Here is a 72089-nt window from a genome sequence, read left to right on the forward strand (position 1 = left end):
CAGTGTTACTCACAGTAAGCTCCTGAAAAACACGTGCTAATAATTCAGCGTTCGACCTAACAAATAAAGTCAAGCATAACACAATTACAATCACATTCTTACAATACTACGCAACATACAATCAATCATTCGACCGGTTCTATGCGTTCTTTATCTATTCAGTTTCTATTCGATGTTCATTGTTTCGATTCATATCTGTTGCTAACCATTTGGGTAGACTTTTGTTCTTTAATTCACTCATGTTCATGAGATGCATATGCACATGAAAACACTTTAAAACCATGCAAATAGAGGCCTAGAAGGTGAAAAAGAAAAGCGGAAAACAAACTGAGCTTGCCCAAAAGGGCCGCACGTGCAGGCCCATCTCTGCACGTGCCTCCCGCGCCTGCTTTTATTTCAGTATGCACCTCAAACTTGTCCTGTTCTCCGCACGTGCGGTGCTGGGTCTGTTTGATTCTGAAAACTACCCTGCTATGGCAGTGCAATTCTTTGCAAATTCAACTTCAATTTCAAGCAATTCAAACCCAAAACTCTCCAAGAACAACTCATTTCAACATATCTACTACTACCCAAAATTATAACTTTACATTGAGACTCAATTTCATGCCAAAAAAAAAAAGAGTATAAACTCTTGACATTAACTACAAAGTTATAAACCATACAAATTGAGCTCCGATCTTCAAATTTCATGGAGTTTCCTCCTTAATTTTCAAAACTCATGAAAGAAAACTAAATGTATTCAAAAGGTTTTTATGGACTTATGCCATGCATGGTGAATTTAGAAGCTAACTAAGTCAATTCATACCAAGACATGAATGCATTAAACGCCTATCAACATGAGCAAACCTTCTAACTAGTCATCAATTCATCCTAATTTAAGCTTTAATCTTTAAAGATGATGGATAAACAAGTCTCCATATCAAGAAATTAGAAAGAAAATCCTACCTTGCTGTGATGATTAGGGAGGATTCAAGACAAATCTCTACCTTCTTCTTAGTTCTTCTCCCCTCCTTTCTTTCTTGCTCTTTGTTGAACTCTCACTATCAAAATCTCTCTCTCTCTCTCTCTCTCTCTCTCTCTCTCTGTGTGTGTGTATAAGCCTAAGCTCAACAAGGCCCACTACACTTCTCTCTTAACTCTCTTATTGTATTCAATTTGATGAGTAAAAAACATTAGGCTTACATTAAGTATGCTAATAAATGAATTAAAATCAACTTGACTCAAATTAAATCAATCTCATTATTTTATAATCTCAATTACACTAAATCAAATTATACTAAGGTGAATTAGGCTCTAATTCCTATCCACTTTCTTAATTCTAACTTGTTAAAATTAGCGTATCTGACATGTTTAATTTCACTCTAACCTATCTGTTCACAATAACAAGCCAGTACACATCAATGTATGCAACACATGGCACATAATTCACAATTATCATATAATTGCATGATCAAAACGAATCACATAATTAACTTCATTAATTAAGGAGGTGGTTGTCACATTTTGTCCCCCTTAGGACGTTTGGTCCTCCAAACTCAATTACCTTCCTCCGGAAAGAATATAGGGTCAAGTGCGAAGTGGTCCAGATATCTTTTCTTCATATCATCTTCTCTTTCCCAAGTTGCATAAACACCACCATGGTTTTGCCAATCCACTTTCACTAACGGAATTTCTTTGTTTCTCAACTTCTTGATCCGCCGGTTTACAATCTAAATGGGCCGTTCTTCATAAGTATAGTCATCACTCAAGACCACATGGGTAGGCTTAATAACATGGAAAGGATCCCGGAGATAATCCCGCAACATCAAAACATGAAAGACATTATGCATATATTCCATTTCAGAAGGGAGAGCTACCAGATATGCCACTGGATTAATCTTTTCAATAATTTGATATGGCCCAACATACCTCGGTGCTAATTTGCCCTTGGTTCCAAAGCGAGTCTGCCCTTTCATTGGTGTCACCTTAATAAAAACATGTTCACCCTCTTCATATTCTCTGTCTGCCTTCAGACATATGCGTAATTTTTTTGTCTGCTTTGTGCAGTTTTCAATCTTTGTTGAATGAATTTCACCTTTTCCATTGTTTCATGTACAATCTCAGGCCCAAGGAAAGGCCCATCTCCAACTTCTGCCCAACAAATAGAGACCAACATTTTCTGCCATATAAAGTCTCGAAAGGCGCCATACCAATGCTTGAATGAAAACTGCTGTTGTAAGCAAATTCGGCTAAAGGCAAGTGAGTTTCTCAATTCCCTTGAAAATCAAGTACACACATACGCAATATATCTTCTAGAATTTGGATTGTTCTTTCTAACTGGCCATCGGTTTGTGGATGATAAGCACTGCTCAATCTCAGTTCGGTTCCCAATGCTGTTTGGAGACTTTGCCAAAATCTTGATGTGAACTTTGAGTCCCTATCAAAACCAATGGATACATGCAATCCATGTAATCTAACAATCTCATTAATGTAAATTGTAGCCAACTTATCCGCATTATAAATTGTCTTGCCAGGTAAGAAATGAGAACATTTAGTCAAACGGTCAACAATAACCCAAATTGAATCCATACCTCTATTAGAGCGAGGTAGTTCAACAATGAAATCCATAGTGATATGCTCTCATTTCCACTCCGGTATTGGAAGTGGTTAGAGCAATCCAACGGGTCGTTGATGCTCGGCTTTAATTTGTTGGCAGTGTAAACACTTAGATACAAATTCTGCAATTTCCTTTTTCATTCCCAACCACCAAAAATTGAGCTTCAAGTCTTGGTACATTTTCGTATTCTCCAGATGGATATAAAGTTTTGAATTGTGGGTTTCGTGCAAAACTCGTTTCTTTAACTCAACATCATTTGGTATACACAATCTACCTTGAAATTTCAACACACCATTTTCAAATCAAAATCCGACCTCGGTTTGGATTCCCGTTCATCAATAATCCTCTTCAAAAATTCATCTTGTTATTTTTCTTTAATTTCTTCAAGAATCGCCAGTTGAGTAGAAATAGCAGCCAATGTCCCACATTGTTCTCACAAAACAATTTCAACTTCAAATTTCTCAAGATTTAGTAACAATTCTCTTTGCCCGGTAAGTAAACAAGCCAAATTCCTAATTGATTTCCTACTCAGTGCGTCGACAACAGTGTTCGCTTTCCCCAGATGGAACAAGATTTGCAAGTCATAATCTTTTATTAACTCCAGCCATCTCTGCTATCTCATGTTCAACTCTTTCTGAGTAAAGAAATATTTTAAGCTCCTATGGTTTGTATAAACCTCACATGTTGCCCCATATAGGTAGTGGCACCAAATCTTCAATGCAAATACTATTGTAGCAAGCTCCAAATCATGAGTCGGATAATTCTTTTCATGTGACCTCTGTTGTCGGGAAGCATATACTATCACTTTACCACTCTGCATCAATACACACTCTAAGCCCTTAAAAGAAGCATCACTAAAAATAGTAAATCCATCCATACCTGAGGGTAAGGTGAGAATCGGTGCAGTCACAAGTCGAGTCTTCAATTCTTGAAGGCTGACTCTCTCTGATCAGTCCATTTGAATGGTACCCCCTTTTGTGTCAACTAAGTCAAAGGCAAAGCAATTTTGGAGAAATCTTTCACAAATCTTCAGTAGTACCCGGCCAAACCCAAGAAATTCCGGACTTCAGTAACATTGGTAGGTCTAGGCCAATTAACAACTGCCTGAATTTTCTGTGGGTCCACTAAAATGCTATATTTACTAATCCTATGCCCTAAAAACATAATGCTATCAAGCCAGAATCCACATTTTGTCAGTTTTGCATATAATTTATTCTCTCTCAAAGTTTGCAAAGGAATTCTCAAATGTTGTTTATGTTCCTCTTTACTCTTGGAATAAGTCAAAATGTCATCTATAAAAACAACTACAAATTTATCGAGGAATGACTTGAAAATTCTGTTCATAAGATCCATAAATGCAGCAAGCATATTAGTAACTCCGAAAGACATAATAAGAAATTTATAATGTCCATACCTTGTTCAGAAGGTAGTCTTTTCTATGTCTTCAGCTTTGACTTTCAATTGGTGGTATCCCGATCTAAGATCAATTTTGAAAAAGACTTATGCACCTTGTAATTGGTCAAATAAATCATCAATGCGAGGCAATGAATACTTGTTCTTCACTGTCACCTTGTTCAACTCACGGTAATCTTTGCAAAGCCTCAATGAACCATCATTCTTTTTCACAAATAAGACTGGAGTGCCCCATAGTGATGTACTAGGCCTAATAAATTTCTTGTCTAACAACTCTTACAATTGGATTTTTAACTCTTTCAATTCAATAGGTGCAATTCTGTACGAAGCTTTGGAATTGGCTGTGTACCCAGTATCACCTCAATAGTGAATTCAATCTCCATGTCAATCAAATTCCAGGGAAAATCATCTGAAAAAACATCTGGGATTTTTCTCTGACTATAGAAATACTGTCCACTTTATCTTTAGCAGGCACAGTCAATACACAACACAAATACCATTTGCATCTCTTTTTAATCAATTTGCATGCTTTCATAGATGAAATCAAATATGGGGGAGGGACGACACCAATTCCGTTAAAGATAAATTCAGGCAACCCAGGTGGACGAAAAACAGCTTGTTTTGTTACATAATCAATGGAAGCATGATATTTTGTTAACCAGTCCATTCCTAAAATTACATCAAAGTGATCAAGATTCAGATGTATTAAATCAACATATAAAGCCACATCTCCAATAATAATCCCACATGTAGGATACACATAAGCACAAGTCATAGACCCCCTAGTAGGTGAAGATATAGCTAATAAATAGTTCATGGGTTCCAATAGTCTATTTAATTTTCGTGAAAAGACAAACGAATGTGTAGATCCTGAATCGATCAAAACATAAGCATTTTGTGCACATATTAGAAGTATACCTGACACCACTGTCTCGGTATTCTGCACATCCCTTGGTACAAGTGAAAACACCCAGCCTTGCCTCAAAGTTTCTCTCCCGATAGCTTTAGAATTGGGTTTTGGTGTAGCGATTGATGCTGCAGCACTTATTACGGGTCTAGTAAGGTTTTGAGCTGCAAGAGGACAGTTTTTTACTATGTGGCCCACCTTGCCAGACTTATAGCATGCCCCAGATATTTTATAACAAACCCCTTTGTGTCTTTTTCCACATTCTAGACAAGGCAGTATAGAATTATTCCCTTGGCTAGAACTACTTGTTGAGCCGGTATTTTGTTTTTTAGTCTGTGAGTTGTTCCGGTCCTTTTTAAAATTAAAACCTTGTCTCTTACCCCGCCATTCAATCACCGGCATTTGAGCCTGCTTTAAAGCTGCAATATTTGCCTCAGCTATGATAGCTCGGTTAAGAACATCCACATACTTGAGTAATTTCACAACATTGATCCAGTCAAGTATCTCCACATTAAGTCCTTCCTCAAATTTTTGAGCCTTTTTATAGTCAGTGTCTACCATGTGTGGTGCATAACGTGCAAGCTCAGTAAATTTTGCTTCATATTCAGCCACAGACATAGTACCCTGCTTTAAGTCCCCAAACTTGGATACTTTGCGGTCGCGGACACATTGAGGAAAGTATTTTTCATAAAAAGCTTCTTTGAACTGAGCCCAAGTCATATCATTATTTGTATCACGAATAGCATCCACCATCGCCTCGCCTCTTCTTGTAATGTGAAAGTAGCCAATAACACCTTCTGTGCCTCTGAACACGGGAATACTTCAAACAACTTTTCAGTTTCTAGGATCCAAGCTTCGGCTTTCAGTGGCTCGAGACCTTCCTGGAATGTCAGTGGCTTTTGTTGAAATTTTTTGTTAAGGCTATAACATCATCATTGGTATTTGGTTCAACTGGCATTGATGGCGGAGGAGAAGGTGGGAGCTATTGATTTTGTTGTTGTCTTAGAGCTTCAGTCAATAGTTCAACCATCCTTTCCAATCTTGCAATTCTTGTTTCTGAGGACTCAGTTTTATCTGTACTTCTTGCATTCTCCATTGCGCTATATAAAACATGATAATAATAAACATAGGAAAGATGGTTTCATATTCATGTATGTTAGTTCATACATGTATGTTAGTTCATATACACATATCATTGGGGGTAAGGATGAGAATTTTCGACACAACTCAAGTAATATATAAAATTTGCAAGTTAGAGTTGACTATTTTTCAACAAAAATCCAAGTATGACATGATTCGATAACATGAATTATTAGTTTGTTCACTAAGGGATGCCATGACATTTTTTTAATCTTTTATTTAATTCTATCTAACTGAATAAAAAAGTATATAAAATAATAATTAAGGCTAATATCTATTTTTCATTTAAGATATGTTTTTTTTTTTTTTTTTTTTTTTGTTATCTATTTTAGAGTCAATCTAGTGAAACATAGGTATATAGTAATAAGGTACAATTTTTTTAATTAGAAAAATGCAATTGTATTAAAATCAAACATTCTATGAATAATTTCATTTAGTAGAAATAAATTTTATAAAATTCAACTTATGGGAAAAATGTTAATCTCTCCATACACTTGTTAAGTTATTTTTAACTAAAAGTGAAAGTTTTTACATTAAACATCAATCGGACACAAATCAAAATAACACCACACGACAATATGAAAATAAATGAATTGAGCTAATATTGAAGTAATTATAAAATAACACGACATGATACACTCCCCTAGTTAAGGGCCTTAAATTTTGTTCAAAATCTGGAACTTGAGGCGACCTCCTTAGTCGCCTCACCTCAGGGCTAGCCCTGGGCAGGATATGGGTCGGATTGATCAAAGCGCTGGCTACCCTTCGTCTTCCTGATCACACTTGCAACAAGTCCAGTAAAAAGGCTCCGAAATAAAGGTGGTTCCTCCTACGAACCTCTAACAATCAAATTAGATGAATGTAACAACTCATATTTTTAATTATTCTGTAGAATTTATACTAATATTATTTAATCACAGTTAGGAAAATAGATTTATTTTGTATTATTATGTATAATTTTATAAAATAATATAATTATTAAAAATTTAAGGGTCAAAGTATAAATAAATAATTAAGTTAATTGAATTAATGAAGAATTAATAGGAAGACGACACGTAGCAACTTGGCTTGGTGGCCACGGCAATCTCTCTATAAAAGAGAGGATTTGTTGGGGCGAAGGAAAGAAAAGAAAGAAAGAAAGGAAAAAGAAAGAAGAAAATAAAGGAAAAAAGAGAGGAAGGAAGGAAAGGAAGGAGAAAATAATGAAAGTCGAAAGAATCTTTGATAGTGGAAAAAAAGAATGAGGTATTAAAGTTAAGGTGAGTTATATTATACCTTGAGTCACTATAATGTATTTTACGTATGTTTTGACTAACCATTATTTATTTTATACAAGTTATGTTTTACAAATTATTATAAACTATATTAATATTTCAATTACGTGGTTTAATTTCTAAACCCTATTTGTGAAAATAAAACCTATGGATATATTTGTTTATATTTTAAAGAATATTTGATTATGACCTTATAAATAATTATATTTTGTAAGTACCACTACGGGAGTCCTATGCCTTGGGGGACTTAAATAACCATTGGCTTCTGTTTGGCCACTTTGTGGTCCTCTGTTTGTCATTGATCCATTAACCTCTGTTTTGTGCATTTGTCACGACCCGCTCCCCGTATCCAAGGTTTAAGTATCGTGATGGCCAGTAACTGAAGTTACCTCCGGCCAATTCTTAAACAAATTAATAAACGCGAGCAGAAGTAATATTTAAATGAGGGTACCAAAATAATCATTGGAGTTTCTATTTTTATTACAAAATGTATTGACCAAACGAGGCCGATATTTACATATAAAAAATATCATAAAAGTGTTGTGTGTGTCTATTCTGCAGCCCCGCGTCTAAGACTTTTCAAAAGTTATTTCTGAATTGCATCGTTTTCTGAAAATTGGTAAACAACTATAAGCACTTGGCAGAGTAAAAAATATTATACCAAAAGTATAAGGGACACGAAATAACCATAGATAGTTAATTAGGCCAAAACATTTGCATAACTCAGTTTGGTACATAAATCATTTAAGTGGCAGAAACTGAAATATAGAAATTATGTAAATAAATAATCATAACCACGGTACTGAACAGAATAGAACAGAGGTCACAAGAGTGACAGTCAGAACAAAAGTACGAACTCAAGAGGTGGCTTGTACGGACTATAGATGTGGCTCCCACAATAGTATAGCATTTATCTCCGCACAGCACTTTGCTCCGCACAGAATAGAGGTCAATGGATTCATAACAATACAGAGGTACGGATTCAAGAGGTGACTCGTACGAACTCTAGAGGTGGCTCTCACAACAGTATAGCACTTAGTTCCGTACAGCACTTTGCTCCGCACAAAACAGAGGTTAATAGATCAGAGGGCCACAAAGTGATCAAACAGAGGCCAATGGTTATTTAAGTCCCCCTAAGGCATGGGACTCCCGTGGTGATACTTACAAAACATAATTGTTTATAAGGTTATAGTCAAATATTCTTTAAAATATAAACAAATATATCCATGGGTTTCATTTTCACAAATAGGATTTAGAAATTAAACTACGTAACTGAAATATTAATATAGTTTATAATAATTTATAAAACATAACTTGTATAAAATAAATAATGGTAAGTCAAAACATACGTAAAATATATTGGCCCTGTTTGGTGTAGCTGTTAAAACAGATTATAGATTATAGCTTAACAGATTATAGATTATGATTTTAATCAGAAGTTGTTAATCTGTTTGGTATAACTGTTGGATTACAGATTTAAGTTGCTGAGTAGTGTTTGTTAAATAAGCCGTGAAGTAGCTTTTTCAATTAATTTTTATTTTTTATTATTCACTACTTGTCTACATTTCTCATAAAAAATAATAATAATATTCTATAGTCCATTTGGGTCTTTTTCTATTTTTAAAAAAATAAAAAATAAAAAAATTTAAGAGTATAACCGTAAATTAATATGTCCACAGCAGAAGTTGACAACCAGAAGCAAGGGGCGAGTAGCTTCTCAGAATTAGCTTTTTTGACTTAAAATAAGTTACTAGAATCAGAAGCTGTTTGAAATAAGTTTAATCAAACAATCCAAAATAACTTTTCAAAAGCCAAAAGCCATAAATTAGCTCAAAAAAGTCCAAACAAACACTACCATTATGGTGACTCAAGGTATAATATAACTCACCTTAACTTTAATACCTCATTCTTTTTTTTCCACTATCAAAAATCCTTTCGACTCCCATTATTTTTTCTTTCCTTTCCTTCCCCCCTCTCTTCTTTCCTTTCTTTTCTTCTTTCTTTTTCCTTTCTTTCTTTCTTTTCTTTCCTTCGCCCCAGCAAATCCTCTCTTTTATAGAGAGATTGCCGTGGCCACCCAGCCAAGTTGTCACGCGTCGTCTTCCTATTAATTCTCCATCAATTCAATTAACTTAATTATTTATTTATACTTTGATCCTTAAATTGTTAATAATTATATTATTTTATAAAATTATACATAATAATACAAAATAAATCTATTTTCTTAATTGTGATTAAATAATATTAGTATAAATTCTACAGAATAATTAAAAATCTGAATTGTTACAATCTTCCCTCCTTTTAAAATTTCGTCCTCGAAATTTGTCATACGTGTAAGTTATCCGATGCGCATTCTGATAAATATATATTAGATGATTAATCTGATAAAAAATATTACCTCAAAAAAAACTTTACTAAAAACAACTTACTGTCTAGTTGTCAAAAATTGTTTTGGGCCAAAATGAGAAACAATCGGTGACTTTAAAAACTTTTCACTCGTTTTGTTTACGATAAAAATAAATAAAAATAAAATGAGAACACAATGACAGAATCATATGCAAGAGTTGAAAAAAATTTGAGATGAACTTTTCATTGCTGGGAAAGAGTTTCAAAATTAGCATCTTTATAATTTGAACCCACCTTTATAAGTCGAAATACTTTTTTTTTTTTTTTGAATACTGAACTAAAAACTCAATGTATTTAATTATATTATAATTTCGGTGGGTGCTTGAGCCCAACATTCTTTGTTTCTTTTCCTTCTTTTACTATAACAAATATAAATTATATCTAATATCCTTCACAAATTATTCACCCGAAAAAAAAATATTAATATATATATAATCATATAAAATTATAATATAATTAAATTGACTAACAAAATATAATATTAAGGTACTAATTACCCGCCATTATACTTCTTAAATGTGCGCGTGTCCTATGCTCCAATAATGATTTTTTTTTTTTATAAACCATTGCTCTAATACCATTTGTCACGACCCGCTCCCCATACCTAAGGGTTAAGCATCGTGATGGCTAGTAACTGAAGTTACCTCCAGCTAATTCTTAAACAAATTAATAAACGCAAGCGGAAGTAATATTTAAATGAGGGTACCAAAATAATCATTGGAGTTTCTATTTTTATTACAAAATGTATTGACTAAAAAGGCCGGTATTTACATATAAAAAATATCATAAAAGTGCTGTATGTGTCTATTCCGCAGCCCCGCGTCTAAGACTTTTCAAAAACTATTTCTGAATTGCATTGTTTCCTGAAAATTGGTAAACAACTATAAGCACTTGACAGAGTAAGAAATATTATACCAAAAGTATAAGGGACACGAAATAATCATGGATAGTTAATTAGGACAAAACATTTACATAACTCAGTTTAGTACATAAATCATTTAAGTGATAGAAACTAAAATACAGAAATTATGTAAATAAATAACCATAACCACGGTACTGAACAGAATAGAACAGAGGTCACAAGAGTGACAGTCATAATAGAGGTACGGACTCAAGAGGTGGCTCGTACGGACTATAGATGTGGCTCCCACAATAGTGTAGCACTTATCTCCGCACAACACTTTGCTCCGCATAGAACAGAGGTCAATGGATTCATAACAATACAGAGATACGGATTCAAGAGGTGGCTCGTACGAACTCTAGAGGTGGCTCCAACAACAGTGTAGCACTTAGTTCCGTACAGCACTTTGCTCCGCACAGAACAGAGGTTAATAGATCAGAGGGCCACAAAGTGATCAAACAGAGGCCAATGGTTATTTAAGTCCCCCAAGGCATGGGACTCCCGTAGTGGTACTTACAAAACATAATTATTTATAAGGTCATAGTCAAATATTCTTTAAAATATAAACAAACATATCTATGAGTTTCATTTTCACAAATATGGTTCAGAAATTAAACCACGTAGCTGAAATATTAATATAGTTTATAATAATTTATAAAACATAACTTGTATAAAATAAATAATAGTAAGTCAAAATATACATAAAATACATTATGGTGACTCAAGATATAATATAACTCACCTTAACTTTAATACCTCATTCTTTTTTTCCACTATCAAAGATCCTTTCAACTGCCATTATTTTTTCCTTCCTTTCCTTCCTTCCTCTCTTCTTTCCTTTCTTTCTCTTCTTTCTTTTTCCTTTCTTTCTTTCTTTTCTTTCCTACGCCCCAGCAAATCCTCTCTTTTATAGAGAGATTGCCGTGGCCACCCAGCCAAGTTGCCACGTGTCGTCTTCCTATTAATTCTTCATCAATTCAATTAATTTAATTATTTATTTATACTTTGACTCTTAAATTTTTAATAATTATATTATTTTATAAAATTATACATAATAATACAAAATAAATCTATTTTCCTAACTGTGATTAAATAATTTTAGTATAAATTCTACAAAATAATTAAAAATCTGAGTTGTTACAATGAAGATGTAGTCAGAATAATAGTTTTTAAAGAGAAGGTTGAGAGTAGAGAGTAAAGAGAGAGAGTGAATTACTTGTCCCATTGGCCGAAAGTCTGTAACCTATTTGTCATTCGTCGGCCATGGTGGTTTCATCACGTCCTAGAGTGAGAAGTCTTGTTGCTTTTAATACTTTGACAGTCTCATTTAATACTTGGCGTGTAGGCTTAATAACTCTGCAAAATCTTTATTTTCCAGGTGGCTAATTCCCTACTCAACACGTGTCTTGCTGTAACTGAGTTTGAACTACTATGGGTTCTCTATTCTCTGTTAGGCTTCATGTTGGGCCTTATTTGCTGGGCTTTATAATGATAACTAACTAAGTAATTATTTGGGCAACCCAAGCAAGCCCAGCCCTAAGATTTTCGGGGCCCAAAAGTCGACAATCAATTGATAAGTTTATAGGGCCCTTTATATTTTTTTTCATTGAATGAAAAAAAAAAAAAAAATTGAAGATAAAGGACAAAAGATTTGTGTCAAAATCACAAAAAATACTAAACATTACATTATAACAACTAATAAATATCGCTTGATTCTCGTTCTTCTTACATTTTTAGAATCAAATAAATTAATCATACTTGCATAATCTAATTTTTTTGCAAAATCATTTTCAATGGATAACAATGCTAATTATTTAAAATGGGTCTTTCAATTTTTTTAATGAGTCAATTTATTTTAAATTAGTTTGGGCCTTCTTAATTTTTTTTGAACTTAAAACATAGGGATTTTTAAGGGCCAGTCCTATTTTTAAGGGTTATTACCTCATAGGTCCTTAATGAAGACTCTTTTACCTATAGGTCCTGAACATTTTTGTTTATTTCATTTTTGCTCTTATGTTTTATATCCAGATCTGTGAGATGAAAGATGAAAAATGAAAAAACAAAGAAGCTCTCTCTCTCTCTCTCTCTCTACACATTCCTCTATCAACGACCATCGCCATCTCCACCGTTGCTGACCACTGCCGCCTCCACTGTCGTCTTTGCCGGCGACCTCAACCGACATCTTCTTCCACTTTCACCATTGCTTCCATCTTCACTGACGTCTTCGCCTCTACCTCCACCATCATTGCCAACCACTTCCGCCTCCACCTCCATAGCCGTCGTCGCCTCCACCTCTAGATCTAGGATTTAGGCTCTTTGCCGCCAGGTCTTCTGTGTGTGTGTGTGTGTGTGTGTGTGTGTGTGTGTGTGTGTGTTTGTATATTGAGGGAAGATCCTAGTGACAAATCTGTTTAAACCAGTGATAAATTTGTTTAAACCAATAATATACTAGTGATATGTTTGTTTTTGTGAATTTATCATTGTTGAATATTTTGTAAATTTGTTTTTTTGAATTAGTAAGTGAGTGTGTATGTATATGAGTATGAAATTTATCACCGATAAGATTTTATCAGTGATAAATTTGTCACTGCTAAATTATTGTGAATTTGTTTTTGTGAATTAGTAAGTGTGTGGATGTGATTTTGTGAATTAGTGAGTGAGTGTATATGTATGTGAATATGAGAGACCAAAAGGAACAATATGTAAGGAACAAAAGGAAGACAACATACAGGGAAGGGCTCATAAGGGAGAGCTCGTGAGCAGCTTCTTTGTTTCACGCATGTGGTGTGATATTGAAGGGTAAAATTAGAAACGAAAATAGGACAGGACTTGGCCGGTATTAATTTACTTCCATGGGACCGGCTGGTAAGTCCTCCTAAAACAAATCTAATATATTATACTAAATTATAATAAGAGGGGGGCCGTTTTTTGGGTCTATTGTCAATGGATAACAATGCTAATTTTTTTGAATGGGCTTTTCAATTTTTGAATAGGTCAATTTATTTTAAGTTAGTTTGAACATTCTTCAATTTTTTTTAAACTTAAAACATATCTAATATATTACACTAAATTATAATAAGAGAGAGCCTCTTTTTTGAATATATTTTGAGGAGTTGAGGGGTCCTAAGTCATGGCCTAGTGGGCTTATTCCCAAGGTCGGCCCTGAACCCAGGGTAACTACGGGTTGGGCCTTCCTGAGCTATGCCTATCAATAATAAAATAAAATCATTTTTTTTTCTTTTTTTGTTAATCTAAATAAAATATTACAATTATTTATTTATATTTTTTTTGGCCATATGGTCCAGACGGAGGGTAAGTATGTCATTATACTAGTGCAAATGTTTGGCCATTTTAACTTTACCCCAACAAGAAGGTATATATATTGGAAGGTGTTGACCGTACACGCGACATTTTGACCGCTATTGTCGATTACAATTTGAGCTAGCAATGGGTTGTTTGTTATAATTGAAACTAACATATGAAGCGTGTTACCCACGGGCCAAATAAATAATTAAAAATAATTTTAAAATTAAATATTAATATAAAATTTATTTAAAAAGTATAAAAAAATAAAATAAATTTTAATTATTTTATTAGAATATATATTGTAATTATTATGTCATTAATTGTATATTTTAAGTTTATAATAAAAAAATATAGATGTCATAATTTAATTGATAAAGATGAAAAAAATAGAATAAATTAAAAAAAATTATATTTATGATAAAATGAAAAAATATTTTTTTTATAAACTTTTTAATTTTAGTTTATTCTATATTAAAATTGGTCATAAAATTTAAACATATACTTTAGAAATAAAATAATATATATATTTTTAATAAAATCAGTCAAAAAACTAACCAACTTACACCAAAATTAATTAATTAAAATTTTTAAATTTTATTTGATTTTAAAATTTAAACTATCTTCAACTGAAATATATATAATGTTACTATATTAAATAGGAGTATAAGATTCACTTTATGTAAGTGAAATAACTCATTTCTTCCTTCTTTTCTAGATATGAGATTGTGTAAAATAAAAGTTAATAATTATTTGAGTGAGAAGTTTGTTTCGAATCAAGTAATTTCAACCCTTTAATCTTCAATTAAGTCAATTTTTAGCCTCCGTTTGAAAAGTGGGTTGGCTTTTTGACTTTTTTGGCTATTTAAGCCTGGGCTCAAAAGCTTGGTTTGGGAAGGATTTTTTGGCTTTTTTGACATTTTTTTGTGAGAGAAGAGTGTAATGATTATGGGTTGGATGTGATGTTTTGTCTGTTATGGCTCAAATAGCCTATTCTGTCTTTTGTGGCTCAAAGAGCCAAAAGAGCCCAAATGAGCTCTTCCCAAACGACACCTTAGTGTATTTCAAATCAAACAAATCTTAACCAATTTATACAAAAATTAATTAATTAAAAATTAAAATTTTAATTTTAATTTTAATATTTAAAGTGTCTTGAACTGAAACATACACAACACTACAATATTATATGAGAGCATAAGGTTTATATGGTGAAACAACTGATTTTTTCCTTCTTTTTTGATGTGGAACTGTAAAATAAAAGTTAACAATTGTTTAGGCGGAAAGTTTATTTCTAATCAAGCAATCTCAGTCATTCAATATTTAATCAAGTCAATATTTAGTTTATTTCGAATTAAACAAATCTAACCAATATATTTTGATAAAACCCCTAAAATCGCTGTTAAACTAATGAATCAATCAAACCGAAAACGATTCAGCTTAATCGGCTACATCAAAATATCAACCAAATTACACAAAAATTAATTAATTAAAATTTTTAAATTTTATTTTAAAATTTAAACCGTCTTGAACTGAAATATGCATAATATTATAATACAAAATGTAAGTATAAGATTCACTTTATATAAGTGAAATAACTACTTTTTTTTCTTGTTCCGATGTAGGATTGCAAATGAAAGTTAACAATTGTTTGGGTGAGAAATTTATTTCTAATTAAGTAATCTCAGTCGTTCAATCTTTAATTACGCCAATCTTTAATTTATTTCGAATCAAACAAATATAACCAATATATTTTGATAAAACTGTTAAAATTACGATTAAACCAACGAATCATTCAAATCAGAAACGGTTCAGCTTAATCAGCTAGGTTAAAGACCAACTAATTTACACAAAAATTAATTAATTAAAACTTTTAAATGTTATTTTATGAAAAATTAAATTGTCTTAAACTAAAGCATACATAATACTATTATATTAAATAATAGTATAAGATTCATTTTATGTAAGTGAAACAATTCAATGGAGTATAAGACTTACTTTATGTAAATGAAATAATTAACTTTTTCTTTCTTTTTCCAATGTGGGATTATAAAATAAAAGTTAAATAGAAGCTAGCCAATGAAAAAAAATTTAATTGTTAAATTTTTTTTAAAAAAATCAAGAAAATTAGTATGAAATATTGAAACTCTCATAAGATTTCTCATTAAAAATTCTCTTTTGCTTATATAATATATAAATAGATTTAGATAGATGAGAACATTATAATTTATTTTAATATGATAATTTGTGATAAATTATTCAATATAGTTTTTTTTAATAGTTTAAGTAAAAATAGTTTAAATAATTTTTTTTTAAAAAAAATAGATTATTTAAAAATTGGAGGGGAAGTGTTTTTGACTTCTATTTTTTTATTATCAATCTTTAGCTTATAATAAACTAGCCTATCACCCGTGCTATGCACGGGATAATTATAGATATTCATATTTGTTTTAATTTTTTTAATATATAAATTATGTTTTTTAAGATTTTTTATAAAACTAATTTAACAATCTTATCACTAACCATAGTGTACAGGAGAAATTAAAAAAGCTATTGCAATAATTATGCACGGGCTGTATCTATAATTATTTGTATGAGGGGATTTTAAATGCTAATCAGAGATTTTAACTAAATCAATAAATGCAGGCATGTGAATTGAAAAAAGTTAATAAATGCTGATCAGGGGATTTTGACCAAATCAATAAATGCTGAGGTTTTTTTTTTAAATCAAAAATTTTAAAAATTAAGATTAAAATATTAGAGCTCCCACAAGGCTTAGGGTTTAGAAACCCTATTTTTCTTAATATATTTACAATTATCTATATATGTAAATTGCGATTTTTAAATGTCTTTTTTTTATTTTTTTTTAAATGTCTTCTTTTTTTCCTTTTTTATAGTATATTAAAGTTTAATATTTTGATAATAATCATATGTGTTGGACTTTTCAAGAAATTAAATATCTTCTTTTTTTTATTATATTATATTAAACTTTAATATTTTGATAATAATCATATGTGTTGGACTTTTCAAGAAATTTTTTTTATGTTTGTTCTTAATACATTAAAGTGTTATTATGAAGGATAATAATCATATCTGTTTGGACTTTTCAAGGAATTCATATGTGTTGGATTTTAAAGACTTTTTTTTTATGCTTGTTCTTAATGCATTAAAGTGTTATTATGAGGGTAAGACTTGGGGGTTAGGAGAAGTTAACACATGCTAAGGTTTTTTTTTTTTTAAATAAAAAAATCAAGAAATTTAGATTAGAAGATTAGAACTCCCACAAGGCTTTGGATTAAAAACTTCATTTTACTTAATATATAGTATAGATTACACAAACAAGCCCAATTTTTGTTGAAAAATCAATAAATACTTCTCAAATGTCATGTGGCATAGTACACGCGATATTTTTAATTAATGAGAAATCACAATAAATACTAGATCAATTTTTGTATTCTAATTACCTAACAAAAGTTAAGCAGTGTGTTTCATTTATAAAATTTTGTGCTATATGAATAATTTTGAACACTACATAGTGCTTTGGAATTACTGAACAATTAGTGTGGGAAGCATTTAGCTTTGCTCTATTAGAGTCACTACAACACTAATAGACATTTTGTATAACGAAAGTACAAAAATAAGTATTTTACCTAATCACTTTGCCTAGTATACACTCTAGGAGAATTCTATTACGTACATTTCATACCATGTGCACTCCTAATTATATCATTTTTTTTTTTTAAATTATGATTAATTTTCTTCTTTAGTTATGACATTATTTTGAGATATTTAGTTATGCATTATTTGTGCTTGATTATAACTTTTTTTTTATAGTTATGATTTAGAAAGTATAAAGTTATACAATTTTCTTCTATAGTTATAAGGTACATATGATTCACACCCTTTAAAGAGATATATACGATAGTTTTCCCTATACTCTAACACCCTACAAATTGGTTTACCTAGCCTCTAAGACTCTCTAAATGTAACTAATCAGGAGAATATATCTATCACATTACTTATCTTGTTGGAGCTCCATTCTATAAAAAATTAAACAAAATTTATAAAATACTCTGTATGCCTCTTCCATTATAATTTAAGGGAAAATAACAGTTCAGTTAGAGGATGAATTTTTTTTTTTAATTAATGATAAAATTTATAAATTTTAATTATTAAAGTCATACTTGTTCATCAATTATTTTTGAACAATTGATCTGAATTGGTAATTTCCCCTACTTTTAACATATCATTGTCAAAAAGTATGTTTGGACCCATCACCTGTTGATCCCAACAAGCTACCAAAAAAATTAGAAGTCATATACTTTTTCATTAATTATTTTTGAACAATTGATCTGATTGGTAATATTCCCTACTTTTTAAAAAGCATATTAGGACCCATCACCTGTTGATCCCAACAAGCTACCAAAAAAATTAGATAGAGAAGAAATAACTATCGCGTTTAGCATGCCTAGCTTGTCAATTAACTCACAATACTCATTGAAGTTCAGAAGCCTAAATTCATGTAATTAATCCAAAGAATATGATATATGTTTTTATCTTTTCTATGAAAAAAAATTCTTCTGTCTGTCGCTAATTTTGAGATGACATGTGACTCAAGTACAGGATAACTTTAAAATCCTCTAACCGTATATAATTAGCAAGATATCCACATTTTCATGAGGACCCATATTGCCATTGATGTCTTTTTTAAGTTTGGTGCCTCTATAATTCTTCTATAACTATATCATTTTAAGGATGGTTTTGTACCTTTTTTTTTTTTTTTTGGTATTTAGGGTCCTTTGGGAAGTTGATGTTTTAACTTAAAAGTGAAAAATCACTACAAAAGTTAAAATGTCAATGAATACCAAAAAATCAAATATTCATTTTCATTCACTTTACTTTTTACACATATTTTTATAAAAAATTAAAACAACAATGATAAAGACCCCTTTTTAGAGGATTCTCACATATTCTAAAGTGATTCACACCACTCATGATGTGGGCCCCACATATACATGAGTAGGCCCAACACATCATGAGTGGTATGAATCACTTTGGGGGTTGTGGGGTCCTCAAAAAATAGAGTCTCACTCATTTTCTAAATTAAAAAGTCATCTCAAACATATTTTATTTTTTTTAATCTCATATTTTAGTTAAAAAAATTAAAAAGTTACTAAAAAAATCTATTCTCAAACGGTCCCATATTGTTTTGAATAATGACTATTTTAATTAATTTTTTATTTTTTTATGAAAAAACATATAGAAAAATGAAAAGAATAATTAATTTTATAATTAAAATAGGCTATTTGATTTCATTAGCAACAAAGCATACTAAAGGGCATTTGCGTAGTTTTAATTTTGACTCGTAGGTAGCATCAATCAATGATCATGCTCTAATTATGGAGGCCATCTCACATATTTTCAAAAGGAATAAAAAGTCAAAGCATGCTTGCAATGTAATTATGGGGTATAACAATAATAATCATACTTTTAACCTGAAAAAGAGGGCTTTGATTTGACGACCAAATCATTGATTGGTAGTTTCTTCTGGATGAAGAATCGAAAACTAGGGAGATTCTTTTTTCCAATGGGTCATGTTCGGGGCTCTAATTAGAGCTATAATAGTGCAACTCTAATGAGCTGTTTAACTATAAAAAAAAAAATAATGAAGTAAAAGACAAAAAAAAAAAGAAAAAAAAGACAAATTAAAGATGCATTAAAAGTTTTTGTTCAGTGGTCCAAATCATTTTTGTTTTCCATTATCTCTCTGTCCTACAAAATCATGACAATAGAATATAAAAAGTCATGCTCAATGAAAACAACGGTCACAATGATGGACACTCTGTTTTTAAAGACCTAGTAAATGAGACGTTCAATCAATTATCTGAAAGTTCAAGTTGTATTATTACGAGCTATTTCACTAAAGCATTTGTGTGCTCTTATTGATTATAAAAACAATTAAACAAAACAACAAATGGTACAATTTGAAAAAAAATAATTGTAGTAGAATCTCTAAAACAAGAGGAAAGAGAAACCATGGTGTAAAACAGATTTCATTCACAAGAATTTCTAATGTCAAATTAGGAGAAATTATTTATTATATGATCTATATATATCGCATGTGATGTATCTTTCTAATTGTATAAAGTTTTTATTTTTTTTATATTTTTTTAATTTAATGTCCAGAACACCCCAAGGTAGGATCCTTAAGATCTATTCTTACAAATCAAATTGGGAGAAACTAATCGATCCTACTTTCCAAAGGTGTAAGCAATTCAATTCAATTAGGATCAAGCAAAAGTTTAACACATAGTCTAACATTTTAATTTGTTTGTTGAGGAATCAAAATAAATGGCATACTACGATTTGATTTTGTTGATTTGGTGTAGAAGAGCCATTTACACGAGGTTATTAAAGGGTTTTATAAAAATTTACAAAATCTCATACTAGAAATAAAATAAAAATGATGAAAGTTGGTCGGTAAATGCCTCCCTCTATTATATTTATTATAAAACCTATATTGGAAGGGGAGTGATAATCCCTTGGCCTGGCCAACCCAAAGATCTAGCCCCAAGGTTTGGTCCGAGACCAAGAGCCCAAATCCTCTATTCACTTTCAGGAGCGCATAAAAGACAAAGACCACCTTGGCAGACCAAGTACATCAGCTAAAGAAGCACAACGAAGCCTATCAGATTGAATGAAATCACAAGCGTCAAAACAATGCTGCCTGACAAAACGACGACGTTGCATGACAAAATGACAACATTGTATAGACAATGGCTTGTCGCTTCAACAAGAAGAAAAATAAAATGACAACGTTGTATTGACAATGGCTTGTCGCTTCAACAAGAAGAAAAACCAAAGGAGCAGCATACATAGAGGGGAAGGTAAAAGTAACTCTAGATACACAACAATATTTATCTAAATACTAGTAATCAACTCTCTTTCAAGAAAAATCAAAGGAGCAGTATAAATAGAGGGGAAGGTAAAAATTACTCTAGATACACAACAACATTTATCTGAATACTAGTCATCTCTCTATCAAGTACTTACTTAGGCCTCATTTGTTTGGAGGGTTAGAGGGAGGATTGTGATTGGTAGTGAGGTGAGACTCATTAATATTGTGCTTGATTTGAGAGATGAGGAGGGGATTGGTAGTGAGCTCCAGATTAAGATGGGTCTCCTCAAGGAGATTCGGATGGGTTTCCAGGACTTGGTATTAGAAAAATAGTTCGACGGACTATAAATTTTTTATTTTTATTTATTTTTTACATGCCGGGCATTTTTTTTGAACATTAATGTTTAATTTTTTGTATTTTTTGTTAAGTAAAAAATATTATTTTATTTGTTTTATTTTTTTTTGAAATTTTTTTATTATTTTTTATTTTTTAAAATTTTTTTACATGTTGGCCATTTTTTTTAAAACATTAATGTTTAATATTTTTGTATTTTTTTATTATTTTATATTTATTTTATATAAAAATAATTTAACAATCCCTACACTAACAACTATCATCAAAACAAATACAGTTTTACTTAATTCTCTCACTAACAATCCTCTCACTATCAATTCCTTCTATTCTACCTCTAAAAACAAACACCCCTTAATAACTTGACAGTCACAGCGCCCTCCCAACCAACAACTAGATTAGGTAGCCTTTAACAGCCTTGTTTGGGTTGCAGGTCTCAAACAACTCCAAGCCCATCTTATTAGTCACTTACCTAATGCTTAAAAAATAAAATATAAAAAGTAATTAAATACAATACTTTAATCAATTCAGACCAAAAAGGGCAGCCAGTTCAGTATGTCAAACAAACAAAGGGGCAACCCTGTATATAGCAAAATTCTATTTCCACCACCCTAATAAATTCAGAACAAATTTTTTCTCAATACACATCTCTAGTAATTTAATTATTAAGTAATTATCTCAATTCACATCCTTAAAATTATAAATAAATCCTTTACTCATATGTACACATACTTTACCCTTAAAATACAAACACTTTAATTTATCCCAATTTACAATTCTACTTCAAACAGGAGGGAAGAAGAAAATCAAACAGGATTAAAGCAAAAATATCTTCACCATCATCATCCTATTTCTTGAAGAAGACGATGCCCCGAAATTATAAATTGACTAGGTTCTTCAAACAGGAGGGAAGAAGACGATGCCCCAATTATATAAATTGATTAGGTTCTTCAGTGCAAAAATATCTTGGAAATATTCTTGATGATGTCGCCACTACCCTCTTTAATTGACTTTAGCCCACCTTTCCTAGGTTCTTCCCCGGGAAAAATTTCAATTCGGTTCTACAGAGTCGAAGTAAGTAAAATAATTCGGATAATAAAAACCGAAAATAATAACAAAATTCAGTATTCTAGTGCCGAAAATATTAATTTTGTTCGGAACTCTAAGACCAAATAGTTCTAGTGACGAACTATTCATATTTTTTCGGTATTTGATAACCGAATTAATTTAGCAAATTCAGCACTGCGTTTCTGACTAAAAAACGCAAAAAAAAAATATATATATATATATATATATATTAGGAGTGTTGATCAAAATCAAATAAAAATTGTTGAACTAATAATTAAATGATGTTAATAATTGAGTATAAACTTAAAGATTAAAGCAATAGAGGAGATGTTTTGTTTGCAAATAACAAAGATGAGTGCAGAGTGCGTAAAAAGCAAAGTGACTATAAAAAAAAAATTAGGGTTTAATTTTTTTGTTTCAAAAAGTGTTTTGAGATATTTTTATTTTTAAAAGATGTGTATAGAAAATTTGTATATATATTATTAGGAGTGTTGATCAATGTCTATTATAATAATTTTTAATTAGGATATAATTGTCATTAATCTAATTTTTCATTAAGTGTGTCCACTGAGTTTATTAGGGTGATGGAAATAGAATTTCCCCCCGTACATATAGCAAGAGAAACTATAGTGCAAAACACAGGAAATCTCATCCATAACCTTTTTATTTATTTATTTATTTATCCAGAATAATTTTAAATTTCAAACAAGCTTAAGTGGTATGTGGTATACTCTTCAATGGTGTATAGTTTACTGCGTTGTATCTGTTGGGAAACTTAAACACCAAACAGTCACATGTTACAACACATATCATTCAATTTACAAAACCAAGTTGCGCCGTATTGTTTCTCCCCAGCCAGAGAAAGCATACATCTGCTTGCATTGGGATGAAAAGTGTAAAACTCAACTTTCAAATGCTTCTTTTCTCCAAAAGATACTGCATTTTCAATAGGTGGCATCTCCGTATCGATACATCTAAGTCACAGAACTAGGAAAGGTGAAGATCTGCAAAATGCAAGAGGTTCAAATTGAACTATATGTTCTTTCACTTGTTTTGCTTGTTCCTTGCGCAGAAGCAGGCAGACATTCCCAAGAGGCTTGATTGACAAAAGGATTATTAAGGTCTTTTGGTCTGGAATACCCATGCCCTCCTCCGCTCACCTATATTTTTATCCCAAAATAGAGCACTCTGTCAGAGAATCCGGTCAGGAGGCAATAAAAAAAAGAAAAAAAGAACTAAATAAACAAAGTCGAAACTGGGAATCGGCTACTTGAAAAGCCAAGCTGCTTAATTTTACTGCCCACTATCATCTCAAACCAAAAATATTTAGGAACCCTGCACTGTCTAGAAATTTGAGTCGGAAAAAAAGAGCCCAAAAACCTATTAAAATATCATTTGGTGAAGTATCACATCATAGCTAGAATTTGAGAATAAAAATTCCGGTACCTTTCTCTAATGAGTTAGTCTCTATAATGAAATTGAATAGAACTTATTCGAGGACCAAAAAATAGTAATAAAAATAATTATTATAATTTGGCACAAGGATTTATTGGAGAAGCAATTAAAAAAAAAGTAATCACTATGCAAAATGCATGCATCATAGTAATTTTCCGTCAGGACTCTGAAAGAGCTTCTCCTCATGGCAATTTTTGTTACACAGACTAGTTTGAGACTTTTGCCCAATTGACCTGCCCAAACAACTCTTAATCACTTATTGACTTTTTATGAAATATGGATTGGGTATGGGTATGGGTATGGGTATGGGTTGGGTTTGAAATGATGTGATAGAGAGGTGATGTGACTTAAATAAAATGATTTAACTTAAATAGGATAGTGACTTTTTGGCTTTTTGAATTTTTTAGGTTATGACAAACAAGGCCTAAATCTTGATACAGTCCACTCAGCCAAATATTTTACTACTAGTATTTGGACAAATCTCAGATTTAAGTCCTCCCCATTACATGGTTGGAATGGAGATTTCCATTCCGATGTATAAAGTTGCAACACATCATTAAAATTCAAAATCAATGGTCTATAATTATTATGACAATTTGAATTTTAAAATCTCCCTCAACTATTTTTGAATTTGAAATAAAGATAGATTGATGTGACTTTTTTCACAGCTATTGATCATGAAACAGAAATCTCCATTCCATCCATGTAATGGAGAGGATCCAGATCCACAAATCTCATCCAATTTCAACTCCCAAGATTCCCAAGATTTTAAATTGCCAATGTAAGTGCAGTAAAAAGGTTCACTTACAGTTTCTAAACATGCAGATAAAAATGTCATGCCTGGCAGTGCATCAAGACCATGCTGCAAGTAACAGATAACAAATAAATTATGATGAAAATAATATCCATATCTTGTGGTAACAAAAAGTTAAAATCTACAAAGGTTATTCAGTGAAGTAAGGATAGCCTACCAGATTTTTCACTCGTGTCTTGTAAACAAACCCTCCACAGCAAAATAGAATTGAGGAAACGATAAATCTGCTCCACAGAAGTGTAGAAATAACAAAAGACAAAACAAACATCAAGTAACCAAGAGAAAAAGTAAATAAGGAGCATGACAATGTGTTAGAGACCAACTCATCTGCACCACACTTGTCTAGACCACATGATCATGCACAAGCATAATGGATATTTTACGAATAAACCCAAAGCATACAACAAATTATATCACGGGTTGAAAGAGAAAGGAAGGGTTCAACTTGGCTTACACGCAAGATATCACTCCAAATACAGCCCATCCTCTTGTAGCGCCACCCCCTTCATTCCGCCTATGCTCTGCAAATCTCAAACAAACCATGCAACCAGTTAAACACAAACAGTTCTTAGTATACAAGAGTGTCAATTGGAAATCAAGTATTCAGAGGCAGGTAACTGAGTATTTAGTTGATATGCTGCGAAACTATAATTACAAAAAACAATCTTATTCCTTGCCTCTGATAACTGAAATTGAATGATCAAGTTCGGCCATCATTCAGGTCAGGGGAAGTTCTTGATTTAAAGCCAAATGTATAAGAAATCTAGATAAGATGCCCATGGTGTATCAGTAATCATGAAACCAGATTGCAAATGGAGTATAAAGACTGATTCTGAAATTTAGAGAAAAATTAGACGAAGTCTAGAAGAAGATTGCTTCATCAGATATGTTCAATCATACAAAGGTAGACTAAAAGTGAAATTAGAAGCCTTGCGAGTATCACCACTGACTGAAAAACAAAAGGAAAGGAAACAAAGAAGCCTTGAGAGCAAGACAACTATATCATTTTGCAGACCCAGAAAAACTACGAAAGCAACACAAAAACCCAACCATGCAAAGGGTCAAGTAGCAGCCACCTGGAGTTTGATTGCTTATATTGAGAGAGAGATCATTCTTACCACACATTTTTGTAAGAGTAAATTGAATGGGTGCATAGCTGTCCACTGGGATAGTAATCTCAACTTCATATGAAGTATCTTGAGCCTTCTCACCTAAAAAATTTAGACTTGGAAGTTCAGAAGATCAAAAATTTGTGGAAGATGTTATTTCAAAACAACTCATGCATAAATCCATAATTCCTATTTTTTAAGCAATCCATACATCTCCAATCAACCATCAACATCGTGGGCGACAAGGTTTGTGGGTGGGCTCCCACTTGCCCCTGAGCCCGATAACCTAACCTCAAGGCCATGTTCTGGGAAGACCTAGAAAAAAGAAAAATAAAAAGGAACCTGATCCAAAAAAATGCCAACAAATTGCATATATGTATCTAACAATAGCAGCATCAGCTCAAATGAAGAAACAGAAAGTACACTACCTTAACAGTTGGTTTCTGCACTAAATTTGAAAGGGAAGCAATTGCAGTCATAAAAAGGGCTACATGAGACGGTTCAGTTCCGAAGCTGAAGACTGTAGAAATTTTAACTTCCAAGGTAATTGTTGAGTAAATAATGCAAAAGTAACTAATAGAAAATAAATATTATTCTAAACTGCTGCAAGCATCCAGGCATAAATATAAGGTCATAAGAACTATATTATTTGAAAAATGAGTTGATAGGAAGTAAGGCAAAGATGGGAAGCCAATCAAAATACAATCAACCACAATGAATCAACCAAATCTCACAGCTGCAAACAAGCATTTAATGGAAAAATAAAAAAGCAACAAGATCAATCTATGAAAAGAGTGACAATTTGAGTGGTGAGAAGCAGGGAGATGGCGTATTACTGTGTTATTTTGCCATGTAAATGGATCCAGCACTACACAAGAAAAAGGAGCACATTTCTTAAAGTTCTGAAAAAATAGCCGTTTCAGTAAAATTAAATTTAAATAGTCACTCTAGATGAAGTCCCAGTGAAAATTGAAGTGCGCTCGTTAGAGTAGCTATTTAATATATATATATATATATATGTAGCAATTTCCTTTCAACATCCTCCACACCAATAAATTAGTCACTAAAATCTAATATATCCTGCTAAAAGTGGATTTAGTATTGTAAGAAAATGCTTGGTGGAACAGGCTATTCTGAGAAGGCAGCTTCAAGTATGAAGGCACCCACTTTTACAAATAATTTCAAAGATCAAGTCTGTACCCAATCTATCCCTCCCAGCACAGCACCCCACACATTGGCAGAACGAAAGCTAGGTAATGGAGCAAAGTGGATGAAATATAACCAAGGATGACAATGGGAAACAGAAACTTTATTTTGTCATTTAAGAAAAGAATATAACCAAGGATGACTTTTACACCCTGACTCATGCAACCTCACTGCAGGAAGCCACGCAAAAAAAGAAAAAGAAAAAAGGCAAACACTCTATTTGGTTTCAGTTTTCAGAATTCACTTTTCAAAAAATTATACTTTTTTGTTTTATGTATTTTTTCATTTTCACTGAATTTTTTAAATATTTTAAGCAATTTTTTTTTTTAAATTTTTAGACACACCTAACATACACTTAAAAAGTATAATATTTGTAAAAAAAACCTTTAAAAAATTCACTACATACCACAAATACAAAAATTCAATACATTTTTTTTGTATTTTTGTGTATTTATTAATTTTTTAAAATATTTTTTCACAAATATTTACTATTTAGATACATCTAAGTAAGATGTATCTAAAAAAAAAAAATGCTTAAAATTTTAAAAATATTCACTAAAAATAAAAAAATACGAAAAACACAAAATTTAATTTTCAGAAAACTGAAACCAAACACACTGAAAAGTATTCATGAAAAATAGAGATGAAAGAAAATGTGGAGCAAAAGAAATCACAGTACATATCCTGTACCTAAATTCATGGTAGGACTTCTCGAAACCCAATTGAGTCATGCCATTGTAAACCTATCCATTCACAATAAACAATTTTATCATAGACGTAATTAGACAGTATGCACAAAATATTTTTACTGATTAGAAAAACAAAATTCCTTACTATTTCCCACAAGCATGGATGAAAACCAACGGTGAAACCTTCAAATACTCGCAGACCCTGTTTTTCGCATGGAATAGCAAGTTCAACAAGAACTCTGGATGCAACAGTTACAATATCCACACTTTTTAAGTAATAGGCACACAATTAAAGGAGTTGAAAGATAATGCCTAACAAATTACATGGAAAACTTTTTCTTTAGACAAGCAAATTACATGGAAAACTTAAATGAGAATTTGGAAAAATTAAGAATTGTTTAAAAGATACTATCTATAATATAACTTAACATCAAGAAATCTGCAAATAACCTTAGCACTAGTAATTTGCTATGCACTTCCCCCATCAACTACCTTTGATTCTCTCTCTTTTTTTCCCCATTTCTTCCATTAATATCATATTACTGTATGCTATTCAGGTCCATTTGCACTAAAATTCTTGTAAGCAGTACTAACTGCTGTGAAATATAAAATCAAAGAACTCAAATGAATACTTTGTGCTTCCAGTATCACAAACACCAATTATCAAACATTCAATATTAAAAAATTATTCCAAAGATCCAAAAATGTTGTAGGAGGGAAACAAATTCGTGAAAATGAATTTTACTGTCCACCACCTTTACAGGCTTTAACAGATGAAGATCAAAATAATAGCAAAGGGCACACATCTGCAACTAGATATGGATTTCCTCACATCCATGCCCCCATCATAATGTTTCAGTTAACTTCAAACCAGCCACAAGGCCTTAATGCACTTTCCATGCAAAACATAATCCATGTTGTCAACTCCATATTGCAGCCATAATGGCAAACCATCTTTCATTATCATGAGATTTTTGGTAGAAAACAATGAATACATGTTTCTAAATTTTTGGTAGAAAACAATGAATACATGTTTCTAAATTATCAAAAGCTGGAGATTTTTGCTATAAGGCATTCAGATCACTTCTACAATTTCAACATGCAAGTGCCTTAGCAGAAGTACAACTTTTACCATTATTGGATGGGATAAACATATTAGAAGTTTCTTAATTTGTACAATCCCATTGAACTTGAGAATATGTTTCTAAATTTTCCAAAACTAAAGAAAATATACAAGTAAATTACATACAGGTATACTTAACAAAGTTATATATATGTATATATATTCGTAAAGAAAATATACAAATATAACATATATCTATACTTGTCAAAAATATGTGTAAGATGCACACACCTATGTCCCTTTCAGGACCAGAACACTTTTTCACTATTTTCTTCCATTCCTTCTCTAATGGGCTTTAAAGACTGATTACAATTGATAATTTTTGTTTTCCCTTTTTCCAAACACAAAATTCAGTAACAAACTTGAGGTATTTAGAAAGGGCTCAAAGAAAGAGAAAGGATATTGTTTATGATAGTTGTAATAATCATCAAAAGAAATCCCATACAGTTCCAATTTTCACAGGCATAGCTCTTGGTATATGCAAAATAAGGAACCCTCAAAAACCAAATTATGGCATATTCAGCACAACAGTTGATAACACAAAAATATGTAACAGATAGTCAGTAGTAAACTAAAATACAAGGATTAAACATAAAAGAAAAACCAGAGCAAAAGAACAACAGAGCATATGTATCAGAAAGACCTGCAAGCTGATTCGTACGTCGCATTGCAAATGCATCCAAGTCCACCTGAGATATGGAAAGCAATGTTAAATGTAAAATAATACCAAGAAGGTCTTTAGTATTAAAAAAAAAGACCAAAGGACTACAAACAAAATAAACACTCTTCAACCAACTGTATCTAACCCATCAATTGAGGTCAGAAACTTTAAATTTTGTTTTACACTAATATTACTGGCAAATATAGAAACAATACATGGAAGGAAAAAATAAAAAGCATGAGCAAACCATTAACTATTAGTCTCAGAAGTACTCTATAAAATTATCACCTACTGAAGATAAAACATTTGCAAGTACCTAACATTTACAAAGAAAAACCTTAGTAGCTAGTTAGCAGCATGGGAAATACAAAAGCATACAACAACCATAAAAGTTCAAAGACAACTTACAACAGCTAAAAAAGACAGTCAGCTAGTACAAATCAGAACATCAAAGAGAGAGACATCAAAGAGAGAGAAATCTTAAGAAAATCATCCTTAAGTTTCAAAATGGGGAGGAATCGAGCACTTGATTGACGAAGATTCTTCAATCTGCCTGAGTAAGCATCCTGCATCCTTAACTAAACATTGGCCAGTTCGTAAGATCAAACAGTGGGTACCTCAAAGCCAACTTAATCACATTTAGGGGTGCTCGCGGATCGGTTTTGGACGGTTCGGTTTGCGGTTTGGACCCGCCTGCATGTTTGCGGTTTTGGAAAAATTGAATCCGCAGCCGCCTGCAATGCGAGTTGCGGTTTGCGGATTGAGTTTTTTCCTTTAAAAAAAAATTTGCTTTTCTTTTTAATTTTAAAAATATTTTTGATTGCGGAAGATTTAACACTATCCTCCATTAAAATTGGATTACAAAAAATTAAAATGAAAATTAAATAAAAACAAACATAGAAAAAAAAAAAAAAATATCACATAACTAGATTTGAAAAGATTCCAATTGAATAATAAGTATTTTAAACAAGGCAGTGCATAATATTATGATAATGTTATAACGTTAGAGCCTACAGGTTTGATAATCAGATTAAAGTGAGTGGGAGAAGAGAAGATTAGGATTACACACTTACAAAACTCACAAAAAAATCTAATGGTCCAGATTTTTAAAAAAAAAAATTATAAATAGATGCAGGCGGGTGTACGGGTAAAACCCGCGACCCACCCGTGACCTGCAAAATAGGAAAATCTTAAACTATATCTGTCCATAACAATTCTGCGAAACTGCCTAAATAGGCGTGGGCAGTTCGGATTGGGCGGTATTTGCAGGTTGGATAACCCTATACCCAGCCCTAGTCACATTTCCCCCCACCCCTCCACAAAAGTGTAAATAAAAGTATTCACAGTTGTTGAAGTCCATAATTTTTTTAGAAGTCAAAAAGAGCCAGAATTATAGACCCTTGTAAACTGACACATAAGGAGAATGCTAATTAAGAAATGTTTAGGCTCGCCTCAAACTTTAAGGCTATTATAAGGTTAATGTCTCTATGCCGAGGCTCATCAAGTCTTTGATTAACTTGCATAGAAAGCATTATTCAAATTCCTTTACTAATTAAAGATTTGGTGTAGCACGACATTCAAGATGTACAATGCTTTTACATCTTGTAACAACAAGTCTGAAGCTTGGAGAGTATTCATTTTTTTCTTTTTTTCTTTTTTTAAAAGAACACTTCATAACAACAACAACAACAACAATGATTAACTACATCTCTTGAGTACTGTTTGCAATATACATACAGAAATCCATCTGGTCAACCAGTTGACGGAAATCTTTTGAATTCCAAACTGAAAAATACAATATTCTACTGTGCTAAAATCCAATAAGGATGCCAATGTGTAGGCTTAAAACGGAGTAGCGGCCCTCATATCCAGTGCAACAGCTCCATTTTGCTCCATTAAATGTTGGTTGCATAAAGAATTGACCCAGATGTGTCATCAGGGTTCAGAACTGATCACCCAACAGCAATACAAGAAAGCTATAAGCAATTTAGCATTCACTATTTCTTACATTTACAGGAACAGATGTGGGATACCAATACCATTTTTCGTAATGCTCCAAGTAAAAAAAATAGAAGCTTCAATCATATTTTTTTTTCAATTGAGTCCTAAATGTGGATTGATGGCTTTTTTCTCAAAATGTTCAATATTTTTGTATGAACAAAAGGCTGTATGGCTTCAAAATTTTAATTATGCCATCAATCATCATGCTGGCACTGAATCTTATAAAACTCCACAAGTCAGGGTTCAGAACTGGTCGCCCAACAGGGATACAAGAAAGCTTTAAGCAATTTAGCATTCACTATTTCTTACATTTACTGGAACAGATGTGGGATACTAATACCATTTTTTGTAATGCCCCAAGTAAAAAAAATGATCGAATGGCACTGAATCTTATAAAACTCCACAAGTCAATTTTACTTGCAAGGCAACCAAATAGAGGGTGAAAAACACCTTTCACTGTTCAGATTCGCAAACACACACATATCCACAATGGATCATATTAATTATGAAATTGAAGCAACTTAAACTGTGAAACTCAAAAGTGGAGAGCTCACATACCTTTACATTTTCCATTTGGACAAGTCCCACAAATGATATTTACCTGAAATTCAATTAGAAAATTTATTTATAAAACTTAGATCAGTACAATTAGGGGAAGTTCAAGATTCAACTTATGAAATACTGATTTGTATGCCCCTTATCCTGCCTCACAGCCAAACAAAATGAAAAAATGTCACTTTGAACGGTATTCTCATACAATCCTCTGAACCATACCTAAGAAATAAAATTTATGTATTACTCAAAAAGAAAAAGGGAATATCATGCAACTGACCGGAGCTGTACGTCCCATTTTGTCATAACTACGCTCACAATTTATCAAATCACCATTGTAAAAGTCCTGGATGTAAAGAGAATTTTGAGTACATAAAAATTAGGTTTTACAAGTTGCAATGCACTATAAGATCAAGCAAATTAGGTCCATAGAAAATAGCTTCCAAACTTCTGAAATATATATTAGCTAGGCAAACATTCCACAAGTTTTTAGCTTCCTTCTTTTATGTTGCAAGTCTGTGATAAACAGAAAAGGCTGATAACTCCAATATTTGACAGAAAAGCTGTAATGGCACAATGACAGTAGCCAGGCAATGCGAAAGCAGAGAAGCGTAATCATTTCCCAAATCACATTGTCTGTGTTTTCTTAAACACAAATACTTCCAAGAAAGGACTTAAATTCCCAGAGCTTAACCATGATTTCCAACTAACTAGGCTCAACACCTCACTTTCTCAGTTCTTAAAGATGTTACAGCTAATGGTATTATTGGGGCTTTTCATTCAAGTCTCATGCAATGACACATAGTTTTAAACATATAATGCAATTCTATTTCCATCTACTAACCTTTATCCTGAAATAATTGCATCACATCATCCATTTTAACAGGCACATTTTACCATATTAACTACCAACCAATTAGCTTGTGCTATAAAAAAAGCACAGAATATCTACTTCTTTACCATCCAAGCACTCATGAAGCGCAAGATAAATTTTGCTATTAAAAAAAAAAGGGGCTATGCAATCAGATAATTAAATACAGCATAACTATTTCATTTTTATGGAAGCTAAGAAAATGTTTCTATTACTATGTATAGAAACGTAGCTTTTTTTGAGGTTCCCAAATCACCACTATGTATAGTGAACCAATGAAATGCCATAAAACATATGTCAAAGGAAAAAGGGACTCAAAGAAAGGCTCTTGGTTATATTAAAACTATTTCAAGGGAACTTTAAAATGACAAGCAAGTATTTAAAAAGATCACCAGTTTGTCATATGTTAGGACAGAGAAAAATCACCAAAGGGAATTAACTGCACCAACAGTGTTAACTGCTTAAATTAAGGAAAATAGAGCTTGCAAAAATAAGAATCATCACCAATCACAACTTACCTGAACAAAATTAACATGACCTGAACCAGCAACGAAAAAGTTGGACTTGTCAAATCTGCCAAAATCCACATATCCCTGCAAAACTTTAGCATATAATTTTAAGCAGCATCATACTAATAGAAAAATAAGCTATGTTAAATAGTAGAAAATACAAATTACATCAAATAACTTATTTCTAACATGCTTATTCTGACCAAGTGAACATAAAAAAGTTTATAGCTTCAATTTTGTTATATATTATGCACTCAACATGAAGAAGCTTTGAACCTGATCAACTTATAGAACATTAAATCAGGATATAATATCTTCACCTACTTAGTGGCATGGGATAATGACTAACCATAGTAGGATTCACGTACTTGTATGGGACACAAGCACCATGTAGTCTTTGTGTTACGTCAGTCTCACAAAAGATGGCTCATTTATTTGGAAACACAAACTTTCCTCTTTTCTACCATATCCTTGAAGCAAGATTCTAAAAGCAGCTACAAAGTTCCCCAATAAAACCATTAGTGGCTACTTAAAGAAAGAACGGCATTTAAGTTACAATGTGAAAGCTCAGCCATGTGCAGCTGATGTAGTCTACAATAAGCAATTGTTCAAAGAAGAGATTGTATGAAGGTAAGTTATACATACAAACTTAGGCGGCATTGAATAATCATACGCCTTAAATGGTTCTGCGAACGACAACATAGGGTCTTGTGGTTACACCACTCCCATTAAATATGTGTGGCCTGTCTTGACTCATTCATCATAGCTCTCTATATCAACTATAAGCTCCCTAAATAGCACTGGATTGCTTTAAAGAGAGGGGTGGAGGTATATGTTACATGGACTCGGGTACAGATGTCGGTGCAGGTGTGTATCTAGAGATCGGACCTATCAAATCTCAAATTTAAGGGTACGTGGACTTGCCAAAAAAGGGTGATACTTTTATATTTTTAATCTATTATATAAGATAAAATGGTGTTATATGTTACATACAACATCAAAAAGGTATTTCTTCATTTTATAGCAATTATACAATATACATATAATGATAGTGTTAAATAGAAATATACCCAAGTGTTGGGTGTCTGGCATGTGTATTTGATTTATTTTGAAGAGTCCATGTAAGATAGGAAGCAGGTACTCATGTTGAAGAAATAATTTATTCCTAATTGTTCAAAAATTTTCCAGGATAAATTGGAGAAAGAAAGAAACATCACAACATAGGACAACATTTCAAAATAAGATTCATCATCTTAATCTATTTAACCAAAAGATAGATGTAGTTATATACATGTATACTTCACTGATAGTTTAATTGAGAATATAGTGAGTACCGTTTGTGATCTGCTCTCTACATCTTTACAAAATCGAACCACCAAGTCAGAATCCTGAAGAAGAAGAAGAAGAAGAAGAAGAAGAAGAAGAAGGAAAGAGAAAGCCATAGATGAGCTTTGAAAATTATAACCAGTACCAACAATCAGTACACTCTGCATATTGTTTCACACTCAAAAAATAATGATGTATGATTATCATTTTAGACATTACCTTCCCATCATACTCAAATGGATGTCCAATCCACCCGCTCTTAGCCGCAAATTAAGGAGAAACAATTTCTATAATCATTTCCAAAATTCGTATGAAGTAATTAATAATGACCAGTAAAAGTAAGAAATTTAGGCTCCATTTGGAGCCTGTAAATAATAAGAGGGAAAGGGGCTTAAAAAAGACTTTTTTCCTAAATAGTTTTAATAAATTTATTTTCTGTTCTATCATTGCTCTACAAGCCAAACCTGGCATTCAAGTATCCACCAGGTGGCAGTAGCATAATGGAAATCGTTTGTTAGTGTGACTGACCATACAACAGGTCCAACAAAAACTATGAAATTCCATATGGAAATGGAACCCATCCAACAATAGCACGTTCTATTCCACACTTAAAGTTCTCTCCATCCTAATTATGGCAATTTGAGCTCTTTCAGTAGATCAAATATCATATATGAGTGATACATTCAGGAATTTTCAATATTAAAAACAGAAACAAATATTAACTTTTCCTTTACGAGTGTATGCCAGCCCTTGGGTACAAGTCATAACCAAACAAATTAGATTTTTCTAGTGCAATTACAAACCAATTACAATGTGTAGGATACAAAATCATAAATGTGACTGGAATGGTCAAGAGCATAGCAGTTGGAACTCGGAACTGCAATTGAAGCAGCTCCAAGTGCCTGGAGCAAAACAGCTGACAAAAATGCATAATATATATTAGACATAAGAACCAAATCCACCATTTTACACACAGGGGAGGGGGGGAAAGTAATGGAAACCTCTAAAAGTGGTACTACTCAGCAAAGTTCTAAATTAAACAAAGCAATGTCGCCTGTGGCTGAAGTTAAAAACAACCAATAGAATGAATATTCTTCTGATGGGTTGCTTGTGCTCCTCATCCTTTAAAAAATTCAAGAATGTCCTGCCAAAAAAAGTCACATGATCCATACACTAGTTGTTTGATAAAACTGAAAACCAAAAACTATAAATTAAATACTGAAAACTGAATGTTGAATTTTTTAATTTGAAAAGTTGTTTGGTATTTAATGAAAGTTAAGTGATAAATTTAATCAAGTGGTTTTGTATGTAAAAGAGTTGAAATTTGAAATTTATTAATTTTTAAAATTTTCTTACACTCTCAATGTTTGTGGTGGTGATTTGACAACCATGTTGTGGCGGTAGCGTAGTGGTGGTGGTGCGAGGTAAGATAGTTATGGCAAAGGTGGTGATAATGGCAGTAGTAGAGTGATGGTGACAATGGCGGTTGAGGTAGAGGGGGCAAAGACGGCGATGGTGGTGGTAGTAGAGTGACAATGGTAGCGGTAGTGGTGGTAGGCTGGCAACAAGGATGATGGTTTGTGGTGGTGGTGGTGGTGGTGGTGGTGGTAACAATAATGGTGATGGCATTAGTAGGGTGCACCTCAGTGGCATAATCATAATAGATTAAAAATTCAACATTCATCATTCATCATTCATAATTAAGAGTTCTATAACTTAAAATTTTAGCCTATATTTAAAAATAAATAAATAAATAAACTTAAAATTCCAAGTGATATCAATTATGATTAGCAAACAAATTCAATTTATGTTTACTAATTTTTAAGTGCTGAAATTGTAAATTTTGCAAGGTTACCAAGTGATTGAGTTTGTATGGAAAAATAATCACACACACACAAAAAAAAAAAAAAAGGAAAAGAAAATGCATGACAATACTAGGAATCTTCTGATAACTATGTGAAATGCTGTGACAATATATTAACACTAGGAAATTATGTAAAAATTCTTCTAAATTCTGATAACTATTATGTATTCTGACGACCCCAATTCAAAACCAATTACAAAACACACAAAGTGTAAAAATATTGTACAAGGTGTCTGTTTATTTATATTTCGCATATGGTACAAAAGAACAAACCTAACTCTATTTCAAAGATTTCTCAAACAAACCAATATATAAACATTGCCCTCTGTTTGATTCTTGCAAGGATTTACGTTATAAACAAAACAATGAAAAAAAGGAAGACGATGCCCTCGGTTGATTCAGGGAAGTTTGTTTATCAAACAAATGCAAGACGATGCATTTAATGATCCAAATTTGAACCAGGATGACCTAGATTTACTGAAAATAGTACCTGAATATAGTTGTCTTCAGCAGCAACGAGCTCAGGAGAAAAACGTTTCAGGATCGCGAATTATGGACCATGGACCGACCATTTCCATGTGACCGCGGTTCACTAACCATGGAGAGCCAAACGGGTTCAATCTATGCTCCCCCTTTTTATTTTTATTTTTTTAATTTTGAAAAATAAATAAAAATTACTACTATAATCCTTAAATTTAATTTTTCAATAAATTATAAATATACCTTTTAAAATTTACTTAAAATATAGATTGTTATTTGTGATTTGAAAAATGACAAATACCTCGTTGTTATAATTTTTTTATTTAACAGAATTAAGTAAAAAAATAAAATTATTAATTGTTCTCCTATATAATAATAAAATTGTCTAAATTATTAATTAAAATAAATTAATAATATATCATTGAAAACTGTTAATTAACTTAATAATTTATTAATAAAATAGATCATTTATTATAAAATTATAAATTTCAAAGGACGGAATATAATTTCAAAAGTATATGAGACAAATCATATTTGAAACAAATCTTAAAAAATGTATTTGTAATTTATTCTTAATTTTTTTAGTGGTGGAGTAATGGAGAGCAAGGTGGGGGTGATAATGTGATGTCAATGGTAAAACTTTAGTTCAAAATATATTGGTTAGGAAAGTGGGTGGGCCTTTTGACTTTTTGACTTTTTTGATTATTTTAGCCTGCGACTAAAAAGTTTGGTTTGGAAAGAGTTTTTGGCTTTTTAACTTTTTTGTGAAAGAAAAAATGTAATGATTATGGGTTAAATGTGATGTTTTGTCTTGTTAGGCTAAAAAACTTATTTTATTTTTGTAACTATTTTAGCCAAAAAAATCTCCAAACTAACTTGCCAAACGAATATATGTTTTAAAAATGAAAAATACTTTCTATGTTAACAAGCAAATGCTAAGACATAAAACATTTTTTTATTAAAAAAATGAATAAAAATTCTTAAACCTTCCACATCACCTCAAGATTTTTTTATTTTTATTTTTTTTCTCTCCATAAAACACTAAGCTTATGTTAGGTTTGATTTTAAAAAAATTGTTTCAAAAAAATTAAAAATTAAAATTTAGTTTTTTGAAAAAAAAAAACACTTATCATTTTTATATAGTTTTACCTTTTTGGAGAACATTAATAATTTTTAAAAAATTTAAAACATATATTTTATATTCATTTTTTATCGGACTAATTTCTGTTTTATTTAAAAAATAAACTCAAACCAAGCATGCCTAAGTCCTTATGGTTTGACCGAAACAATTTTATACTGCTTGTTTGAGAATTGAATATTTTGGTTATGTAACAATTTTTAATGATTTTTTAATTTTTTAATTATTTGTTTTAACTTTTTAACTGTTTTAACCCATTGGTAAATGAGGTGTAAAACATGAATGCTCATAAACAACCTGCATGCCATTACACTTTTTCATTAAGAACTTTGAAATTTCACAACTTTAGTTCTACATATTTGTCGCTCACTAAATTTATATATTTTTTTAAACTTATTTGAATAGATCTATTAAAAAATGTATATATATACTTAAATAGTGTATTATTTTGAATAAAAAAAATTCATTGTTGCTAACTATGAAATTTATCTGTTACATAAACTTTTATAATTTCATTACAAAAAAATATGAAATTTTATAATTTCTCAACACACATAAATGAGAAACTTCACCATTTTAATTGAGAAATTTCACAATAATCATTTTTATTATTATAATTTATCAATTTTCACAATAAATAAATTTTATAGTTATTAAAAAAACTCAATTTGTATGAAATTTCATTTTGTAGACGTAATTTTGAAATTTTATAATATTTGCACAAAAATTCTTTGCTGTTTTATTTTACTTAATAACGTATATAATATTGATACTGTTTTATGAGTAATACTAGGAACCCATAAATTTTATCCATAAATATCAATTTATGGTTCATATTCATTTTCATATAACTTTTCTTTTGTTTTATATTTTTATATTTTTTCACTGTTATCTTTTCTTATATGTTGCTTGTTATTTTACAAAATGGATGTGCCTATGGAACAAGTCAGAGACAAAAAATTTAAATAACATATGATATTTTTTATTAAAATCAATGCACTTTTACTGAAATTAATATATATTTTAACATTTTTACATATTTTGAATAAACTTTTTACACACTTCTTAATATGAAACAATGCCCATGGGACATTTGTTAGCCTTTGTCATCATTTTAAAAAAAAAATGAAGGAAAAACAATAATACTAGGTAAGTTTAGAAGGAAAAAAAAAATTACAAATCAATGATAAGTTAATAAATTTTAATAATTAAATCATTAAAATTTTTCATAAAATTGCACACCTTGTTTGGTTATCTCTGTTTTTTTCTAAAAATTAAATTTTTTATTTTTCATAATTTTTTTTTTGTTTATAGTGATTTTTTAAAAATATTTTAATCAAAATTATTATTTTTTAGATATACCTAATCTAAATACACTTAATATTTGTTAAAAAACATTCAAAAAATTCACAAAGTACAAAAAAAAGGTATATTTTCATAGTTGGTTGTATTTAATAAACAAAATTTAAGATTTTGCACAAATTTTAAACTTTTTGACTATATTAAGTGAATCTAAAAAGTAAAAAAATAATAAAAATTAAAATATTTATAAAAAAAAAAAAGAGAAAATTGTTGAAAATTCTAATGTAAGAAGAGTATAAGACATTAAGTATAGCGTTTCTGGTTTAGACCCGACCCATTTTGTATTCTAGACTCGGATTTCATAGCCTCATATGATTATTCATGCCTTTTCCCTCTTATCCTTCCTCAATTTTGGTTACTAGATTATAGTGGTTGTGTTTGGAACAAATTGGTTGCTTAGTTTTCAAACCTTTGTTGTCAAAATTTTTACTCCTTCGCTCGAGCGGGACTTCGTGCACTCGAGCGGGCTTTGCAAATTCTCAGTACTTTTGCAGGTTTGCAAAACTACTGGGAGAGTGTATTCTACGCTCGAGCAAGTGTGCACTCGAGTGACCATTCTTGCGCTCAAGCACTGTTTTTTTGTCTGCAAAATTACTAGATGTGTGTATTCTGCGCTCGAGCATCACTTCCTGCGCTTGAGCGAAACAAATTGTTGTGTCTGATGCTTGAGCGGACTGTACGTATATCAGTTCACAACAATCTCCTTTTTCATCACTTTTTCATAACTTTTCTCTCAAAAACCCTAGATCAGGACCTTCTCTCTCTAAAACTCCCACTCTCTCTTCATGTTCACCTAGATCTAGTGATCTCTCTACCCATGTGCTTTTGTTAAAAAGGTAGTACGTATCAAGAGCTCTCTTTTGGTTCAATTAAAGCTTGGTTTCAGTGTCTTTGAAGTTTCTCCACCTCTTCATTTGGTCTTTTAAGCTTAAGGTAGGGATTTTCTACACTCTTCTATGAGTTTTAACTTAAATATTTGTTAATGTGTAAGGAACATTGGGATTTGAAGTGATTTTGAACAAACCTAGGGTTTTAATTTAAAATCTAAAGAGGGTTTTTGAATGAGTATATAGGAAATGGTTATGGGAATAATTAAGAACTTGTGCAATGCTAAAATGATTGATTGGGGTACTTGGAGTGGATTTGGGAAAATAGGAAAAATTGCCCTAGAATATCTCAAATAATTATTTTATATAAATAATGGAATTGGTATTGAGAATATGAAATTGAATGGATGTCTATATGAATGGTAGAGTATGATGTGTATTCCCTCTCACTTATGGAAATTTGGATAATTTATTTGTCCTTAAGATTGTATAAATAACTATTTTGGGTTATCGATGGAGGATAGTTATGATTGTTGTAAAAATTGTATGAGGATTAGGTGAATTAAAACTAATCTTTTATTGGTTGTCATTGAATATGACTGTGTCTCAAATACATTGTATATATATGATGTTAGGGAGGAGAAAATGGATGTACTCCATGTTTGGGAGAATAAATGGGATGGACTCAATTGAATTAAGTTGACCTGTGTGTTCTGGGTGAAAGTCCCGAAAATCGCTCGTATACATGGGTGCCGATTTCACGGACGAAATTTTCGTGAAATGGCAAATTAAAGTGTTTGTATGGTGGTTATATATGTTTGAAAACCACTGAGTTGTAGTCTCAGTTAGGTTGTCCGAATAATAATAAACATGACTCATGAATTGGGATGAAATGAATTGACGTGAATGGAATTGGGATAACATGGATTGAGATATAAAATTTGGCATATTATGAATTTGGGAAATATGAATGATTTTACCACGGACATTGTATATGCATATTTTACTTATATCTTTGTTAAAATTTATATATATTGTGTTAGATTGTTTTTATTGGGTTTTGACTCTCCCTGTTTGGGGAAAATCATTTTCAGGTGTTGATGATATGCCTTCGCCAACGCAATAATTTGGAGGGATTATGTGATGACCACACCACGTATAATGATTAGCACTTAATTAATTAAGAAGATTTGAATTTTAATTGCCCACTGTTCTAATTTAATTTAGGGTTAAGAATTATTTAGTTTGATTTGTATATGATTCTATTGAGGTTTGATTTTGGAATTAGAAATTGAAAGCCTACATGGCACAAGAGAGTATAGTTGGTGAATTGAATTAGTTTAATTTCAAGTATCGGACCGTATAGGAGCTTAATTAAATATTCGATTCAGATTTGTAAAATTGAGATTTGATTGATTGGGTCCAAATTGGAGTTAATTAAGTTATGAGAATTGGAAATTAAGATTATTATGAGTTAAATTTATTTGTAAGGTATTCAATTAAGTATATAATTTATTGGAGAAGATTTTGAAGTTTAATCTGAAATTGAAGATCTTAATGATTTAAGAAACCAAAATTGATGATGGAAATAAGTTTAATTTAATGTTTGGAGCCTTTTGGAAGTTTAATTAAAAATCTGATTCAAAACGATAAATCTTAACATAATTAATTAGGCTCTAAAAGAAGTCAAATTAGATAAATTAAATTACGCGGGATTTGTGATTAGTTAAGAGTAATGTGCTAATCAATGCTTAATTGGATTTAATGGGATTAATTAAACCAAGTGTTACTTGTAATTAGTCAAGACTAAGTGGGTTTAATTGAGTTAATACATAATTAGCCACTAAGCTAATCTTATTCATTTATTAATCAAAGAAAAATGTAGATGAATCTAGAGTAGTGGTGTGTGAGTGTGTGATACATGTGCTGGAGCTTTGGTGTCAAAATATAGAGAAAGGAAGAGAGAAAGCTGAGAGAGATAAAGAGAAAGAGAGAGAGAGAGACAGTGAGAGTCCATGCACCTCAAGAAATTGAGAAGGAAGAAGAGAAATTGAAGGGAAACTCGTGAACTCATCAAGGAACTCAAGAATTTAAGCTCTATGTAAGCATTCCACCCTTAATTTTTTTTTGTAAATAAGTCACCCATCACATGAATTCAAGGAAGAACTAGAATCAAATGCATGTAATTTGGAGGGATTGAAGAATTAATTCAAGAACATGATTAAGGTTAATAAATATGAAAATAATTGTATTGAGCCTGAGTTTGGGAACCTTGATATATATATATATATATATATGAGATGTGTATTTGCGTACACCATGAGTTTTGAAAGGATTTGAGTCAATCAATTTTCATATTTTAAAGAGAAGAACGAAAGAGTTTTATAAACATCAAGTTCATACAATTTGGAGTTAATCTTAAAATTAGACAAAGTTGTGATTTTATTATGAAAATTAGAAATTTGTTTAATTTTGAATTTTAATCCATGCATGTAACCTAATTTAAAAGTGTTATTCAATTTAAATATATTTTGGAACATCTATGATTATGAATTAAGTTGACATTGCAAATTGAGTTAAGTTTAAGATTATGGAAATAAGTTGGAAAGTAATTAGTTTGAGACTTTAATTCATTTTTAAACGATTTATGAGTTTGAATTTGGGGTTTGATATGAAGAAAATTTATAAGAATATAAAATTAGTAATTTTGATGTCAATTCCATACATGTGAATGATTTTCTAAGGAGTTTATGAATGATTTATAAGAATATAAAATTAGTAATTTTGATGTCAATTCCATACATGTGAATGATTTTTTAAGGAGTTTATGACTTTAATTTCATGTTTTGAAGGAAAATAGAAAGAGCTTGAAGTCAATTTTATATATTTAAAAAGAGAATGAGAAATTGGAACTATGTTCAACTTATGAAAATTAACTTAGAAATTAATCACTTTGGGTTTGAATTTAATTGTCTTAACATAAAATTGAGTTTCAATTGTACATGCATTATGAATTTTTCAAGAGTTTTAAAAGTTTAATTCATGTTTTAAAATTTGTAAGTTTGAAATTGGGTTTGATATGGAGAAAATAAATTAAATCTAAATTTAGACAAATTTGAAAATAAATTATAATTTATATTTGAAAATCAAAAATTAGTTTGATTTTTTTACATATATATATTTTGACAAGGCTTTATAACTTTAATTTATGTTTTATAAAATAAAGAAGAAAAATGTTGGAATTATTATATTCATGAAATTATTGATTTTAAACTTAATGATCAAAGAGATTTTTGTATTAGAAATTGAAAAATTAGTCATAGGTTCATCTTTATTAATAAAATTACATATTTAAATTGATTCATGCAAGAGTTTAAGTTTTGAAAATGTGTTTGGAAATTATTTTGTTGATTTTGAAAGTACAGAAAATTTGTTGGCCGCTCAAGCAGTGAGCGGTAAAATCACCGCTCGAGTGAACATTAAGGCCAACCAGTATTTTTACAGAGCTTGCAGACCGCTCGAGCAACCAAAGGTCCACTCAAGCGAAGACCCTATTTTCAACATATTTTGGAAAATTGTATTTAGTTCACATTTTTATTCTCATCTCTTTCCAAAGCATTTTAGACATGATTTATGTCTCAATAAAGATTAGTAAGTTAACAATCAACATTAATTAGTTGATTAAAGAATAAGTCATTAACCTTGTGGTACTTGATTAAGAAACCAAGTAAGGAATTAATTTATTCAGAAAAGAATGATTTAGTAATGAAAGAACATGTGAAATGAGAACCCGATTCATTTGAATAATAAATAATAAACATAGTAAAATTTTGGACTACTTAGACAGAAAAAGACAAGAAAAGTCAAGTTTGATCAATGAATTGATATTGTGTTTAAATGTGTATATGTTATGTGTTTGTGTAGGTCACGCGTTATTGTCTGCCTGATCTGCTTCTACAGCTATCTGTGAGTAATAACTTAGTAAAACTATGTTCGATATGAAATACTTTCTGAACATTATGATATGATATGAACTATTTTTGAATAATACAAAAGGTTATTTTGTGATTACATGAATGATTATCTTATTCTTTGAAATGTCTTTATGGTATCCTTAGCGGAGGCCCTCGCCCAGGGGAATAATACTGTGGCTTATGGTCATGAGGCCCTCGCCTGGAAGAGACAGTACCGTGGCCTAGACCCTCGCCCGGAGGAAATAATACCGTGGCACAGACCCTCACCCGGGGGAAACAATACCGTGACCCACGTATGAGATATGTTACCCGATATTAGAGGTTCCATTATGAAACTTTATATGCTTGACCAACATGATATGTTACGCTAAAGAAAGTACCACACATGATTTGACTATGAATATGACTCTATTTCTGATATGAATACGAACATGACTATGTTTTCTGATTTGATAAGAGATTTAAAATCTGATTTCTGAATTTGATATGGACATCATTATTAAAATCTTTACTCTGTTATTATTCACTAGACTCCAACTCATTGTATTATTTATGTATGTAGGTGATCAGGCGCGCGACGAGGCCTAGAGTTTCTACCTGGATTATATTTTGTCAGCCAACCTATGTGCCTTCCCGTGGAGATTCCAGATATGTCTAGTAGTTATGGGTAAGTGTATAAAGTTCAAGTTTAGTTTTCTTGTTTGGTTAAACAAGTTTTTGCTTATTTTGTAAATAGGGTTAAGTCTCTTTTTGTTTAATCTATATATATGTAATGACGTAAGAGTGATATGTAAATATGTATATAAAAAGTTTAAAATTTTTCCGTCACATATAAGTCTGCACCACTTAATGGATGATGTAGATTTGTTATTTGCTTCCGCTAGCCCCTAATATTAAGCTAATCTATCTCAGAGGCCTTCTGTAATCCCAAGATTACTGGCTAGTTACGATGCTAAACCTATAGGGGTGGATTTGGGTTGTGACAGATTCGGAGCAAGAGCTTCTATTTTTGTTGTATCTATTTTATATAGCCAAGGGTTTTAATTTGTGTTGAGCTAAGCTCATTTTTGTTGTAACCAAATAACGACTTGGAAAGATGTAAGCCATTAAGGCAAATGAATGTCTACGTAACTTTCATTTCTACTATTATTAGTCTCTCATGTATATCAAACTCTGATGAATGAAAGCTTATTAATTCAATTATTTCTCTGCTTTTGAGATGGGTTGTGTATTTATTTTGGGCGTTACATTAGGTCTAATAGATATTTTTTTATTGGTGAGAGGTCCACCATTTGTGAAATAGTTTTGTAAGAAGTCCTTTAATCAATTTTGAAGATATTTTGTTTTCAATTTCACCCCTTAATAGATTTGTTAACTTTTTGTTGACTATATGTTCAAATTCATATCTATATATTCAAATTATTTTCTATCTGTTCAATTTTTTTATCTTGTCTGTTCAATTTTTTTGATCTTTTCAATTCCAATTTTGTTCCTATCTATCAACCCAACTCTACCTGTTATCAAAATATTTTTTATCAGTTTAAATTTTGTATCTATTGAAATTATCTATTCAATTTTTTTTATTTGTTCATTTTTATTCATCTATTAAAATAGGAGGTAATGATCTATTAAAATGGGTGGGGAAAGCTGGAGAAGAGAGTTATCTGTTCAAATTCTCTCTCTCCTCATATCTTTGTCTCTATCTGTTTCAATGAACAAGAACAATAACAACAACAAAAAAAAGAAAAAGAAAATTTTAATAAAATAAATAATAATAATAATAATAATAATAATAACATCATTCAACAACAATAAGCCAGATCCAAAAAATAAAAAAATATTGCCTTTTGTCTCTCTTCTTCTCTATCATTGTCATCATAAATTTTTTCTAACTCTAGAGTTGTTGTCTCTTCTTCGAGAAGATATAGGCACCGTTTGGAAAGAGATAAATCAGATTTTTTTTTGTCTATTTTAGTCACAAAAGACAAAATAGACTATTTTAATCACAAAAAACAAAACATCACATTCAACTTATAATCATTACACTCTTCTCTCATAAAAAAGTCAAAAAAGCTAAAAAAAACCTTCCTAAATCAAGTTTTTTTTAGCTCTAGCTAAAATAGCCAAAAAAGTTAAAAAACCAACACACTTCCCAATCGACACCTAAAGAAACCCTAGCTCTAATCGATGTTTACCGCGAGCGACGATATGCTCTCCAGCGAGGCTAGTTTTCAGACTGCCAACTGGGACGCAGTAGCGATCGAGTCGTCCTCTAGTATCCTGGCGCGTTCCAAGACCTCCGCCTAGTGTTGCCACAAGATGGAGACTCCGCCAGAAGTATCACACTAAGAAGTAGTGATCTTTCTCTTCATATCTCATATTTCTCTCTCCTCAGATCTTTTCCAATTAGATTACTGAGATTTCTCCAACGATGACATCTCTTCCCTCGTTGGCGGTGGGTTTGGCGAGAAGGCGAAGAATGACAAGGGCGTAGTTGGGGGCGATAGGTTTTGCAATCATCTACTTTTTGAATCTTAGACAAAGAGCTCTCTTTATGAATCTTAGACGAAGTGCTGTTCTTAGAGGTCCACGACCATGGCGACGCAGTGGCTGACGTCTTAGACGATGAAGCTACAGATCTAGATCTCGTGACTAGAATAACAACATAAAAGAGCCTAGGAGCATTGACGAAAAAAATGACAGAGGAGCAAAGAGAGAGTTTGAAGAGAGAGAGATGGGGGGTTAAGGTTTGTTGAGGAAAAGAAAGAGAGAGAGAGAGAGGTGACTGTGTGCGTGATGGAAATTTGGACTGTGTATATGACGTATACTGTATTTTGGTCCTTATGTTTAAATTTGTCCTTTTGAATAAAATGTGGATAAAGTGTTTTAACGCTTGGACTTTTAGATAAAGGAAATTTAAAATTGAAATTTTCAATTGAACGTCCTCTAAAAAATTACTAAAAATACAAATAAATAAAAATAAATAAATAAATAAATAAAATTAAAAAATATATATTTTTAAAAATTCTAAACTAAAAAATGTGAACAATCAGATCCTAATTTCCATTCTTTTATTTATTTATTTATTTTTAGAAGTTACCACTGAATTCTAAGGTTGCGTTTGATAGAATTTTTTAAATATGATTTGAGAATAGAGTTGTATTTTGAGTTTGTGAGTTTTGAAATTATGATTTGAGTATGAAAAATCTATTTGGTGAATGAGTTTTGAAAAGAATTTTAAATTGAGTGGAGAATTTTTGATGTGACATATGATATTTGATACAAAAATTTACAACTTATAACTAAACACACAACTTAAAATTCTATTAAAGCTCATAAATTTTTTTTAAAAAATTCAAAAAATATTTTTTATTGAATATATTAAAATTAACATGTGTCAATTGTGGGGAAAAAAAAAATTGCACTGTTCCGATCAACCAACAAGACGACCAGTTAGCCAAAATTTTTCCGTCTTCGACCGAGTTTTCAAAAGTAAGTGTGAAATTAATTTTTGAAAGCCACAACCAAACACCGTATGCAAACTAAGAGCTAGAATCACAATTTCAAAGCTCTTCTAAACAGAGCCTAAGTTTCCCAAACTAAAAATCGTAAAATAAACGCGGTGTTTGGCAAGTTGGGTTTGAAAGTTTTTTTTTTTTTTTTGGAGGGGGGGTTAAAATTCATAAAAATATAAAATAGGTTGAAATAGTTAGAGTAATGTGAGGCATCTCAAATATTTTACTAAATATTCTACCAAAAGTCTCACATGGTGTGTAACACGCATATGACCCACATGGTGTGAGTCCTATCCCCATGTGACACCTTTGGTAGAACAGTTGGTAAAATATTTGAGGTCTCTAACATTTTTTAAATAATTAATAAGATAAAATATCACATTTAATCTATAATTATTTAAAATTTTCTCTCACAAACATCTCATCTAATTATTAAAAATAAATAAATCTAATCATCATTTTAAATATAAATATTTTAACTTACTAAAATAAACAAAAATTAAAATAACTTGGTCAAATAGCCGCCAATGAGGTAGGGGTGCAACTCGAACCAGTTCGGTCTGGTTGGGAGGTTGTTCAAGCCTAGTCCCAATTGTACTAAGACCTGCCCAGGCCCGAATTGTTACCCTAGGTTGCCTGCCTAAGCCTGACCCGAGTTAAACACAAATTGACCGAATTGCTCGAATTGTAAATGAATTCATTTTTTTTTTGCTGCTACATTATTAAATTATTAAAATTTGACTCTATTTATATATATATATATATATTATGGAAAATCATTAATACCATCAAAACAAAGTAAGAGAGATGCCGTTATAGTAGTCTTTACAATTTATGAGTGAAAATAAAAAGGGGCAAATTTCACTTTACCCTCCTATGGTTTCGGCCGGATACGGTTTACCCCCCTGACGTTCGGATATCACCATATAACCCCCGCGTGGTTGATGGACTAAAGTGCACTGTTAGCTTTTCTGTCTAACATGACGGAATATGAGAACCACTTGCCTATGTGGAGAGCAGGTTCATTTTGAAGACAAAAATACCGTTTTGCACAACTTCAAATTTATAAAAAAATACCATTCTTTTTTCTCTCTCTACTATATCTCTATCTACTCCATTTCTACATATCCATTAACACCTCTTACACTTGCTGAAAAACATCATAATAACATCACAATGCCATTCTTTTGTCTGCTATGGAAATCTGATAGGTATATCTTTGAATAATTAATTATCCTATACAAGTACATAGATATGTATTACAAATCAATCTTGAAGTTCAAGAATAAGATTTAGATAGGTATATCTTCAAGCCATGATCTAAATTCTTCTTGAATTTTACTTGCATTATATTATCCTACAAGGGTCAGTTGTAGCACCAATGGGTTTAACTCCTCTTGATATGTGACACGGTTTAATTCAATTCATTTCATGCTCCAAAAGGGTAGCTTAGCTTGTATGATAGCCTAGAAAACTAGGTCAACATAAAAGGAATTAACATTATACTATGAACTGGGCATGGTTGCTTCAAGTAAAGTATTTGAGACAAAAAAATACCTCAAATCTATGAATTTCTTTGACTTCAATCTCAAAATTTCCATTAATTCGAACAGGGGCTTTGCATTCGAACTGGGTTTGATATGTATATATGTATATATATGTACACATAATTAAGAAAAAGATGAAGATGAGATTGTATATATATATATATATATATATGTATATGTATGTACACATATAAAGTTGAAATGGAAAGAGAGAGAAGAAAAGATAAAGATGGAGGGAGAAAGAATTGGGTTCCCTTGAAATAATATATATATATATATATATATGAGGAAATAATTGTCAATTTATAACTTCTGTTAACAAAAGTTAGTGTGCGTTTTAATCCATCAACCATATGGGGGTTATGTGGTGATATCCAAATGTCAGGGGTAAATCGCACTTGACCCAAGCTATAAGGGGTTAAAGTGAAGTTTTTTCAATAAAAAAGTATGATTTTATGTTATTTGTATATATAATATACATTCAATATGATTTAATAATCTAAATTACTTTAATATTATGTAATGATTAATAATTTACATATATATTTAATATTTATATATATATAATTCAAGTTTCAGATTATTTGATATCTTTACTCAGATCCGTTTAAATTTAATATAAACTTCTAAATTTTTATTCAAATCAATACCAAATTTATAAATATATTATCTAAATCCTAAAAAAGTTTAGACAAAATACAGGTTATTTGGTTTAGTCTGCCCAAGTATCACCCTACAACGAAGGCAAAGAGAATCTGACTGAACAGTCTAATCTCAAAATCAGTGTCACTTCCAATTTCCAAAGCTCCAAGCCTCAACAAAACCCCAGACTTTTACTTCCAAGTGGCAAGCTTCGCATAGCCAGATGTACGGACATCGTGGCTCGAATCCGAAGCTCGAAACCCTAAAATGCAGAGACCAGTAGCAGTGGGGACGGAGGAGATCTCACTCTCAAACCCTACCACAAGAAAATGGCCAAACAGTCGTCGGGATGGCTCGCTCTTCAGAAGCGATGGCTCTTTCTCCTTCTGCTCGCCCTTTCTCTCTCGACTCTGCTCGCTTTCATTCTCAGAGCCGCTCTCGACTCTACCTGCCATCGCCAACAACACTTCCAAGTCCCGCACAATCGGCTTCGCTCGGCTCCGCGGACCGAAACGGCTCCGAATCCCCTCAGTTTCATGAAGTATAAGCTCGTTCTACTCGTTTCGCACGAGCTCTCACTTTCTGGTAATCTCTTTCGTCTCCTAATCACTCGACATTTGAATTTGAATTTTTGATTTCACGAAAAAAATTTGATTTTTTGATTCATTTATCACTGTTTGGTACCCTTCGTATATAGCTGTAGTTATTGATTTGCTCAGCCGTAAAAAGGAAAAAATAAATAAATATAAGAGCAACTCCGACATTAATAGGCATTTTGCTTAACAAAAGAGCATAAAAAGTACATGTATTTTGCCTAATTACTATGCTGCCTAGTGTGAACTCCAACAATACGTAATTCATGAAATTGGTTTGCCTAGTCTCCAAGGCTCTCCAAAATGTAGCTAGCCAAGACAGGATGAGGCAAAATGCCTAAAATGCTTTAAATGCCTCTCCTATTGGAAATGCTTAATATAGATATAAATTAAAATGAATGGAACATTTACCAATTGTGACTGCAATCAGGAGTTCCAGCCGTGCACATCCATCAGTTAAAATCATGCATTAAATGGGACACACGATTTAGAGTTTACAACTTGATGCATTGGAAGGTTGTCCATTTGTCGAGTTCCATTTGTTACAAGTACGTTACGGTTTTGATAGTGGTGGGTCCAACTCAAACATAATCTGCCGGATTCAATTTAACTCAACTTGTTAGTCAAAATACAACAAAAGAGGGCCATAAAAGCTAGCATGGCTCATGACTTTTAAATAAAGCAGTTTCACACATTTGTTTGGCAATTTCTCTTTAATTTTTACAGGAATTTAGTTTGGTCCTAATACTATTTCACCAAAATAATTAAGTGCTTGGGAAAATATGCAACTGCTTCAATGAAATGGTAATTTGAGTACATTGAATACATTCTGATATATGGAAAGTTTCTCTGTTAAATTATCACAGTTGTAGATTATTTTCAACATGTTAATTCTGTTGCACGGTCATATTTGATTGACCAGTTTTTCATTTCACATCATTGTATGAGAATTATTGAGTGGATATTTTGACGAGTACCAATGGTTTGTTTACTCCTTTTGCTATTGATTTCTTCAGGTGGACCATTGTTGCTGATGGAGCTAGCGTTTCTGTTAAGAGGCGTCGGTGCTAAAGTTTGTTGGATGACAAACCAGAAATCTTCAGAAATGGATGAGGTTGTATACAGTTTGGAACATAGGATGTTGCACCGAGGAGTACAGGTTATACATCACTGTGCTTTTAGTATCTCTGTCCTTATTATTTCAGGTTTTGGTGTTTGTTTCTTTATTCACTGGTATGGGGTAGCTGATATGCACATATGACTGTTTCTCACAGTCTATGTTGCTAGCACAAGAGTTCAAATATTTTCTTCATTAGGTATTAATATTGTTTTTTTTTTTTTGAACAAAGTATTAATATTGTTCTGTAACCATGTTTTTATGCTAAAATCTTAATGGAAAACACTTGGTTGAGAAACTAAAAAAGAGCTGGCATGACCTCTTTTTTCTAATTTCGAATTTGTGATTAAGCTTATTATTTGTGTAAGCATGATGTCGCTGGTGAGTTTGATTTTCACCATGCTGGAAGCACCTCTGTTTGGGTTGAGGATTTAGTTTTAAATGAACGTCTAAATTCGTTAAGTATGGCCATCTGTTAACTAAACAGTGAAAGTCCTTAGGCAACTACTTTGGCCAACCTTCTATAAGTTGGACCAAAGTTTCTTCCATTATTTGGTTTCCTCTTTATTCTGAAAGAAAGCACAAATCATGATGGGTGCCATATATTTCTTATTATATCAGGTGATGTCATTATGTAACATCAAAATACAAGGATTAAAGTTTCCTAATTTTTGGTATTAGAAATCTTAGTCCCATCGTTCATGTGGATTGATTTATATTGCAGTCTGGTTAGCAGTTGGTTATATTTCCTTTTTATATCTATTTATCACAGGAAAAAAAAACATTTCTCTTTTATATCTACTTTTCCCATTTAGGGTCTATCACCTGGACTATGGTAAAAGCTTGGATTGTCCAACACGAAAATGTGGGTGTCCATTTATATGTATCTGGACTATGGTAAGTTTAAGGGTAACCATTTCATGCAAATAAAGTGGGTGTCCACCTCTTTCAGCAAACCAAATTCTTAGAACATGTATATGTATCTGTAATTATGATGCTCATGGTCCTGTAAGCAACCTATTTGTTCTGTGATCTAATACTTATAAGCAGAAGTCCAGTGGATTTTAAGGGCAATTATATGTTAGTATGGATGATTTACTTTAACCTGTGTGGCCTTTTCGTGCAGTTTATGGTGGATCAACCTGTTTCTCTTGAATTTGAATGATCATGTTGTTCAATTTTTTCACCCAGTTTCTGATTATGTTAGGTCTTGTCTGCAAAAGGTCAAGAAGCTGTAGATACAGCTCTGAAAGCTGATTTGGTTGTTTTGAACACTGCTGTTGCTGGGAAGTGGCTGGATGCTGTTCTTAAGGAGAACGTTTCCCATGTTCTCCCAAAGGTGTTATGGTGGATTCATGAAATGCGAGGTCATTACTTCAAAATGGAGTATGTTAAGCACCTTCCTTTGGTTGCTGGTGCCATGATCGATTCACATGTTACAGCAGAATACTGGAAGAATAGGACTCAAGAGCGCTTGAAGTATGCCTCTTAACATCTATAACAATAATCTTTGATTATAGTGCTTTGAGACTTCTTTCAATGCAGTTATTAGTTGTGGTGAAATGTCAACTCTTCTTTTCACATGCATATCAACTAATTTTCTTTAGACAATGAAAGATAACACTTCATGAGATATATCATTAATAGCAATGAACTTGCTTGTTATAATATTGGTTTAATTTACTGACGTCCTGGAATTGAAATCTGCCTTCATCTTTTTTTTAGCCAGTAGCCAATGACTGTACCAAATTAAAGAGCTAAATTTGTTAAAAAACTGTCACTAGGGGTGGTTCAATGCATCTTATATTTCTTATCAAAGTAATGTTTCTCAACCAACCATTCATTTTTTCTTTGTTTTCCCAGATTTTTTGGGGTAAGCGAGTGTTTTTAAGGTTTTCTTAACTTCTAATATTCAAAAAGGCCAATTATTGCAATTGTCTTCATCACTTTTATGTGGCATGTCATTTAACGCAGCTGTTTACAATCTTATCATAATTTAAAAGTTTAGAGCTAGGCCTTTGGTTCTGCAACGAGACACGGCAAGAGCATGTGTATTATGTTTTTCGTATACAAATAATTATAGCAAATATTTATTTGTGTTATTCTACTTTTCCCATTTTTGCAAAATGATGATTAACGATTTATTTCTTCCTTGGTGATGACTAAAGATTTACTCTCACGAGGTGATAAAATTAGATTACGATTGAAAGAAATATTGTTAAAATTAATGTTGTCACCCATCTTCATCTAGTTTTTTGGTATGTATAAAAACATGATCAAATACGAGTATCATGGCATGACAAGATTCATAAGTTTTTTATACTTCTATTCTCAAACATTAGGTTTATTTGTTAATTTTAAATTTTGGATTAAAGGTTCTGAGCTTGCATCTTGAAGCATTTTGTTCGGGCTTGGCCATCTGGCAGTCCACATGTAGATGTGGTCTGCTACTCGTGCTCCATGCTAGGGCAATTGTGTTTTCTTCTCTAATTCAAGTTTTGGCTTTCATTTGGACATTTGCAAACTTTTGGTTCAGATTTCAAGCAGAAATGATGTTCCAGCTTGAATCTTGAAACCCTAAACTATAAGTGGGTGAGTGGACTTCATATTTTAGATAGAGCATTTTCATTTTTGGCCAATGAAGATGGGCTGTTGACCACTTTGTCTTGTTTGGGAGTAGCACCTCGAATTTGGAACTAAAACCATACTCCTGGCCTGATGCAATGTTGGGTCTAGTTCTGTGTATAAGGGTATAGTCAGAAATTTTCACTCAATATCAGCAAAACATGATCTTATATGTGGCTTAATTCATCTTTCACCAGGATTTGGCAGATCTGTTTAATTGATAGCCAATTGTGGTTATTGTTTCTTTGCAGGATTAAAATGCCTGAGACCTATGTTGTTCACCTTGGCAATAGTAAGGAACTAATGAATGTTGCTGAAGATCGCGTGGCAACAAGGGTTTTGCGTGAGCATGTTCGGGAGTCTCTTGGAGTGCGAAATGAGGATATACTCTTTGCTATTATAAACAGTATGTCTTTTATATGTTGAGGTTTTATTTTGTTTCTTATCCACTTGCTGTAGATTTGAACAGTTACAGGTATATGAAACATTAGTTTTCCGATCCAGTAACCCCTTTCTGTATTGACAAGTCAATATTTTGGTTTCATCCTACATAGTTTTTGGATGTTCAAATTTATCTGTGCACTACTTATAGGCCCCTAGTTATTGCCTACCTCTCCAAATATCTAGTCATGGTTATGCTAATATTTTGAGCATCTATTTTTGAGCATCTATATTTTCTGATTACCATACTACTATTAAACTGCAGGTGTTTCACGTGGAAAAGGCCAGGATTTATTTCTCCGTGCTTTTTATGATAGCTTGCAACTCATTCAAGAACATAAGTTAAAGGTGCCATCATTGCATGCAATAATCGTAGGAAGTGACATGACTGCACAGACCAAGTTTGAGTCAGAGCTTCGGAACTTTGTGGTACTGAAGAAAATCCAGAATCGTGTCCATTTTGTAAATAAAACCCTGGCAGTAGCCCCGTATCTAGCTGCTGTTGATGTTCTTGTTCAGAATTCCCAGGTAGGTTGCCACTTATTGCTACATTAGTTGGCTCTCATTTGTGGAGTATTGCATTTTTCTGTTTCTCCTTTGTTAGAGGCGCCTTTTGTTTATACTTTAGTTGATGCACTATACTAGCAATATTCCACCACTGACTATAGAATATAATGACATCCTTTACTGATGCTGGTGAAGTTCTCAAGAAATGACAACAAAAGATAGGATTGCTTAATAGATTTAAGGAGTGCATTATGGACGTGGGAGGTTTTGGTCATCCCTTGTCACCTTGAATGTAGCTTGCTTACTGCTTCACTTATCATTTTCATAGGTTTTTGAGGAGAGAAAAAGTCTGTATGGAAATACTTGTAAGGAATGACGCATGGAATGCTGACGATATGTGGATTGTGAAGTGTGAAATGAAACTAAAGTTGGTACAAGTTTTGTGTTGATAAGAAGCAATTGCCCAACTTAAGTGGAATTTATTTCAATGAAAACCATGGGATAGTGATACTTTTCATGACTTCTATTTCTTTCTTAAACTGCGGGCATAATAATACCTTTGAGAACATGCAAAGCTGAAAGAGGTGCATTCTCATGTTTGAAATAGTTGCTTTCAATATATAGAGATTATATAGTTATTCTTATTTTGACATGATGAATCTTTCTCGAATTATGCTTTGGCGACACAGTTCTCCATATCAACCTGATAGCAAGTGATTCCGAAGATGAAGTAGAGGAAGAGTATGATGAGATATTTTCTGACATGAATACTCCATCGTTGCAGTCACACTTTGATTGGATTCACTTACTAAATATGATGAGTATTTGAAGGAGGATGAAGTTCATGAAGATGAGGTCATTGAAATTAGTTAATAGTTTTGACAATGAAGTTGGCGAAAATTGTAATGACACCAAACAAAGAAGATCCAAGCTTCACATAAAAGCGGAGTATAATGGGATGCTTGATGGGGCAGAAAAACAAGTCAAGCTGGAGCAAGGCGAGATTGATATTTGTTCAGGCACATAATGGTTAGGATACTATGAGATGGCATTTGTAGCAAATAGACCTTATCGGGTCTAGATCGGCCATTTGATAAGGTGTTTTTTTAGAAATTATTATTGTGGACACTAAACAGGTTTTGTTGGACACCCACATTGACATTGTTGTGGGACAATAGCCCTGTTTGGTAGAGCTGTGGGAAAGTGCTTATAGCTTATGCCTAAACAGCTTATAACTTATAACTTTCAGCTTAAGCTGATTTCCAACTTATTCTTAAAGCATCTCCTGCCCCACTCAAAGAATAAGCTGATTTCTGACTTCTACAAAGCTATAAGCTAAACCAAACACATCAAAATAGCTTAAATTAAGCTGAAAGCTGAAATAAGCTGTAAATAATTTCTGGCAAACAGGCACAATGTGATTGGTCTTACAACGCATTAGTGTGGAGTGCAAGATTTCTAGTATCTTCAACGTAGTGGAGTTTGTGGGTCAATAAAACTATTGGTTTATCAAATTCATCAACAAAGGAGGTTAAACTTTGCATTGATGGTGTGGGGATATATTTTATGAGTCTCAACACGTGGCCAAGGTGACGCCGACGTGTCAGTCGAGGTGCCACGTGTCCAGGACATGACGCCGAGGTGATCTCGGTAAGGCCGAGGTTATCTCCGAAGATATCGAAATCCGAGATAAGCGGATAAGGGACAAGAGTTCTAGAATGATGAAGGACTATGACATGGATAAGGATAAATCTCTTAGGGAGTTTATCTTTATCTCTTAGAGAGTCTAAGATAAGCACTGAGTAAGAGTCCATTGAAACTTGGCTTCTAGTGAGACAAGGATTGAGTTTGTTATAAAAGAGAGGCACCCCCATGGGTCTAAGGTATGCAATTTATGTTCTGAACAGTGAATTTAGCACTATTGATTATCTTTGAGAGATATACTGACTTGATCGTCGGAGTGCCCCCGGGTGGACGAATCACCGCCGGAATCTTCTCTTTCTGTTACAGGTCAGCCAGGTGTCATCTATTTTGTCAGTTCTCTCCAGCTGAATACTGAGTTGGGCAGTGTGATCGGAAAATCACTCACACAATTTGGCACCGTCTGTGGAAAAGAAAGGAGAATAGATGGCCAGTGAAGGACAGAAGGAAAAAATTGGGGACAACACTCCCGCTGGGGGTGGCAGACCTATCGACCTTGACGTCGAAGGAGACAACCGCAACACAGAAACTCGTGACCAGAATCACAGCAAGAAAGACGTCGGCCAGGATGGCGACGCACCAAAAAAGCCAGATCGAAGTGGGGTACTACAATGAGGATGACCTCCAGGAATGGAAGGATAGATGCCTGCGGAGGAATGAAGAGGTAAAGGAGATGGCAAACAAATTGGCAGACCTGCAATCGGTCGTCAATTTCATGATGCAAAACAATGTCATGCAGCCACCATACCTGCTGCAGGACACGCCGATTCCAGCGGCCAATGCCCAGAAGGGAGGGCAAAAGACAATCCCCGTAGCCCCTCAGCACAGCGGGAGCGAAAGATACTCTCACCGACCTTCCAGGGAGGTCGGATGAAGAGAGTCAAGAAGAGAAGAATCACGGAGGACGCATCGCACAAAGGAGGCAGACCCCAAAGGACATCGGAATGTTCAGGGGCAGGCGCTGTGCTTCGACATAACTTATGAAGAAGGGTCGAAGAGGACTCACCACGAAGCTGAAAGTAGTGCACCAAAAAGACTAAAAGCAGGAGATAGCCGAGCTCCTGGGCGAACAAAGGAGGACTTAAGAGATTACCTTAAGAGGAAGCAGCAGAATGCCGATGCCGAGGTAACTTCCCCTGAAAAGCCGAGAACACCATTCTCGGTGGAGCTAGACAAATTTGAGGCTTCAAAGAGATTCAGTATGCCAAGATTCCAGATATACGATGGTAAGTCAGACCCCAACTTCCATGTTGGATTATACTTGAACTCAATGGTGTTGTATAGTGGGAACGAGCCGTTGCTCTGCAAAGTGTTCCTCTCATCCTTCGGGGAGATTGCATCAGATTGGTTCCACAAATTACCAAAGGGAAGCGTGAAGACTTGGGAAGGCCTGGCCGAGATGTTTGTGGTCAGGTTCGTGACAAACAAGCTACAGCCATTAAGGGTGGATGCATTGATGGCTCTGAAGATCAGCAAAGAAGAAGGCCTCAGGGCCTATGCAAAACGGTACTACGAGGTGTTCAACCGAATACCAGAATGTAATCAAGAGGTGGCAGACGTATCATTCAAGAACGGCCTAAAAGACAACTGTCCACTACGAAAATCTTTGGCAAAGACATTGCCAAAAAGCATGGAAGAGCCCCTGGTGAGGATCGAGAAATACGCTAGGGCCGAAGAAGATACATCGGGGACCAAGGAGGTAAAGCAAGAAAAGGGAAACGGCTCGCCGAAGCGAGGCCGAGGTAACAATGGACTGAGCAAACAAGAGACAGAACTGAGGGCTGCATAAGCAGTGACAACTGTGTTCCGAATCCCAATTCACAAAGTCCTGGATTAAATTCGGAATCAATCCTATTTCAGAACACCAGCAAAGGCACCAGGAGAATTCATGGGAAGAAACCTTGGCAGGCATTGTGCTTACCACAATGAAAACAGGCATATGACTCAGGGCTACAGAGCCCTGAAAACACACTTGGAAGACCTGGTGAGGCAAGGCCATCTGAGAGACCTTGCCGATGAGGCCAGAACAAGGGAGGAACAGGCAAGATTGCCTCAGGCGACAGCAACTCCACCTCCCCCAGCGCAGTAACCACAAGTAGGAGGACCTTGGGTAATTAATGTAATTCACTCAAAGGTCAACGAAAACGAGATTCGGGGGGAGACCCAGAAGGTAAAACATCTGCAGCATGTCTACCAAGTCAGGGAGAAGAGACATCGGGCAGAAGAGCGCCAAGGACCAGTAGTGTCCTTTTTTGAAGCCGACCTTGAGATGGTGCAGCATCCGCATAATGATGCCTTGGTAGTATCCCTCCAGGTTGGGGAATGTCAAGTGAAGCGCATCCTGATTGACCAAGGCAGCTCTGTGACATCATGTACGTCCGATGTTACAAGGAGCTCGACCTTCACCTAGACGACATGGAGCAGTCCAAAAGCCCAATGGTCGGGTTCAATGGAACGCCGACATGGCGACTGGGAACAACTAGCTTGGAGGTGCAGGCAGGTACCAGGAAGATTACAACAGAGTTCACCGTAATTGACACACCCTCCCCTTACAACATCATTTTGGGAAAGCCATGGTTGCATGCAATGAGGGCTGTTCCCTCAACTTTGCATCAACTATTGCGGTTCCCAACTGAGTATGAGATTGAGGAGGTCAGAGGAGATCAGCTGCAGGCAAAGAATTGCTCCATGGCAGCAATGAAATCCACCTGCAGCATTCAAAAACCAGAGAAGGTAGAAATTGAAGACGAGGACGTGGAGGTCCTAGAAGATGTCAGCAAAGAGCCGGCCGAAAAGAGTGAAGAAACACTGAAGAAAATCGTCGTCCAAGAGAGGGATGAGGAACGCTTCTTTCTTCTCGGCTCGAGCCTAGCCGAAGAAGAAGAAAGAGAAATAGAAGCTTTCCTGAGAGCAAATATTGAGATGTTTGCGTGGACGCCCTACGAAATGCCTGGCATTGACCCCGAAGTCACTTGCCATAAGCTGAACGTTGACAGGTCGGCCAAACCGGTAGTCCAACGAGCAAGAAGACCGACGTTGATACACATCGAAGCAGTGGAGGAGGAAGTAGACAGACTTCTTGAGGCCAAGGCCATTCGAGAAGTAGACTACCCGACATGGCTATCAAACACAGTGGTGGTGAAGAAAAAGAACGGTAAATGGAGGGTTTGCGTAGATTTTACTAACCTGAACAAAGCCTGTTCCAAAGACAGCTTCTCTCTACCCAAGATTGACCAGCTGGTAGACGCCATTTCGGGGCGTGAAAGGATGATCTTCCTGGATGCATATAGGGGATACCATCAGATAGCCATGTACCTCCAGATGAAGAGAAGACTGCGTTTATCACTCCTAAAGGGCTGTACTACTACAGAGTGATGCCTTTCAGGTTGAAAAACGCAGGAGCGACTTATCAAAGGCTGGTAACGAAGATGTTCAAACACCTGATTGGCAGAACGGTGGAAGTTTACATTGATGACATGGTCGTGAAGACCAAGGAACCTGAAGGTCATCTGGCCGACCTGAAAATAGTCTTTGACATCCTTAAAACATATCGACTCCGATTCAGACTCAATGCAGCGAAGTGTGCATTTGGAGTAGGATCTGGTAAGTTTTTAGGATACCTGGTGACTAGAAGAGGCATTGAGGCCAGCCCAGATCAGATTAAGGCTATCCTGGAATTGAAAAGCCCGACGTCAGCAAAACAGGTACAAATGTTGACTGGAAGGGCCGCGGCCCTGAATAGGTTCATAAGCAGAAGCTCAGACAAGTGCAAACCTTTCTTCAACTTAGTGAAGAAAGTCATAGATTTTTTATGGACAAAAGAATGCGAGGCCGCCCTGGCCGACCTGGAGAAGTATTTGACCACAGCTCCAGTTCTTTCAAATCCAGAACCTGGGGAGGAGCTGTTTCTATACTTAGTTGTTTCAGAACACGCAGTAAGCGCAGTAGTAATCCGAGAAGAAAAAGGGGAGCAAAGGGCTGTTTACTATGTAAGCAAAACCCTGGTCGATGCAGAAACAAGGTACCTATCCTTAGAGAAATTGGCACTGGCTTTAGTAATGGTTTCAAAGAAGCTGAACCATTACTTCCAGGCCCATAAAATTGTGGTGCTAACTGAACACCCCTTGAAGTCTTTGCTACAACAAGGAGACTTGACAGGAAGAATAGCCAGATGGGCAGTGGCCTTGGGACAGTATGACTTGGAGTACAGATCCAGAAAAGCAATCAAAGGCCAAGTTTTGGCCGACTTCGTGGCTGAGTTCACACCAGAATCCATCGCACATCGGGCTCCGTTGAGCCGAGATGAACGATGTCCAAGCAAGCAAGGAGAAGCCCAGCCAAATGCAACAGAACAAAGGAAAAAGGAAAAACTAAGACCTGCAGCATTTACATCGGCGACTCCTTTCGACTGTTTGTCGATGGGAGCTCAAACCGGCAAGGAGCGGGGGTAGGAGTAGTCCTGTTATCTCTAGATGGAGACGTATTGGAACAGTGTTCAAGGCCTCAAACAATAAAGCAGAATATGAAGTATTGATTGTAGGACTAAAGCTGGCGGTAGTAGCAGAAGCAGATGAAGTGATAATCTTCTGTGACTCCCAGCTCATAGTCAACCAGACAACGGGCGAATTTGCAGCCCGAGATGAAAGGATGTCAGCTTATGCAAAGGAAGTCAACAGGTTAGTGACCTCGGCCTCATCGGATGGCTAGGCCTCGGCACGCCTCTTCTCTATGGTAAGCTGGGACTTGTCACTTTCAGCCAGTTTGGAGATCGGCAAAGTGTCCTCAGTGTCAATCTGAGTCACCTTGGCCTTTGGTTGAGCCTTTTTAATTCTCTTTTGTTTTGGTGAAGGCTGGGTTTGCGTTAGCTGAGCGTCAACAGTTGATGGGATGCTGGCCAGGAGATCTTTTGCAACAGCTTTTTGACAGCCCATCTCAGCAGAAAAAATGGTTCATCGCCGGCGTTGTCGTTGGGATATCGGGATCAGGTATGGAGCCAAGGTTGACGGTTGCTCAGCAGGATTAGAGGTTGATCCTTGGTCTGTCTGAGATGTGGACGCGACTTGAGGAGTTGTGGCAAAAGGTGGAGAAAGGCTTTTCTTCTTCTTTTTGGGGATGTCGGGAAGAGCCGACTTATACGTTAGAATGAAGTTGAGAAGTAGAGGGGCCTTCCGTTTGAGAACTGGCAGATCCAAAAGTCTCCTCAAGTCTTTGCTGAGAAAGAAAGACTGACGGAAACCCTTTGGAGGCTGAGGAAGAGCTGCAAGAAAAAACAGACATTAGAAACAAATAAAGGGTATCAAAGACTTTGAAACAGACAAGTAAATATAGACACAGGGCTCTTACCATTGCCATCTACAAAAACTGATCGAGGAAGAGGATAGAGATGGAGGTCCTCGTCTGGAGCAAATTCCCAATTCCCCGAGGTAATGAAATAATTATCTCCAGCTCCCTTGTTGGAGTCTGGGAGGTCGGCTACGATTTTGCATTCTGTGGATCTCGGCTTAAGGTAGTAAATATAGCCCGTATTTTTTTTGAGGCCACACATGGTGTAGCAGTACTGGATGTCGGCTAAGGTGATCCTAACGTTCTCTTGTTTGGCTAAGGCTATGATACCATTAATAACTCGGTATGAGTTGATGGTAAGTTGCATAGGGTTCAGCTTAGAGTAATGAAGTATTTCACGAAAAAGGATGTTTAGTGGAAACCTAAGTCCACACTCGATAAAGGCCACTACAAGAAAGGGCATAGAATCAGTGGTGGGCATGATGGAGTCGTCATCTTCAGCCAACCTCAGATGGATGTCGGCAGGGATGGAAAACTCTCGCCTAAAGTAGTCTAATTTTATCGGGGTGTCTACCTTATGTTTCCACATACCCATGATATCGGCTTAACTGAAGGGGTTGGATTTCAGAAAGGTGTTTTAAAAGGGTTATTGGGACCTCGGCAAAAAACCTAAAAATGTACTGTGGTAAGGGTTTATATGGATCTAAAAGGAGTTCGTTTCAGTTTTTCCTAAAACTTGTGGGTTCTATAGACAAATCCCAAAACCTAACTCAAAGGGAGCAAGATTGGAGGCAGAAATCTGGAAAAGACACAGAAAACAGAAAACAATAACATGTTTCAGAATCAAGAACAAGGGTGAACTACCAAGAACACTGTGGCAGAGTATGTGAAAGGGTATAAGGTCAAGAACAGTTGCAAAATTGCAAAAAAATTGTGAGTAGCGCGAGTATTCAAGACATGGGCAAAGAGCAAAATTATGAAATAAACATGCTCAGATACATGATTCACGAATCAAATATTTGGGTAAAACGGCAATGGCGACTAATGATGAAACAGAATTTCTTAGAAAAGCAACAAGAAATAAAGAACCAGGAGAAACAGTGGCTTACCAGAAAGAGGGAAGTCGAAATGGGATTTGCCGAAGTTTGACAACGGCTGCAGAAACGGAAGATCGATGGAAATCACGCCGGAGGTGGTAAAAGAAGTAGAGTTACAGAGCTCAAAAAGCTTGAACAATGGAGGAGATGGAAAGCTAGAGAGAGAAAGAACTTCAGGAACGATGAAAAGTGAAAAGACGGGGGAAAGAAAGAAAGTTTTGATAAAACAGAAATGGCGGCAAAAGGGTCATAAATGTGCCTAGAAGAACGTATGCGCCAGGCGGCACGCGTGAGAAAGATTCGATTTTTGGACGCGTATTAGGTACGATCCAGTAAGAAAAAGATGCGTGGCTAAAAACAGTTGAGTTGTTATGCATGACAGCTCATGCGCGTGAAGAAGTTCTTGGAAATCTTGATCTTTAAGAAGACATGTCGGCCTATGATTATGATCTCGGCTTACGCCGATGTACTGATAGGAAGTACCGATATAGATTCCATCACCTTAGGATGCCGAGGTAATAGAACCTAAGGGACAGTTGTGGGGATATATTTTATGAGTCCCAACACGTGGCCAAGGTGACGCCGACGTGTCAGTCGAGGTGCCACGTGTCCAGGATATGACGCCGAGGTGATCTCGGTAAGGCCGAGGTTATCTCCGAAGATATCGGAATCCGAGATAAGCGGATAAGGGACAAGAGTTCTAGAATGATGAAGGACTATGACATGGATAAGGATAAATCTCTTAGGGAGTTTATCTTTATCTCTTAGAGAGTCTAAGATAAGCACTGAGCAAGAGTCCATTGAAGCTTGGCTTCTAGTGGGACAAAGATTGAGTTTGTTATAAAAGAGAAGCACCCCCATGGGTCTAAGGTACGCAATTTATGTTTTGAATAGTGAATTTAGCACTATTGATTATCTTGTAGAGATATACTAACTTGATCGTCGGAGTGTCCCCGGGTGGACGAACCACCGTTGGAATCTTCTCTTTCTGTTGCAGGTTAGCCAGGTGTCATCTATTCTGCCAGTTCTCTTCAGCTGAATACTGAGTTGGGTAGTGTGATCGGAAAATCACTCACACAGATGGTATGTCCAAAATACCAGGAGTTGCAACAACATTATTAGAGGAATGTCCATGGATACTTGATGAAGAACTACTGTTGTTGGATGCAAGTGCATGAGCCCATGTCGAGATGGTCTTTCTTAATATAGTGAATGTAATCTATTTTGGAAAAATTAATGTGAAGTACAAGGTGGATGTGGACAAATGTAGACATAACAAAAATTTTTGAGCCATGGATACTCCTGGACGAGTTTGTTCAATTAGGGGAAGATGATGTAGGTGTGGTTTTAGTGACTAAATATTTTTTTATTTTTTATTAGGATTATTATTAAAGTCTAGAATTTCTAGCTTCCTATTTTATTAGGCTTCGTATTATGTTTTAGTTACCTAGTTTATAAGAATAACAATTAGTTTCTTAATATTTTATTTTCCTTTTTAGTATTGTTAGAGTTGTTAGGATTATGATCATTTTAAATAAAGTTGTAAGCCTTGTGGTTTGAGGTAGAGTGTCTTGATTATTAATAAAATTGAGAACAAAGAGAAACTCTTCTCTCTTTGTGTTTGTTCCTGATATTCTTTTTGTGATATTCTTGGTTCTACCTGTTTTTCTACATCAGCTTATCTTTTTCTGCTTTGATGCCAACTGATGTAGAGAAGCGTGTATTGAATGAACACAAGCAATAAGAACAACTACGAATAACTTGATACAAAGAAAAGACTATGTAATATATTAAAATTCATTAAAAATTGCTTTGTCGTAAGGCTTACTGTAAAATAAATTGATATAGAGATGTAAAATAAATTGATAGTATTATTGATTGTTGTATTGATATCTATTACAATGATTCATGATTCCTATATATAGAAGAGGGTGAGTGTGTAGTAGGTAAGGAGTAGGTGAAGTGGAGGTGGTAGTGGTGTAGTGGGTTAGGTTTAGTGGAGTAGGTGAGGTGGTAGTGGTGTAGTGGGTTAGGTTTAGTGGAGTAGGTTTAAGTGGGTGAAGTAGGTGATAGGTATTATTGATTGTTGTATTGATATCTATTACAATGATTCATGATTCCTATATATAGAAGAGGGTGAGTGTGTAGTAGGTAAGGAGTAGGTGAAGTGGAGGTGGTAGTGGTGTAGTGGGTTAGGTTTAGTGGAGTAGGTGAGGTAGTAGTGGTGTAGTGGGTTAGGTTTAGTGGAGTAGGTTTAAGTGGGTGAAGTAGGTGATAGGTTTTAACACCTCACCTACTCCACTAACCCACTACACCACTACCACCTCACCTACTCCACTAAACCTAACCCACTACACCACTACCACCTCCACTTCATCTACTCCTTACCTACTACACACTCACCCTCTTCTATATATAGGAATCATGAATCATTGTAATAGATATCAATACAACAATCAATAATACCTATCACCTACTTCACCCACTTAAACCTACTCCACTAAACTTAACCCACTACACCACTATCACCTCACCTACTCCACTAAACCTAACCCACTACACCACTACCACCTCTACTTCACCTACTCCTTACCTACTGCACACTCACCCTCTTCTATATATAGGAATCATGAATCATTGTAATAGATATCAATACAACAATCAATAATATTATCAATTTATTTTACATCTCTATATCAATTTATTTTACATGGTATCAGAGCCAGGTTGAAAAGCTAGTAATTCTGTTTCACCGGCGGGCGGCAGCCTCTCCTTGGCCGCCCGCCGGACCTTTACACATACCTTGAAATTTCTTCGAGTCCACCACCTTCCATAAACCCAACTGAGACTACTCTGGCCTCAAGAGGATCTGTCACCAGATGCTCTCTCTCTCCTCTTCCGGCTATAGAAACACAAAACACGGGAGGAAAGTAGAAGCTCTCTCCTCTTCCGGAGTGAAATGGTGTACTGTTCCGATTTTCTTCCTCTCCTATGAGGAAGAAATGGTTCCTCAAATTCATCTCTCTCTCTCTCTCTCATAATCCACAGTCAGTTGTGGAATCTCTCTACAACTTCTTGCCCTCTGTTGTTGAAATTGGTGGGAAGGGTTAGTTGTGGTTCGGTAGGTTGATCGGAGGTTTTGTTGAAGCTGAGATTTGAGGTTGCAAATGCCGAACGAGGACTTGGTGGAGCTTAAGTTCCGATTGTATGACGGAACAGACATCGGTCCGTTTCGGTACTCACCGGCTTCCACAGTAGCCATGCTCAAGGAGAGAATTGTCGCCGAGTGGCCTAAAGATAAAAAAAAAATTGCACCCAAGGCAGCGAATGATGTCAAACTGATAAATGCTGGAAACATTCTGGAGAACGGCAAGACTGTTGGCCAATGCAGAATACCATTTGGAGAGCTTCAGTGTATGTGATGTAATGGTTGTTTGGTTGCATGCACTGCCAGCGCATGGTAAGCTGCGTTGTGCGTGGTGAGTTTTTATTGGTGCAGCTTTTCTCCCAGGTCTAGCTGTAGTCTGCTAGCTGGTTGATATATGGGGCAGACAGGAACAACTTTCTCACGTGGCTTGTTTTTTTTTTGAAATTGTGGTTGCCGTTCATTGTTTTTAAAAAACCATGGGCTGGTTTTGGGTCTGATGGTGAGAGAGAAGTAACATCCACCAGCCCCCTTTAATCATATCCACCACTATTTTTTTCTTTATCACTTATCTTTATATTATTATTATTATTATTCTTAAAAAAAAAAAAAAAAAAAAAAAAAAAAAAACAATTCCAAACACCATTACTGTTTTTCACAAATCCGTGTGATATAGCTTTGCACAACAAACCATATTTTATTCATCTCAGGGATCAACCCCGATCACAATTTTACACACAAAAAAAAAAAAAAAAAAAAAAAAAAAAAACATACAACAACACACATCCACAGGCGGGATTTTTTCTTCTCTACTCTGCCGTCGGTCTTTTCTTCTTGCCTCCGTCCTGGGCGGCCCTTGACGGTGTTGCCTCCGTGTTTCCCACTCCACTGGGCATGATCACTACTTCCTGCTCCTCCACTGCAGCATATGGCGGCCCTCCAAATCGGAACATCACGGTGGCCTTCCGCTTCAGCTCCTTGTTTTCCGCCTTTAGCACACTTATCTCTGCTCGCGCATCCTTATACATGCGCTGGAGCAGAGCCAGCTGGGCGTTTAACTGCTGCACCTCATTTGCCCTACTCTGCAGCCGGTTCGACAAGTTTGTAACCGCAGTCATGGTTTCCACACATGACTTCAATGTATACTGATTGGCTTCCACATCCGACTGCACTGCCATTCTTTGCTCCACAGACCGCATCGGAAAGTTCAACGGAGCAAACTCCGAGGCACTTGGTTGAGGTTCCGTGCCACCGCACCAGTTATCTCTCTTGTTGACTCGTTGAGGTCGGGAAAGAGAGTGAGCAGACCGCGGGACGACGAAGCCATTTTTCTGGGCAACAGAGTGTTACAGAGTATCTTTCTCAGCAGAACGAAGAATTTTTTAGAGGTTTCTCTCAGTTTTTCTGTCTCAGCTTCTGCCTCAGCCTCAGCCTCAGCCTCCGTCTTGGTTAAATAGCCGAGGTAGCCACGCGTATCGCGCGCCACTTGACGCCAGACGACAAACGGGCGCGCCAGCCAAGGCACTCACGTGCCTCGCCATCATATCTGGCACGCCTTTTTATGGATTGGGCACGCCTTTTGATGGCACGCCTTTTTTGACAGATTGGGCACACCTTTTGAGGGTGCGACTTTTTAGGGGTTCGACAAGACTCTGTAAACTGTCCCGACATTGATTCCGGTTAGCTCCTTCATGGGTCCGACAAGACTCTGTAAACTGTCCCGACATTGATTCCGGTTAGCTCCTTCAAGGGTCCGACAAGACTCTGTAAACTGTCCCGACATTGATTTCGGTTAGTTTCTACAAGGGTCTAGCAAGACTCCGTAAACTGTCACAACAACTATCACAACATTGTCTGCTACAACGGTCCGACATGACCCCATAAACTGTCTTCTACATCGGTCTGACACAACCATCCAGTGTCCTCTACAACGTTATGACACCACCATACAGTGTTTTCACCATCGGTCTGACACGACCATTTGTACTAAACTAGTTCTTGTAGAGCAAGTTAGAAAACTACCAAATAAACCAATTCTTGTTAATCAAGAATGCCTAATTGGGAAAAGATTAAACCTTGCTAACCAGGAAAAGATTAAATCTTGCTAACCAAGAAAAATAAATAAGAAAATGATTATTATTGTAATCAAGGAAAATTTAATGACTTGCTAGTCATGAAAATTTGATTTCCTTGATTTTTATCTATTCGATTGTGCTAAACAATCTTCAGCCACTTGTTCTGCATCACCATCTAAGTGTGGATTGTATTAAGCCACCAATTTTGAAAAACTAGCTAAAGAAGAAAAAATTGGAATTCAACTGAGTGAAAATACTACCTTGCTTGATGAAGAAGTTTTCAAATATTAGCCTGCAATTTATTGATGGAGTGTTTCAAGAGTTGATGTTAATGTGTTGTGTGACGAGCACAATTTTATTGGAGAGCCAAGCTTAGAATTGGCATTGATAGGTCATCCTTCATTCATGAATTTATTTGAGATTCAAGTGTGTGAACCCATGTTGCGTATGTTCTACAAAGGAAGCAAAGATTCAATTATAGGTAGTTTTGAACAAAATTGAAATTCTTTTAGAGGAGTATTTGGTGCTTTGATTAGCAAGGCGAAAGCATTTTTAGGTGTGGCAAAAGTTCTATAAGTGATACTCTATCTGCCCCATTTTGGGAATGCTAAGATTGACAAGCAAAATGGGACGGGGGGAGTATCATGTGATTATTTGATTTAAGCTTGGAGTCAACTTTGGAGTTGTTTCAACCAAGTTCCAATGTGAACTGCATTTTCTATGATCCTTTTGATCAAGAATTTCGTTGAGGCTTTACAAACTCGACTTTGATTCGGAAGGTATTATACTTATATCAAGACGGGTCAAAGGTATTAAAGGGCATTGTTCCTTTAATTTTTGGAGAAACTAATCTTAAATACAGAGTACATGCAGACAAGTGCAATGATATCAAATTATTTTGAATAATGATACTCGAGGATGAGTTTTTCCAAGGGAAAATGAGTGAGAGCACTAATTAGTGCTACCACTAATGATGTGGCAGTGGCTACCACCCACTGCCAGAGTGTTGTTGTGTCTGTTTTTTTTTTTTTTTCTAAAAAAAGTGGATGCCACATCATTAGTGGTTGCTTTAGAGCACCACTTTTAGTGGTCTCTATCATTGCCTTTTTCCAAGTTAGGGAGGATGATGTAAAACAAGTAGGTGAAGATTTCTTAGCATAATTGAATAAATAGAAGTCAAGAAAATTGAATTTTATTGATTAGCAAGTCATTAGAATTTTCTTGATTAATAAGAATTAATCTTTTTTCTTATTTGTTTTCATTGGTTAGCAAGAATTAATCTTTTCTCAATTAGAAATTCTTGATTGACAAGAATTAACCTATTTGGTAATTTCTTAGATTGCTCTTCAAGAACTAGTTTTAGTATAAATACCTATGCAAGTCGTGGGGCAAAGTAGCTTTTGGTGAATTATTAATAAATTACAAGATGTTTTCTCTATATCAAGTTATTCATGGTTGTTCTTATTGCTTAATGCTCATTTTATACACGCTTCCTTGCATCATCTATCTTCATAGAACCCAAATTGAAAGACCTATAAAAAATGTCCATTTAATTACTAAGACGAAAGTAAAAATCTAATAAATATAAGTTCTATAAATATTTTCTTTTATCTTGATAGTTTTTCTTTTATTTTCTTAGGATTCATATGTTTGAGTGGTGTTGTCTCAATTGGAACATCAATTCTATGTCTATGGGAGCATGGTTCTAACGAAGTTTCTTACTTTGAACCATGGAATCGTGTTTCTGGAGTAGAAAGTCACACTCAGTAGAAGATTCCTGCAACAAAGTGCTTTTGCAAACTATCAGTATCCTAGTGGTTGGTGTCATGAGGGATGCTATTTATTGGTCATATAAATGATTCTTGTTAATGTCTACAAAGTAGTTCAGAAAGTTCCTGGTTAGGAAGCTCTTCTTTTCAAGGCAATCATATGATGCATATAATGCTGTTTGATAGTTCATAGTTACTTCTGGCTCATTTTAGACGTCTCGAATTTGATCTTAGGCATTATTCACTTTCTATTCAATTGTTGTGTTACTTTATTAGTCTGTTGTTCATATTAATTTCATTATAGTCAACTTCTTATTTTTTATTTTTCAAATGTTTTACTATTTATATTCCAGATTCTGTGTATTAGAAATTACCTGGGGTGCTGAACTTTAATTTTGATAATATTAATTCTTTTTCTCTTTCCCCCTCTTTCTCCTCCACGTAGGCCCGGGGAGAGTGCTTTGGGAGGATTACCATTGAAGCCATGGCATTTCAGCTACCTGTGCTGGTAATTTTTGAAGTTTCCTTCTTTGCTCCAATTGCTTTGATGAAAAATATTTTGATGAAAGTATCTGTTACTTGTTTTGGTGTTTGGTTGGTTGCATATTTTATTGCGTATGAGCAACCAGAACCAAACTGGACTACTTGATTAACACACCAGAGTTGACTAGTCACCCATTGAATTTTCTGTCCATCATCCTATAAACTGAATGAATATTCATCTTCATCAAGCGAACACCTCTTTCTTTTCATGAAAAAAGTTTTAGATGTAAAATACTTTACTTTGAAACAAACACAGCGGTTTAACTTTTGTTGTTTTTTGTAAGGTTATTGATAGGATTCTTATGATATTTGTGGGAATAGGTAGGCTTCTGACTATTTTGTTGATTTTGCAACGTTGTCCTTTTCTCATCACTGTTAAATTTTCATTGATATATATATTTTTTGGCTTGATACATATATCAGGGAACATCTGCGGGAGGCACCACAGAGATCGTAGTGAATGAATCCACAGGTTTGCTGCATCCTGTTGGGAAAGAAGGCGTCACTCCTCTTGCAAAAAATATCGTCAAACTCGCCACTCATGTTGAGAGAAGGCTTACAATGGGAAAGAGAGGCTATGAGAGGGTGAAAGAAATGTTTTTAGAACGCCAAATGGCACATAGAATTGCTGCAGTTCTGAAGGAAGTTCTGCAAAAGGCGAATAACCACAAACAATCTTAGAACACCTTAGAGCCTGTTACTGTCGAGCAGAGAAATCTCCCTCGCTAACTGGGGCTGCATTGGTATCGCTCAAAAGACTCCAGTTGTGAATACTTAACCCTACACCCCTACCCTCTAAACTACCAACCTTTCCATCTCTTTTGAAAGAGGTGGAAATTATGTATACGGGAAAACTATATGTAGTTGTTTGTTGTTTATAGAAGCTGCTTCTAATATCATCAACGGGCTTACCTTTAGGCCATGTTTGATTCACAAGACTAATAGTGAAGTATTAATAATCTTATTAAATTAGTGTGGTATTCATTATCCAATTGGATTAATATCCATTGGATTAATAATCCCACCCCTACCCTATTACTAATAATCTTATAAATTTGTTGGATTAATTATCCATTGGATTAATTATGCATTGGATTAATAATCCTAAACTAAAATGTTAAAACAAACATAGGATAATTGGGCCCACGGATTAATAATCTCAATCTCACGCTCTAATCCACCCAATCAAACATGCCATTAGTGTGTTGTTTTACACAGGCAAAGAGTAGGGAATAGATATTTAATTTATTTGTAGCAGTATTGTGGAGTTCAT

General features: G+C 34.1%; 1 protein-coding gene and 1 pseudogene across 2 annotated transcripts; one reads left to right on the forward strand and one right to left on the reverse strand.

The window, feature by feature from the left end:
* Positions 1–23019: 23019 nt before the first annotated feature.
* Positions 23020–36200, reverse strand: LOC114315303 (uncharacterized; annotated as a pseudogene). Its single transcript, XR_014365953.1, has 18 exons — positions 35960–36200; positions 35649–35684; positions 35396–35487; positions 34791–34829; positions 34580–34633; positions 33255–33329; positions 32146–32211; positions 31872–31914; positions 29295–29340; positions 27674–27767; positions 27530–27582; positions 26062–26146; positions 25845–25948; positions 25643–25735; positions 24979–25045; positions 24682–24748; positions 24519–24572; positions 23020–23415 (listed from the first exon to the last, which is right to left on the reverse strand). The product of XR_014365953.1 is annotated as an uncharacterized LOC114315303 (transcript).
* Positions 36201–49967: 13767 nt separating this feature from the next.
* On the forward strand, positions 49968–71715 carry LOC114263301 (uncharacterized). The gene is made up of 7 exons (XM_028203797.2): positions 49968–50505; positions 51530–51672; positions 52838–53109; positions 54507–54661; positions 54962–55224; positions 70719–70781; positions 71240–71715. Exons 1-7 carry the CDS (start codon positions 50250–50252, stop codon positions 71495–71497), a joined length of 1410 nt encoding a protein of 469 aa, XP_028059598.2. The 5' UTR covers positions 49968–50249; the 3' UTR covers positions 71498–71715.
* The last annotated feature ends 374 nt before the right edge of the window (positions 71716–72089 follow it).

This window comes from Camellia sinensis, chromosome 4, assembly GCF_055761805.1.
Source record: "Camellia sinensis isolate YWXY chromosome 4, ASM5576180v1, whole genome shotgun sequence".
NCBI classification, from domain to species: Eukaryota; Viridiplantae; Streptophyta; class Magnoliopsida; order Ericales; family Theaceae; genus Camellia; species Camellia sinensis.

Excerpts from the sequence above, each read along its gene's own strand:
- LOC114263301 (XM_028203797.2), top strand. The coding sequence starts at position 50,250 with ATGGCCAAACAGTCGTCGGGATGGCTCGCTCTTCAGAAGCGATGGCTC. Across the intron at positions 54,662-54,961 it reads ACTCTTTGCTATTATAAACA|GTGTTTCACGTGGAAAAGGC; the intron begins GTATGTCTTTTA and ends ATTAAACTGCAG. Across the intron at positions 70,782-71,239 it reads CATTTCAGCTACCTGTGCTG|GGAACATCTGCGGGAGGCAC; the intron begins GTAATTTTTGAA and ends TACATATATCAG.